Below are 72,089 nucleotides of genomic sequence, written 5' to 3'. Positions count from 1 at the left end.
TAGACTACAGTGAGAGAAATTTTTAGTTCCGGTTACCGTTCAGTCCTCAACTATTTTCATTTTTTACCTTAATCGAAAAATATAGTTCTAGGTACAAAATGAAAATTAGTTTTCTAGCTGTTACCGGAAAGTCTAGTATCCGTTACTATTCTTTCTCGTTACGATCACTGTTACTCTATTTTCCTGTAACCATTGAGAAAATTTAATGCTTGTGCAACGATAAATAGACGTTAAAGCCTTGTTTGACTAAAAATGTATAGTAAACCGAACGAACTGATTTTGCGTTGCAATTACCGAAAAAGGATCGACGATAGCGCAAAATGGTTACGCGTACCTCGTTTCTCGTAATCCCAACAATATTCGAACAGTTTTTTCAACGATACCTGTTTCACCGAACTTTTCTAGTTACTGTAACAAATGAAATGTTTCTCAGTGTAGCAATATTGCAAAAAAAAGATGCTTCTAAATCTAGTACCGAACCAGAATGACAATCACCTGGAATTCCGTCTGATTAATACCGTCCCCTTAATCTCGTGAAAAAAATTTATGGTCCTGAAAAACAAGGTCAGTTACATCGCCGTATTTATCCCGGGTGAAGAACGTTGCGTGGAAAACTATGCGGGTTGAAATACGTTTTAAATGGCGAGTAAGCCGCGTCGCGATGCCGCTGCTTAAGAAGTAGGAGCCCGGTGTTCTCTAATGAAATTCCGTAAGCGACCCCGGTTATTAAGAAGTGACTTCAAGTCCTGGAGGGATCCTTCCGCGCCTCCTGCACCAGCCAACCAAATTCGGGGTGAAACCACCCCGTTCCATCCCTCCTTGGCCCCCGGATTTTCCCTACCATCCGAATCTCGAGGCAGCCGCTGCGCGGGGCGCTTCTGAATACTTTGAGATTGACAGCCGGGCCTCGCTCGGCCAAGATGACTGAATTAATTCGCATCGCCATCAGGCACGAGCGTACCTTTATTAACGCGTGCCTTTCGCACGAGACCGCGGGATCAATAAGCGGAAAAAAGACAAGCCTCTTCTTCGCCCTTCGCTCGGTCCTCCGCAAATCTACCATCGCCATCGCAAAGAATATAACCGGAGTCCATAGATCGTTCCGATCTATGATTTTGATCCGTCATTTTTCAACTCCGGAAGGACCCTCGGCCGTCTCGGAACTCATCTGTCTCTGAAATGCATTCACTTTTATCTTACAATGTTTACCGCATTCGTTTGGGATTTGTAATTTTTTACAGGAAAAAAATTCTTGTTTCTGCGATTCCTTACAATAGACAAAAAAAAAAAAATAAAAATAGAAGAAAAAACCGGCAATTTTAATAACAGTTTTGTGTTAAATAGAAACGTATTGCGACTGGGATGAAGAAATTTTAAACTTTGACTCAAAACTGATTTTTTTTTTACCTATTAATTCACATATTGTGAAGGATGGCGAAAAAATTCATCATCTCTTGGTCAGTTCATTGAATAAAATTTCTTGAGAGGGTTTAAAAGAATCGTAATAGAAACTTAATTTCACGATTGAAAATAGAATATGATTATTGTTACTTAATACGCGTGTGTACCATTTTATTTCTTTTTTTAAATTCACGAAACGGGTGTTTTCTTCAAGCTTGAAATTTTTTTTACCTAGACAACGGTTGAAGAAAAATGTCGGAAATATTGTTGCGCATTTGAAGGTTCGCATAACAATAAAAGGAAAAAAGCTATGGGTCATAAATAAAAATATAAACGGTTCCACAAACGATGATGCATTTTTGTCAACAGCTGCTTATGACTTGAAATTTTTATGTACATGCTTAAAGAAAGTGAAATTCAAGGTGCCAGTGACGATGAAATTGGTAGACTACACAATTGTTTGTAGACAATTCTTTCATACACGTGTCATAATTAGCTCTCCATAAGGAACAAATTAATTTTTATATGCGTATAAAGCAGAGTAACACAAAATAGTCAAGCCGTAGTTTCTTTTTTTTTTTTCCGTCAATACAGATAATAGTGGATATTATAATAAACAATTGAATTTTAATAATTTTTTGGTAGATTGTAGATATCCCAATTAGTATAGGTTACGTCACATTCGGCTGGATTTTAATCTGCTGATTTTCCTCCATTTTTATTAATTCGGAAAAAGGAACAACGGACATAATCATTTTTGGTTACTATTGAAAGAAATCTATCCTACACGAGTTTGACCAATAATTTATTCTTCTATTTTGGTCTGATAGAAAAAAAAGAAATCATTCATTTCAGAATGTTACCCCATACATTCTAATTGAACAGTTTCAGATTTGTGAAATACATATTTTTCTGCTTCCGGTATAAGGTATAAACTTTGGCTTTCACCGAACAAAAAATTTTGCTAACATATAAAATTTTTAGCTCAAGTCAAAACAGGTGCCTGGCTTTTATCGTTCAAGTAAAGCGCAAATATGTTTACCGAATTCAATTGCCTAAGCCAAAAAACTAGATTCTAGAATTTGTTCAAGAATAAAAATTTAAAAACTGAAATAAAAATAGTGTGAAAAATTTTCCTAATTAAAAACATTCTGCCGTATTCGCTGCCTGATTAAAGTATCGCCGGTCGTTTTTGCTAAGTTAAAAATGGTTCTATTCCCGAGCGCGGACCAGTATGAGGGAAAGCTGATGGCTCAGAGAGCAAATTCTGGGGGCACGGCAGTTGGGCTGATGACGTCGTCATCTCCTCTAATGCGCAGACATTACTGCGTTTAATTATTCCTCCTCCGCCTATACGCAACCCCACATCTCTTACTTTCACCCTCCGCAGTAAGAAAGCTCGATGCTCGAAGCTCTTGAGCGTCGCCTGACGTTCTTGTAGCACCCTCGAAAGAAATATAAAATGTGGTAAGTGTGCGTCGGGGAAAGTTATTCGTTTAGGGTGCGGATTACGTTCCCTCTAATTATAGAAATATCACGCTCTCAAAATTTGCCAAGTTTGAGTGCGAAATTTCAAGTAATACAGTCGAACGTCCGTTTCAGAGGGAAACGTATTTTTCAAAGCTTGACGTACGCGGAGTGAAAAAAGCCGAAGGAATGTAATTCTTCAACGAAAATTACAGGTGGAAAGACGAAAAGAATCTTGCGAAAGAAGTAGTAAACGAGTGGTGAAAAGCGCCGCGCTTACTCGTGTAGCGAAAGTGACGAGGGTACGTGCGTCAAACATCTTAATATTATAATACCTGAGAGCTTAACGCCAGGTCTTACGGTTATTGAATTTTTTATCTCTTCCTTGAACCTCCCCTCAAATCTCTTGATATTTCAACTCCTTTGTAGTCCTGCCTATCAGACGAAACACATAATTTCAAAATATCTATACATTTATACAATTATTTATTAATTTCAATTAATACATTTAATTTTTAAATATAACATCAACGTTTTTCAACTACTCAAAAACTAAGCGCACTGTTTATGTGCTGGTAAATTATGATTCTCTTCATAATATTTGTTATCGTTTGCATTTACGAGTTTCATCTTGACTCGAAGGACTAAATGTTTCAGAGGTGGACTGAAATATTTATGAAACGTTTGATTTCAAGTATTCAATTTGAAATAGGTACACAAAAAATGGCTCAACTGAATCTTTTGGGCTGAAATATTCGGGAAAATCTTCAAGTGACGTATTCCTGGAATGTTTTATACTTAAAAGTAAATTTTCGTCAAAAATTTCCGAAGTTTTTTTTATGATGTGTAGAGTATTTGAGGAATGCCGACTATGCGCGTCTAGAAATTTCTGTTAACTTCAATTCGTAAATTTACAATGAAATTACAAAATGTTCGCTAGATTTTAAATCAATTTGTATCAATCAAACCCTTTGTGTAATCGAAAATCAACTGCCAATTCAATTAATTGAAATTTATTTATCTGTGTGTGTGAAAGAAATGATACTGAAAGAAAATTCTAAACAATAGATTCATCTGACAGATTGTCTACTAATTGCAACTCTCGATGAACGGGTTATGCAATTAAACTAGCCGACAATTGATGAATTGGGATCAGGGTTTAGTCAAAGCTTTCGAGTTAACTGCTTTGGAATTTAGTCTTTATTTGCTTTCAAATTTTCCATCATCCACTTATTGTAGCATAATTTTTATATCAGAGCCTTCACAGAATTCGTATAATATTAACATTGTGGAAAATGAAGTGAAAACAAAAAGAAGCCAGAATTAAGTGTAGGCTGGAAAAATCAACCTTGACGTATAAATATACATATAATAATCGTGTTAACGTTGAAAAAAAAAAAAAATACACTCCGTATTGAGTTTGACCGTTGCATAATTAAAAGATGTGTAAGAAAGTTATAACAAGAACCATTGTTCTTACACACGATTTTACATCTAGTTAAAAATGATTAACCATCTGCTGGGATTTAGCGATAATCGTTGGCACAGTTGGTGCAAAATCTTACCTAGTCCATAAACCTCTTGTTTGTATAATTATACAACAAGGCATATCAGCAAATGCTCGACTGTCAAACGATACAGACTGCGTCGTTAAGGGGGGAGCCTGCTTTAGAGGCTTCAAAAAATCGAGTTTTTCTTTTTGCATAAATGTCTTCCCAAACTATCCAAGAATGTGTCCCTAAAATTACAGACACAAATTCGAAATATTTTCGGAGTTACAGAAGAAATAGTGAGCAAGCGTCGAGCAGGTATACGAGCGGTTTTTTGAAGTTTTCAACCAGTTTTTTGAAGAGTGTGAAGGGCAACTCTATGGACCAGGAATCGCTGATTAGCATATTAATGCGGTAAGTTCAAGAAAATTACGATTTTTTATGTACGAAAACTTTGACGCACGATTTCTCCGTTTTTCATTTTTACGCTCTTTCCTAATTGGCGGGAAAGATAGGGAAAAAACTAAACGTCCTATCGAAACGAGACAAATTGCATTGTACTCGGGATGAAATTCTCTTCCAGTTGAACCTAAAATACCTTAAGAAAGTTAAGATTAACCCACTTTTTAAACAATCTAAAGTGAATTCTTTTCCCAGGAAAAATGAATTTTTTTTTTAATTTGCGAAAAATTGTTGAATTTTTCACTTTTTGTGGAATTTTCTTGGTTTAACTAGAAGCTATACTATTGAGAAGTAAAAATTTTTTTGGTTTCTTTGTTTCAGATGGAAATTGTGACCTGCACCTTTCCCGCCGCACGACAAATGCATACTCGAGACGCCTCGGTGAAATGCTTGTACCAGGCATAATATGACATGTATCCTAATGAAAAAATTCGAGAAGACTGTTGAAATACATAACAATAAACCCTGAGAGTTTCGTTTTAATCGGATATTTCTTTCCTTCCCAAAAAAATCCTCGAAAAAACCGATTTTTTGAAGCCTCTAAAGCAGGCTCCCTCCTTAATCAAGCTGAGATCCGAATTAAAAAAACCTCAAAAAAAAAAAAAAATAAATAAAAAACAAGAAGCAAAAGGAAAATGAATTCCTTTAAAAAAACGGCGATAATCGCTGAACCGTACGTTACAGGAACGCGTAATCGAGGAGCTTCGAGTCCCCCGCAATTGACGAATGATGATAAATAAGGCTAATATCCGTTCATCGGGCAATGAAGCGAAGGGACGGGGTTGTGTGGATCGCATATATAGACGGGCTGCGGTGACAATTTCCAATCAGAATGCGGAAATGGCAGGACGAGGCCATAATATTTCGCACAGGCGTCGCGGTCGACGGCCGCGGGACCCGCGCTGGTCGTTATCAGCCGTCTCAGACGGATATGAGATTCCTCGTAGCTGGGTGTGTAAGCCACCCCCGCCGCAAAATGGCGACCGGGATAAATTATTCCTCCGCAAAAGGGGGGTGAAGGCGGCCGTCATGCCTCGTCCTCGCTCCGCGCATTATTCTAATCTTAATCGTGCGTCTCGCGGCGCCTTCTTGTCCCTTGCTTTATCATTTCGTGCCCCGCGCGTATTGTCCTTGGTAAATAATTACCCCGATGTCACCGAGCCGGATCATGACGAGGACGCGAGGACCAGAATTTCAGGACTTACGTGACGTTAAAAACACCTGGCGAGTCCATCCCTTCCTCATTCCCCTTCGTTTTGTGGCTATGTATTAGCTCAAGTTTGTTTTCCAAATTTGTTTTTTTTTTTTTTTGGTTTCTTCGTTCGTTTGGTATGTCCGTATTTTCCGGATTATCGATATTCACCCCTGCGATGCGTTGAACATCGCTTTAATCACAGATTTTGTGAAGCGCGAGTTTTTTTTTTTGATGATGTACGAGTGTGTAGCGTGTGAGGTATTTTATTCGATGAATAATAATTACACGTGGGTATAAAATCGATGGTGTGAGATGACGATATTGGTAGGTAAGAACGTAGAGCAATGTGAATTTAGCAGACTTTTGGTGTCACAGATTTTTTGTTCCTGATGTGGATCAAATTTGACAAATTTCTTGAAGATACAAACGTTGAGCGGACTGGTTTTAACGGAATCAGATTGATTACACCGTTGAAAACAATCGGAGACGCGAATGAAGATTCAGAGTCAGATAAATGCTTTAATTCGCAATTTTGACACCGTGTTGAATTTTTTTCGCCTGTTAGCTAAATATTGGAATTTCGTTTGGGAGAGGACCGTTTCTACAAGTTCGTTTCTACAATTAACGATTTTACAAGTTCGTTTCTTCCGATCCGTTCCGAAAGGTTCGTTTCTACAAGTTGGGATCCTACAAGTTCATTTTTACAAGTGGCCGTCAATTAGTTTAAATTAAATTAAGTTAGTGTAAATTGAATTGAATCAAAATGTACGAAATTGACAATTAAATGTATGGGAAACGAAATTGTAAAAGCGATTTGAAATGTTATCGATTTTTAATTTCAATTTAATTATTAATCTATATTTGAAATAGCAAGAAAAACACACAGAGTTTTAAAAACTAATCGGTGACGTTTAATATGTTTTGAAAATTTTTACTCTCATAAAAACTGATTTCAAGTCATTTTAGCAAAGAATGGTAACTAATCAAGTAGTTCGTTTTTTTGATTTTTTTTTTGAACAAGAATCGTCAATTTCTGGTGCTAGATGAACAGGAACGAGGTTGAGAAAGCGTGAGCCAATCGAATGATTACGTTGCTGATATTTTTTTGTTACTCTGAGAAATCAAATTTTTCAACAAGTCAATACATCTCTGCGACAGCACCGAACTCTCGTTTTCTCATTCGTCAAATCCAACTCGTATAAAGGTGTTGACCGAATGAAATCGTCGAACGCTCAACGCTCAAATTTTCGATGCTCTACTATTTGTTCAAGTAACCAAACATCGAATATTTGAATATTTTAGTTCCAGGAACATAACAAACTTCAAGAATCCAATCCGTAAATGTCAGTAAAGGAACGTTGGTATACGATTCCAGCAAAGTATCTTGAGACTTGCGAGCATCATGTTCACAAAAAACACAAATGACAAGTTCACAATATCATCGTATGGATAAGTCAAATACATATCTGCGAAACAAAAAATCGCGCATAAACAATCGTCGCCTGTAATCCGTTCAGCGACGAACTCACCCTATGTTTATGTCCGACATTTTTGCTTCTGATCACGAATGACTTGTTTGATCAGCCGGTCATACTACCAGTGGCAAGGAGCAGTTGATCGATGCAGTTTGGCCGATTTGACGAGTGTCCGTACCCTTCTGATATCGGCTTGTAAACGTCAGACTGCGCGGTGGTGCTGCAGACGTGTTTGCAAAATTCAGTACTACATCCCAGAAGCGTACGAAAGGGACTCGTGTCGACCTTCCAAAGCGCCGGTTATCGCCGACCTACCGTCCAGTATAGCTGCGTAGGCAGCACCCCGAGTCCCGTCTCTCTAACTAGATCCGGCTTTACCCAAGTTTCCGAAGTTGTTCCAACCAGCGAACCGTGAACCTGCAACTCCGTGTTCCCCCAGGTGCTCGACGCCCCGATTCCGCAGCCACAGCAGTTGCTGTATGGAAAAAAGTTCACCCGGTCGATTGTTCTCCTGTACCGATGTCCGCCGAACTTCTCGGACATGTCGGAGTGTTGAAGTCGTGGAATTTCGCGGATGAAACCCTCAGACCATTCACGATACTCCGTGAAGTACCGTCGTGCGCGTAGTTGACCTACTTTAAAAATGATTCATTACCAAATAGAAATGCAAGTCATTCACTGTGTGGCCATTCAAAGATTATCGTGACGTGATGATACAGTGATCGGTAACCACACGGTGTAGTCTTTTATCGGTCCAAGCGTGGGGCAAGTGAAAAGAAAGATGTCCCATTCGAACAGTCCGATTTTCAGAACCTTCTTGGACGAAGCGGATGGTAGCTGCGGGTCCATTAGTCAGTCCAAGGTAAGGTGGTTTTTCCAATTTGATAATGCGCAGAGTGGAAGATATATCGGGTTTGGTTACCTTGGTACCAGTTTTGGCAATATTCGTTACGTGTAATGCGTGAGGTTACTGCTTGGGTTCCGGTAACAAATGATACAGAGGTACTTCGATCCACATGAACACCGATAATTCAACAACGAAGCGTGCCAACTATGAAAAAAATTTGATTAACCGATACAGCGTTTTGGGTGGTTACATGAACCTTGCATCTACCCTACCGATTATGGTTTTTAGTGGAAGAGGAGGAACGAACTTGTTACCGACCCTACTGACTTTTGACAGGCGTGCGTGGTTGAAACTGGGAGACAGGTTGGAAGCGAGTCTCAGACCGAGGTGTCACTCTGTATGTCGTACAATCGCTCTTGAATCCTTGTAATCTACGTTAAACTTGACTGCTGCTCCCTTCCGTGCTTGTGACATCTTGACTGGTCCATTCTCTCACTCTCACGACTCAAAACAGTCGAGCTTACGAGCTTGCTGGGTCTTTCAAAGACCCGAATAGCGTCTCTGGATAAAGAATTCATACACCTGGATGCTGCGTCTGTTGTCATTATTGTTTGTGACCTGATTTGGCGCGTGAGATTGGCTTCAAACCTAGTGGACAGCGTGGCTATGAACCTTGGAAGAGTAATCGATCGCATTTCCGGCAACCTTAAGGAATTATTAACTCAACATCTAAAGAAGAATTCTAAATAAATTTATATCACCATTCAGCCTGTCGTTTCCATCTGTTGGATATCGTGTCTTACTGTACAAGCTCAGTGGAAGAATGTCGCGTTATTCAATTAATCCTCTAATTATCAGAGGGACTTTTGGGGTGAGTTAGGGTCCATCATCTGCTTTCATGAGAGCTGAGACACATTGCGCCACGTTATAAGGCATTTAATTGAGCGGTAAAAATGGGAGTGCCCGAGGCGCGCGAAGCCCTCGAAGGGCTGTCTGCAGGACAGTCATGTTCGCCGTGGTGAACATTCCCAAAAGGAAATTAAGCAAACGAGGGTCTGAGGATCGAGGACAAAGGTGAAGTGGCGGCAGTTCGCAATGCTTCGCAAATGCTTCAGAGAGAAGAGGAGAGGATAGGATAGGTTAGGGGTGGAGTCGGGAGGAGAGGGAAGGGGAGGGTGACCCAGCAGGGCGTTATCGCCCAGTATTGTCTCGCGTCCCGTCCTCGTAGCGGTCCGCGCCGGTAACGGACAGACTATCGCCTCCGTTGGTAATCGAATCAGGTCGTTAATTACGATATCGGCAACCCTTGATTTACGGACATCGTGAGTCGACCGATGCCGTCCTTCCCATCGATACCACGCTCCAAGACACATCTGTATACATGCTATATTCATATCGATTTGCCCATGGTTCTCGGATTATACCGGACTCCCTCTTATATGTACCTCGAAATCAAGGTCATCAAGGATAGGGGTCACTTTAACGGAGTGGTTGAATAACGGAAGGTCCGTGTTGGTCTATCCACTGTCAAAGGAACCAACACCCAAATTCATACAATCCCTTCAGTCATTTGCACGAAATTTCTACAATGATGGCTTGCATATTGGTGAGCTGTTGCAGATGGCGAAGACAAAAACAGCCAATAATCATGTACAGAAGATTTCCAGATGTATCGATAAAAAACCATTAAAAATTTTCAGAGCTCACGTGAACTTAATTGATTCCTGTAAGGTGTGCCTGAATGTTGATGCGATTTATAACTATTTACGCGTTCTTGATCAATCAAAACGGTGAACTGTACGCTTCGAGATGGGCGTCAAGGTCCCAAGTGAGAAATATTCTTTACTGTATACTTTAATGGATTCTCAAGAAATCGGGTTGGGAAAAGAATGAATTAGTGTAAAAGCAGCGTCGCGCTGCCAGCTGAGAATTTTTCAGTGCCGGTTTCCGCGAGTCGCGATGAGTTTCTGGAGACGAGGGGAATAGTTGTACGTGCAAATCCATCGATCCTGGGGCTTGAGGGTCTTGAAAGTTTCTATGCTGTGCTGTATAGGTACACGCGATGTTATTGTACTCGGATTTGGCAAGTTGGAAATTCCTCGAAATCCCAAAGTACGTTCGATTCCCAGCACACTTGCCAACTTTTCAATTTTCCTCGCCCGCAGAGACAGAAACAGAGAGAAGAAAGAAGAGAGAGAGAAAGAGAGAGAGAAGCATGCTTTACCTTTCACCTCCCTCTGCAGCTCGTCGCTCGGAAAATTGTGATTGCTTAGACGCAGGCCAGCATAAATGGTCCTGCTTTGCATTTCTAGATCCCGGAGAAGCGCAGGAAGTGCTGTACAGAAGAACAGAATTATCAAATGTGGAAAGCGTTATTTTTCGCAGTTTGAAGTCGGACGGAACTTTCTAAACAGCTTGATTATTTCCGATTCAAAAATGACCACGGCTCTTTTCAACATGTTTAATAAACCCCGATGCGACAGTGTCTTCTCTAAACGAGCAAAGCTTTTTGGTTCTGCATCCCTTTAGTTTCACCGTCGATTAAACTTGCTAAGTAAAATATCGGAATGAAAATTTATTTTCGTGCCGCGTTGTCGCGAATATTCTCTTCATTACAAAATGAGACTTTGCCAAAACTTGCTGACAGAGACCGTTACTCATACCGTTTGACTTTTATGACCATTCCCCATCTGAATTCACAATTAGCCCCCGCAAGTTTGACGGTGTTCCTGGAGCATAGTTGTAGTAAGCAGCCCCGAAGAAAGCGTCTCCAGCGGCGTCAGCACATCCTGTTAATTAGCCGGGCGATCCGCAGAAACAGGCATAAAGCATGATGCTGTGTTTTGAGTTTCCTCGAATTCGCGGTAATCGCAAGGTGGGCGAGGTAATACATACCTACATTCCTTGTTGCCTTCCCATTGACCCGTCGTTTTTTAATCACTGCGAGTAGACTCAATTGCGCGAGGTGTAATATACACCCATCTACAGGTATATATATTCTACCTACCGTTCGCTTCGCGGAAGGGTAATTTATTACCGAAGGGGGCGAAGTTTACGGGCGCGAAAGGCTCTGTGCACAAAAAACGTAAATTGAAAAAATTAAAATTAAAAACAGTGAACAAACCTGCAGAAGTGAGACGGCAAGCTCCATCGCTCGTTATGTACGAGGCACAAATATGTATATACACACACACAATGTATATATATACATACCCAGCTGTACTTTCTACTCCAGTCTCTAATTTATTATATGCCTAATTGCGCGGATAACCGGGGAAGAATTTATACACTCGTTTTGCGGACGAGGGAAAGGCCGAGGGGAGTTTTTGGAGGGATGAAGGGCGGCGGGGGGGGGGGTTATGGAAATGTGGACAATAATTCAAGAAACGTGAATCGGGAAACCGAGCGGGTTTGAGGGGGGTTTCTCCTTAATCCTTGGCTAATAACGAAAATTTCAACCGCCGCCATTTGCGGTTATATATATATAAGATCTATTGCGATTCAGTTGGGTTTCTGTTTAATCCGGGAACCCGTGAACCTCTCGCCACCTTCTGCTTTGCGTGTTTCAACGCTGTTATTCGCGCCCGCTTCTTTCTGTCGCGAGTAATTGGCATTTGACGCTTGTTAGTCGGACCGTGTACGCGGGAGAGATCCTTTAGTATCCCGTTTGCATTGAACTTCAGTTGAGTAGAAGAATTCAGTTTTCATATGGTCGGAATCGACGAAGTAACCTTATTTCAACGCTTTTTATCTATCGATGAAGATTCACTGGCTAGCGATTGTATAGGGTGGATTTATTGGACCTACTGTCGGGTCAAAATATTATAAACCATAGCTTTCAGAGGTTGTCAATGATGTGTAATCGTATGGTGTTCGATCGAAAGGAGTCCTCCGAAAACTGAATAAATTTTTAAAGCAATAATTTCAAGTGATGAACCCCTGAATATCAAAAACTTTAGAGGGATTAGGTAGAGTTGTTTTTAGGAATATAATAGCTTGTTTCGTTCGTAGAATATGCATTCTTCGTAGCTTGCATCAAATGAATTTATTCTATTAATAACGGTTTGTTCAGTCAAGCGTAATTGCGTTGTTTTTTATTTATTACATTTCGATTATATACCATGGTTTTCAACCCTGGTGTCACATCGGAGTCACTGGAGACCCCAAATCAAAAATCATTGCGTAGAAACGGGGATATAGATTCAGAAAACTTTAGGAATTTCGGGGCACTATTTAACTATTATATTTCAAGGCGAATTAGTTATCTTTAGCGAAAGAAATTTTGAATTTGAAAAAAAAACAAAAAAAAAAAAAACAATTTATGAAACTAGAGAACGAAAAATGGATCATTCTACTTGAAAAATCATAACTCGCTCAATTTTCAATATTTTTGTAGCAAAAATATGGACGTACTGTGCGATGAAAAAAGGTGTTTATTTTAGTGGGTGAATTTTCGGAAAAAGAATGAATTAACTATTTTTACGATATTTCATTATTTATCTCGGATCAAATCAGATTTGACACCGCGGTGTGCAGTGTAAGGATTAATTCAACCGAGTATCTGAATATAATATGAAATCAGTACCAGAATATTTGCATAGAATAATTCATCGCCGTTCAAAATGAGCTATAGTTTATTAAAAATTGAACAAACTGCATTATACGTACACACGTGGCGTAAAAAGGTTGATAAAACATTGGGATCTATCTAAAATTGTTACAATAATTGCCAACACTGCCATTCAAAATATCCGGTTAAAAATTTACTTCATTACGGATAATATTTTTGCTCTAATGTTAAGCTCACCTCCATTCAACGTGAATGTAGCTTGAATCCGACTGTTCAACAATGTCTTATCGAGACTTTTTGTTCGATGAAACAAAAGTGGCAACATGGATCCCGAAGGTCATGTTTAACTAAAACCTTTGCGGTGAAACAGCAGCAGCCAACTCGTACAGAATCCGGATTTTGGCAAGCCACGTCTGTTTATTTCCCGGGGAGTATAATGCGCGAATATACGAACATTTGGACGGCGTTTTCAACGTTAATTCCCTCATCTCCGGCTGTTCGTTTTTGATTCGGTGGAGCCGCTGCCGGAAAGAAAATGACGATAAAAAAATTAAAAAGAATTATAAAAAAAAAAAGTAAAAACAACAAAAATATCGCACCATTCGTGTTTTCCCGTCTAATATCGTGCTTGGATATTGTACCTACCCACCTATTACGTGCATGCACGTGTACTTAATTTCTGGATACGTACGTGGTGTTGTTATCTTTTATCGCGAACTCTATGCGCGCAGAAATAATACGAGTGAAAATAATATTCGAGGGACCAGCTTATCGGCAGGTATTTGTATCAGTGGCAGGCTGCTCGCAATCCATTTTAATGCGAACGCAGTTAATAAACAATACGTAACGTGTATTGAAGAAGGTTTGGCAAAACTGTGCACCACCTCATTTCCTGCAGCGCGTAATTTTATTTTCTTCTGTAACGTGTGTACTTAGAGTAACGATACGAAAATGTGTTCAGAATTGTTAAAATCAAATATGTGGTGTATCTAAACATGGGGGTTGTACTTGATTGTAGGTGTAATTTTGAAAGTCCTATAACTTGAATAAAAATCATATATTTATATTTAAATGGCATAAAATCGTTCGTATTAAAGATTGTTTCTTTTTTCTTTTTTTAATCGGCCTGAGAACGAATTATTGATTATGTTTCAGGTTGTATATTTTACTGGAAGATATGATCCTTTAGTCCTGGTTTAGAAAAGAGCTAACCAAATTCTGGTCAGAACCTCTCCCGTTGTCTTACAATTTTTTGTTTAGAGCTGAGTTTTCAATTCATCATATAAATTGGCTAACGTTGATTCACCTTATAGACGTTTAATGGGATAATTTTTTATGGAATTTAAAAGGAAGAAAAAAAAACCGAAAAAAAGTAGTCAGGACCTTCTATCAAAATGATTCGTTAATGAAAAAGATCTTATTTATCCAACATACGAATTTTGCCATCAGATTTTGAAATGTTCAATCGCAATTATTTCGAATATTTTGGTTGTTTTTAAAGCGAACGGTGAGAGAGAAATATGTACCTTTTATATAACGCCTTTTTGCCACGAAACTTGAAAATCTTGGCAGTTAGAATTTTATTCCAGTCATCAATCCGTGACATTTTAGGTCAATTAGTTGAAGAAAAAGTCGAATATGTGGAACGTGTAAAACTAAATCATTCAAGGAGTTCCAACTTTCCGTGTTATCTACATCCGCTTATAATAAGCCAAGTTCAAAACAAATTCTACTCTGACTCTGCTCGACTTCAATCCTTAGAATTCAGGATTCGGTTCGTTCGTTTCTTCCATCCACTTGTGCATTCATATTTACACTGTGCAATTACATTTTGCACACAGTGTGATTTAGAGGCCAGCTCTTTACGACAGAAGCCAAACTGGTATGACTGAATTCGTAAAGGGATAATGAAAGTTACGAGACATTGTAAAAATAACCTGTTCTAAACTCGGTATAATGCAAAAATTGGAATGACGGAAAACTTTGAATAATCAGCGTTCGAATCTTTGAACTTCTCGAATTCATTACGCATAATTTTCATGTAGTGTTGGAAATATTCACGTTGATAAGCTATTTTCAAAAGGCAAAACCATGCTGAGTTGCAGCACTCCAAAAAATTGAGGTGATGTATACGGGACGGTAGTTAAGAAAAGAGATCGCAATCTCAAAAACAGTTTAACCGATTTATTTCAAATTTAAACACGGCATTCTTAAATAGTTTAGTCTCATTGCCTTTGATCTGATATTTTTCAATGACAAACGTTCGAAAAGGAGCTTTGGGAGTTACACTCATACATTATAAATTTATTCGAATACTCGGGATTTGTTCATTCAATATTGGTACATGACGTTTTTTAATTTGAAGATTTGGTATTCGTTTCGGTCGAAAATTACTTATTCTGATTTCAACGAATCTTTGTGTTTTCGAATCCGAAAAATAGGTTCTTAGAAAAATGTAGATCTGTCGGTGTGCTTGACAAAGTCCCGCGATGATTTCGGAAACAGCTAGATGAAGAAAATTTAAACTTACAAGATTTTTATATCAAATGATGGGCATGAAAAATTGCCATGTCCCGTTTAATCTGAACTTTTGGTTCCACCAAAAATGAATCGATTTTCAATATTTAACCGAAAAAACTACACTTGTTTCCCTCTATTACTTTTTCTATATAAACGATTCTATTTTTTCTACTAAAACTTTTTTATTTGGCTGCCATTTCCTATCAGGTTCAGATTTTTCACCCGGCCATTTGCGAGATTATCGCAAAAACGTGTCGGCGAGATCAACAGATTCTTCCCTTCTCACAATAAGAAAAAGTTTATATTCAATAGGCAGAAAAAAAAGGAAAAATGCTTTAAAAAATTAATTGAGACAGTGGCAACTATTGAAATATGCTGTCTACAAATTCGAAGTAAATCAGTCGGGCAGTTTTTGAGATATCGTGTGTACAGTAAAACATGCCAGAAACCAAAACAGCTGAGTTATATCAATATCAATGCTTTCTGTCACCTGAGTCCAATAGAAAAAGATACGCAAATGAATTTCAATTTAGACAATTTTGAATGAAACAAATCCCAACTGAATCGAACATCAGTTGACGAGTTGTAAATTTCCAAAATTCACACGTTTTTTTTTTATCAGTTCACTCTTATTCGCTACTTTAATTCAATAAATCCTCTTTATTAGAATCGTAGTGTGTGAGAACGAATCCGCCGTCACAAGAACGTGGGAAACTGATTGCAAGATTGAAATCCACAGATCCGCCTTATTTCCAGACATGAGAGAACGAAATGCCCAAATACTCGTGATACGCGTCAATATATGTAGAAGGGCAAACTTCGTGGCGTGACGGCGATTCGTGATGAGCTGCTATCCGGTCTTCTGATACCCGATAATGATAATCAAGTTAATGCCTCCGCCCTTCCTCGGCTCTTAGCCTTCACCACGTAGGGCCGTCTGATTATAAGCCTAAGCGCAGAGCTCAGCCGACGACGAATGACGAGCTCGGAAAATTTCACACCTCAGATTTCAATGTCGGGGGATTTTCTTTATCCGGTTATGTTTGCGGACCTCGCAAATTTTCACCTATTTTCTTTCGACTCTATTCCATTCACGCAGATAATTTCGATCAAAAAAAAATTTTCATTTTCTAGTTCATTACACCACTTTTCTTCTTGTTGCTGAATTCTGATCTTAAATCTCTTGACTTTTTCTGCATATTTGACAGGTCAAGGATTGAATTTTTTTCCGACAATCTTGACAGTGTTTTATATCCATATACAGACACGACGCGGATAAAAGTTGTATGCGAAAATTAGTCGCGTGTAATTTTACGAATGTACGATGATTCGTCAAATTTTTTCACAGACATATCGCGAAGGAATTGTGTGAAATGCTTTTCACATCGTATTTGCAACTTTTAAAGTAGTCGTGGAGTGCCGTTAGAGATGATTTCAATACCTTTCTCGAGATCCTACATTTTCAGTCAAATTCCGTAAATTTTTCGGCGTTTTTAGGTTTGCAGCAGTCCTGAACAATAACTCTCTTTAAGGGATGGGGAAACGAGTGCGGAGGTCGGTAGGTATATATAACAGGGTGAAACTTTACGTTCCTGAGATTCATTCCATTTTCCGGTAGAATTTTGACTGCCCAATTCCACTGTTGAGTAAGCCGAGGGATCCCATTGTTCCCATTAATACAATTCCCCGTATTTTAACCTGGTGGAAAAATATGCGAGGAGAAAAATACATTAACTCGCATTCGTATAACCTACTTTGCCCGATATTATTCCTCGGAATTCCCCGCACTAAACTGTTTTAAATATGGCCAATTTTTCTGTTCACTGTAACAATGTCCGAGGCACTAGTTTTCGCCCTACAAAACACAATAAAAAAATACAAAATTATCGGTTCGGGTTTGAGAAACGTCTCACGACCTTTTCGAATCATGTCGATAGATTTTGTCACGTTGGATCAACTAGAAACTATACATCGGCAAAATAAGAAGTTTCAGTACCATTCGTTAAAAATGCCCGACTAAGGCCGACCTTCCAAGGTCTGGAGAAACAAATATGTCATTATTTAAATAAAATGGAAACTGGACTCGAAGTCAAACCGTGCCGTGCAGTTGTTTCAAAAATTCTCACTCGTTACTGAAACGGAAAATGTCCGCACATGGATCAACGAGATACCAAGAGCCCAAAACTCGCGGTGTGTTTTCAGTTCGGCATAATATGACGCTCAGATCTCGTCCAGGTGAAAGAATAACGAAACTCTTGTGGAATATGAAGCAACGTACACTTGCACTGAGAAAAATTTCATTTGTTACAGTAACTAGAAAAATTTAGTTAAAACAGGTTTCGTTAAAAATACTGTTCGAATATTGTTGGGATTACGAAAAACGAGGTACGCCTAAACATTTTCCGCTATCGCCGATCCTGTTTTGGTAATTGCAAAGAAAATCAGTTTGTGAGGTTTACTCCACTTTTTTAGTCAAACAAGGCTTTAACGTCAATTTATTGTTGCACGAGCATTAAATTTTCGTAACAGTTACGAGAAAAGAATAGTAACAGATACTAGACTTTCCGGAAACAGGTACAAAACTTATTTTCATTTTGTACCTAGAACTATGTTTTCCGATTGTGGTAAAAAATGAAAATAGTTAAGGACTGAGCGGTAGCCGGAATAAAAAATTTCTCTCAACTTGGGGATAATGAATCTAAGACGGCTAATTTCTTCCACTAGACAGTTACGTTGGCAACACAGAGAAACCTACAGCGCCACAGTCGGCCGAGCGCGAAACAAACTCAATCTCAATAAGCGTAACATAACCCATGACCGTCGAATCTAACCTAAAAATACCGCGGAGATAATGAATTGTTGGATTGAGACGTCAATTCCAAGGTTAGATTCGACGGTCATGGGTTATGTTACGCTTATTGAGATTGAGTTTGTTTCGCGCTCGGCCGACTGTGGCGCTGTAGGTTTCTCAGTGTTGCCAACGTAACTGTCTAGTGTAAAAAAAAATTAGCCGTCTCAGATTCATTGTCCCCAAGTGTACCCTGCACGTCGGCACACTGAAACCAGGGTGGGGGACGCTCGCGTGTTTCTCCGCACTGCAGCGGCGGCAACTTAACCTGCATGCGCCGTAAACCGGTTCGCGGCAAATACCCTCTTCACATCCTTCGGCTGAATGCGATTGCGGCTCCGCAGCGTCCGGCGGCGCCGTAAACAGGGTGGAAATGGAAGGTGTTAAAGGTGGAAAGAAATTGAGCCATTTCATGCTAATTGAGCCGCTTTATTGCCGTCTGGTCCGCCACGAGACTCCCGGTTTCACCTTTTGAAATACGATCCCCCGGGTGTTATTGCCCGCCAGCCACAGCCACGTTTCCGGTCAGCCCGGGCTCGGGAATAAATTTGAATCGTCAACAGCTCGTGATTGTCGCAATTCGGTTGGGGTGAAATAATGATGTATCAGAGAATGTGCAGGAAACTGAGAGATCGAGTTGTTGTTTTTTTTACAAGAGGCAATTAGTGAGTTAATTGAGAAGACGGTCGGTTATCGGAAGTCAAAGTTTTCTAGAAGCATCTTTAGTCAGAAATAAAATAATTGTCAAGCTTCCAGCTGCCATATTGCCAAACAATTTTTCATGCAATTTGAACTCCACTGGTTTTCTCTCGTAATAGTTAGGTGTTAGTTTCATGTTAGATTCTGACAACTTGTAATATTTCAAAAGAAACTTATCTAGCGCAAAGTATCGGAATGGAAAAAATTTCTTTATCCCCTCCCGTTCCTGAAGATTTCATGGTTAAAGGTTTAAAGTATAAAATTTGTCGTCGTTTTGTATGACATTGACTCTCCACATTTTTACTTCCCTGCTATCAAGTTCTGTCTTTCATTAACGTAAACTTGCAAACTCCCATATCCAAGTCGGGTTATTTCCGTGATGCGCCCCATAAGAACCCCTATTTATCGATAAATAAGGGTACACGCCTATAATCAGGGATCCCTGTGGGGCACGAAAATAAGGTAGAATCTCTCTCACAAACTTTTACGACACTGTTTCTAATCCCACAGATTTCGCCTTTTAATTGCCATTAAAGGCGGATTAGCGCAGTGATTCCAATTCCCACGTTTGGTTAAAATTCGTTCACCCCACATCTCGAGTTGCGTTCGTATTTTTTTCGCGACCGTATTTTCCCCCCCTGGAAGGGTGGAGAAAAGCACGGCTCTTGGGCGGCCCACTTCCGGTCGGAAGTCAATTGGGGCTGCCAAGAACTCGACGACTCGTCATCGTCATCCGGATCGCTGAATGTGTAAACGCTTGGTTCAAAGGGGCGACGCCTCTCGAGTCAGGGCGTCTTGACTTCCCTTTGATTTCACGCGGTGTGGCCAATTGACACCTGGCAGAATCAAGTCGGCATTTTAAGCGGGAGCTTTTGAGCGTGCGAAAGAATGGATGGAAGGGTGGAGGTTCGGAGAATGCGTGCAGCGTTCATTTCGCCATGCGGAATTATTAAATACGCTAGGGCGGCCGTTTTCGGCGTTTAGGTTAGGTTATTCCGAGCTCTTTATCTCGCGAGTCCCCCCAAGGAAGAGGTTTTATTGCCCTGTTACTCTTCGCCGAATTTTCAAACTTCGTACGTCGACGTCGTCCTTACCGCGTTACGGCCCTAACGGGATAAAATTTGCCGCGCCAGCTCCCGTCTCGCGCAAATTCAAATTACATTTAACGAATAGGCCCTGCAACGCGAGTCATTTTTCCATCCCCTTTACCGCCCCGTAAACAAACGATGAGTTTTATGAACGGGGAAAGGGGGAGACTCACCTCGCTGCTTGTCTTCCTGCCCTCTGACAACTTGATGTGTGGACGCACTTACACCGACCTCGCTGTACGAACAACTGTATAACCGGCGACTTTGTAACGCGTTAAGGATGTTCAATCATCCTCACCCTTCTTCAGCCACGTACATATCCTCGAACTTATATCGTACTCTAGGAATTATATCGATAAGCTTCGCTTTCAGTTTCTAATCTCAGATTGATCTGAATTCTTTTTCATTTTCTTTTTCTTTTTGAAGCACTTTTATCAACGTAAAACTACATCCCAAAGTATTTTTTCTCTGTTTCTCAAACCTATTGTTCTCTACTGATGAATTATCCAGAATATCAGAGTATCATTACCAGTTGTCGACGTATATTTTTTTTTTTTTTTATCAAAGATGAATCGGTCCAAGATTGAGAAAGTTGCGGTAACATTAAATGTTCGTTTTTATGCAAAGTTTGCGAAAACCATTTGTTCGAAATTGGCTTATTCGAATTCATTCCGAATCAATCGTTACATACGTGGTGGTGATTCTGTCTCATTTCCACACAAAATACCGTAAGAAATGTATTCAGAAAATTTCTAAACATTTTTTAACCGTCTTCTTATTTCTTCTTGACTTTCTACTCAGATCGTAAGGCTAATACGATTTAAATTCGTAGCAAAATGATGAAGAAGATGGGGAATATGGATGGTTATACATACTCAGAAATCATTCAGAATAATTATGAGACGCACAGGATTTTGAGACTTTGAAGATTTGATCAAACTTGATTCATTTTGAATTCGGATTTCATGGGGAATCCAAAGTCCGTAGCGGATTTCATTGAACCGCATGGGATTATATTTATGGGACCTTACGGGGCTTCACATACTTCATCAAAGGTATGGATTAGATAGTTCCGACCTGAGCTTAAGAATTTGAAACTCCATTGCATCTCTGCGATTCTCCGACAGTGAAGAACGTTTTTAAAACCAAGTAAGAATCCAGGAATCCGATTGAAGACAAGAATGGCGAATTGAATCGGAAATATATTCTAAGTACTTCAGGCATTCACCGAGTGCATTGAATTCGATCCACGAATTACGTAGGTTGAAAAAAAAAACCGAGAGTACTTTTGCGCTCGTCAAAAAACAGCCCAATTGACATTTGATGGAAGAGCTTTTCAAAATGTATGAAATATGGTGGATTCTGTCGTGGGTATAACTTGAGACGCATCTGCGGGTTGGTATAATCGTTTAAAAATGAAAATACAAAGTGTGCAATATTGTGGTTAAATGTAAATAAGCTCCTTGAACGGGGTAGAGGAATGTTGAAGTTGGATTTAATTACCATCTCTAATGCATAATACATTCGGGTGAACCTGGGCATCAGATATTGCGCTATAGTGGCGAAAAATATTCCGTGCTATCCCGTTGCATAAACATGGCGTAATGAGTCCTGTATTCGGGGCGTATCGGATGTGGGCTTTGAAAAAAAATGTGACGAAGCAAAAATGAAAATAAGAACGAAAAGGTTCGAAGGCTGCGGCTTAAGTCGAACAAATCAGGTAAAATTGATTGAAATTGTTTTTATTGAAAGAAAAGATATTGTTTAAGATCACGAAATTTCAAGGCGGTGGCAACATTTTTACGCCCGATCTTTAAGTCAACTTTAAACGGATGTTATACGGGAAACTTCGAAGATAAGTAACGATTTTTGATCCGATTCCGAGATTTAAAATGCCCAAAATTATTTGCCATATTTTAAATGTATACTGACTTTACTCGAAACGCCGTTTTCAACACTTTTCACGTGATAACTCGAAAGCGTTTGTACGTTGTTACAGACAATGTCGTAATGTTGTGAAAAGTGTCCCAAGGAGTTCTATCGCAAAATGAATTAAAGTTTGGAAGAAGATGAAAATTAAGTACACGATAAATGACGTAAAATATGTTTAAATAATACTTTGGCCCGAAGGCACCTTCGATCAACAAAAATATTACCAACCAATATTCATCTGTTCAGCTACCCGTGTTTCAATTCTCATCTTTTTCTAATCGTAAATTGACATTTCGATAGAATCCCTTACCATTTGCAGACCGTTCTGCAAATTCGAAAGCTATAAATGAGGGTAAAACAACTGTCTTTGATGATTGAAAACCGTAAAAGCGATACGCGTTCGATATTGAAAAACCGAAGCAACACAGCATGATTTTTCAAAGTTATTAATTTGAGTGAACTGATTTCTTCGTCATCATTTCCGGCCAGGAATTGTTTCCCTCTGTGAAAAAGAGATCAATTAAACAAAACTCATCTCGATCATCATACATCATAGTTAAAATTTTTGAATCCAATGTTTGTATTACACTAACTTTTCCACGGAATACACGCCAGCTGACAAGTGATGGACGAAAAGCAACGGATTGAAAAAAAAAAACAAATCATGATAAAAGCATTTGCTTCGCCTTTCGTATCGTACCTACTATAAACGAACACCCCATAGTATTATGGGGTTATATCCGGTTGTAGGGTCAAAAAACAGGTACATCTTTGATATTTTTATACAAGCAAAGTAAGGGGTAGATTTATATGATCATACCATTATTATGGTAATGTTTTGGTTGAAAAAAGTACGCTCAAGATTTACAACCGTCATTCCGAATCTCTGGAGTTCTTACAGGTTCAAACGGTGATCGTTGTAGCGGCGAAGCGCCGTATCTGAAACGAGAAATCTAAAGCGTGTCTTAACAAAGAAGAGAATAGTTGTGGTGCGTTGATCGGGGTTTGGAAAATTTGAAAAAATGCGAAAAGTATGATGATTTGGACGTAGAATCGTAGAATTTTTTTTTATCGAAAATCGCTTCGTGTTCTACGTGTCATCATAAAATGGTAAATTTGAACGAAAATTCCGATTGACGTACCACGCGAAATCAAAAAAGAAACGTGTATGCAAAGTTTGAAGACGATCCATCGAACGGTGTTTGAATTAGAAGGCCCACCGCACCGGATAATGTAGTTTCGAGATAAATACGTTTAAAAATTTGACCTTGGTTCAAAGACTAATTTTGTATCAGATGGAATGGAAATTTCTCTTGATCTTAATCGGCAATTCCTGGGACATATGGAAAGCCTTCTGCCGCATTCGCAGCTTTCTTACCGGCTGATGTTTCTAGTCTTGAACTTGGCTCTATTGAAGCGAACACGATTGCGTTATTTCACTCCAGTGCTTATATCTGTTTCAATTTTTGGAAATTAGACATCGGTTTTAGGCCAAAATTTTCTTCAAAGATGTGGCTATACTTTATATACTTAATATACTTAAACTCGTAGCCTATCGAGTTCCAAATTTATTATAACAAAATAAAAAATCTCTTCAGATAAACAGTCTTATGGTACTTACAACCAAGAATGTTTAAATGAAAATCGTTCGTATCTGACCTAACCTAACCCCACCTCCATCTCTAAGAGTTTAGTCAGCGTTTGCATTTAAGTGTGTGACCTTATTCCGGCTCGGTTTACAAATATCGTTATTAGACTGGTCCCCAAAGAAAATTTTTTGTTTTTTGCTCAAGTGCTATTGTCTCAAAACCTTCTTTTAGGTATAAAAAAAAAAAATTCCCTCCCAAGCGCAGCTTGATATCTTAATTCTCCACTAAGCTCAATGAATTTTTATTTTCCCATTTAAATAACACGTAAAAAATTTTTGTAGGAAATTTAATTTTCTACAAAAAAGTCTTGAAGTATTTTTTTCGTAATCCTAACGGGTAAAAAGTTATTAAGCTTCAAATACTTGCTACTTAGTAAATTTGAAGGAAGATCGTTTCAAAGCAACTTTTTGAAGCTATTGACATTATTTAATATAGATAATTTATTTAATTTTTATAAATTTGAAATAATTTTTTTTTGATGAGTGCACGTATTTATTTCAAAATTTATTTCGTAGTTTCACCGGATAAAAACGAAAAAACAAATTTTTTACGTGCTATTTAAATGGGAGAATAAAAATTCATTGAGCTTAGTGGAGAATTGAGATATCGAACTGCGCTTCGGAGGGAATTTTTTTTATACCTAAAAGATGGTTTTCAGATGATAAGCAGAAAATTTGTTTTTGTGGAACACTCTAATCGTTATGTATGCAAAACTATTGATCTGATTGGAACGAAATATGGCCTAAAACCTGACCAGACTTTGTAACTATTCACAGAAAAAAAAGCATGAAAATCAGTTCAGTACACTGAGAAAAATTTTTAGTTCCAACTACCGCTTAGTCCTCAATTATTTTCATTTTTTATCATGGTCGAAAAATATAGTTCTAAGTACGAAATGAGAATTAGTTTTGTGGCTGTTACCAGAAAACCTGGTAACTGTTACTATTCTTTCTCATTACGATCGCTGTTACTATATTTTCTTGAAACAGTTGCGAAAATTTAACGCTTGTGCAACGATAAATTGACGTTAAAGCCTTGTTTAACTGAAAAAGTAGAATAAACCGAACAAACTGATTTTGCGTCGCAATTACCAAAAAAGGATCGATAATAGCGCAAAATTGTTACGCGTACCTCGTTTTTCGTAATCCCAACAATATTCGAACAGTTTTTTTTAACGATACCCATTTTACTGAATTATTCTAGTTACTTCTGGTTATTGAAATGTTTCCCAGTGTAGTTCTAGAGTTATAAGAGTAAAGGAAACATACGTCAGAATCAAGCCTTTGAGTTTTACGCGCGTTGATGAGAAGACACAGCGATTCGCACTGACATGCCCGCGTGCAAATTTGTTCTCATCATTCGCGAGACCGCAAAATCGATACCCTTCCTGAAAGTTCGTTCGACAGAGGCAAAGGAGGGTGCTGGTCGTGATGATGCCCCCAATGTTACCACCGGGGCCCATGAACCCAGTTCGCGTGGCGAGCCCCTCGTTTTAACCAGCGATTCAATTATATTTCATTACATAAATGTGCCGTCGACAAAGTCGAGCCAGCTGCGAGAGTACCGAGATACAATTAATTACTCAATCTCAGCACGAAATAACTCAATACGACCGAGGCGATACGACTCTCCGTCTTTTTCTGACATTCATGATAATTTCGTGAAAATCCGAGTTTCGAAATCACTTGGAATTCAAATGTCTAACCGTGATTCAATCAGGTTCTAGAAACATTATCACCTAATTTGAAAATTCGTGATCGTTTCACAGTCTCCTATTGTCCATGTGGCTGCTTTCCAACGAAATTCAACCTTGCTAAATAAATTTGATCACAATCCGTCAGGTGCACTGAGAAAAAATTCATTTGTTATGGTAACTAGAAAAATTCAGTAAAACAGGTATCGTGAAAAAAAACTGTTTGAATATTGTTGGTATTACGAAAAACGAGGTACGCGTAATCATTTTGCGCAATCGTCGATCCGTTTTTGGTAATTGCAAAGCAAAATCAGTTTGTGAGGTTTACTCCACTTTTTTAGTCAAACAAGGCTTTAACGTCAATTTATTGTCGCACAAGCATTAAATTTTCGCAACAGTTGCAAGAAAATATAGCAACAGTGATCGCAATGAGAACGAATAGTAACGGAAACTAGACTTTCTGGTAACAGCTAGAAAACTAATTTTCATTTTCTACCTAGAACTATATTTTTCGATTGTGGTAAAAGATGAAAATAGTTGCAGACTGAGCGGTAACCGGAACTAAAAATTTCTCTCAGTTTGATTCTGGAGATAATAACTGTCAAAGTTGACGAAAGAACACAATTTCCATTTTGTTTCTCTCCACCCCATTTTTGCGATATCTGTAACTGAATAATTACACGAATCGAGTTCAAATTTGAATTCCTATCTCGACCTCTGTCGTTTTGAAAACGAATCGGAACCCATATTCAGAAGATAAGAACTGATAATAAACAAGGTCACTACAAATTTATCTTACGGTTCGACTTTCCCCTATCATTTAAAAGGGAAAGCTTCGAGATCCAAGAGCGACCTTTTGAATTTAGATTTCTGAGATATCTTTTCGCGAAGATTCATTTTACACTGTTACCAAAAAAAAAAAAAAAATTACCATGCAAGAGGAATTCAAAAGTTTCCTTTCCTCCAAACGAAACACCCTCGTGTGCATTTATAATATTTAACAAGGTACCGAAAACCCCACGACAAGAGTGCAAATTCCAGTCAAAGTGTTTCGGATCGTTTGCCAAACTTTCAATAGCGCCTGATTAAGATGAAATAAGTTTGTTTTCCAGGCACGCGAGTTTGCGGCTGGGTCAGAACGTTTGACTCTCGCACGGTTCACCGAGGTATTTTAACGAGCCGAGGGCTGGGTGTGCCGTATAACTTCGTCCTGGTGAATAATTATACTCCACGTACACACCTGCAATCGTGCTTCGCAGGTTCCTCGCCCAGGATACGTTTATGTTTGTACCTTGTACGTACGTAGAAACAAGCTTTGAGCCAGCTCTTTCCTGCCAGATTGCAAGAGTCTGCGTGGACTGAGGTTAACTGAGTTAACTTACGAACGATGAGAAGCTTCTGATTTTAACACACCCAAACACACTAACGCATGCATAACTCTACCTGTTTTCCTATAATTTTCCCTTCTTTTCAAAGTTCTCGAGACTTTGCGAGCGGGGCTTGGAATATGACGAGAGGAGAGGGAAAAAAGTAATGATTGGAAAATTGTTCGATCTAGGTCGAACGCTATTAAAGAGGCAATTACCGGTAGACTGCTGAAGAAGTGAGTCAATTTTTGGAATTTATACTTTGGCAACCAATTAATCAATTAGATTGGTCTTTGTTTTGTTTTCTTTAGATGCTTGGAGATGGAGCTTCATTCACATGATTTTTGAATCGGCATCAATTAATGGCAAATCCTGTCACCGGCCAAAATGACTATAACAATGTTTTCTATGAATCGATTCTGATATATAAAATGCAAATAAAGCTGCATCTAAATACACCTCAAAAAAATTATCGTTGAAGTAGGGCTTTTTTCATGCCGGAAGCCCCGGTTCATAAATCGTTGAAAAATTATATTCTCATTTCAAGAATAGCGAGAGTCGACTATAAGAAAGTTCACAAAAGTCACACGTGTATTACCATTGTCCGTATAAATTGGGGCGATGAGGAAAAATCTGAAACAACTAAGCCCTTGCTTTTGAATTATTTAAAGTTGATTTGGGGGGTGGACTGGGAAAAAATTCTCAATTCCTTACATTAAAACCATCCTAGTCCGTTTGATGGTTATTGTTCCCAGAATAAATCACAAGAAATCATTCGATACGATAATTCATGCACGTATAAGAATATTGTATTTAAGTTTCAAATGAATTTTCATTCTACTTCACAAGATATGTTATAGATACTTCTAGTAATTCCAGAATGGACGTGAAATTTTCAGGAGAAAATGAAAGAAGCGTAATAGTACCAGCAAATAATTATTTATACATAAGAAATGTGAAAACCAATATTCAAAATATACGAGACCGTTACCATAAGTGGAAAATTCCTGATTCAGATGTAAGACTCATTTTAATACGTTTTCCTCTTATCGTGCGCAAAGTTCGATTTTGCGCACTCATTTGCGTTCGCAAAGTGCCACTACGTATGTAGATGAGATGATTTTTTGAAAGAAATCATATAAATTGCAAACGGAATTCTGGTTGCAATGATATAATTTCTGCAACCAAACCACAATGATTGATTTAAAAATCGATCATTTGTCCTCAAAGTGTGAATATTTTATACCTTATTCAGCTACAATAATTTTATTTCGAGTCGTATTACGCGTGATTCAGGCATAATTTTTTCCGAAAGTTGTTTCTCCGATTTGCCGCGAACGGGGAACCAACACTGAGAAAAATTTCATTTGTTATAATAATTAGAAAAATGCAACAAAATAGGTATCGTTAAAAAAACTGTTTGAATATTGTTAGAATTACGAGACACGTGGTGCACGTAACTATTTCGCGCTATTGACGATACTTTTTTTGGTAACTGCAACGCAAGATCAGTTTTGTATCTAGAACTGTATTTTTCGATTGTGGTAAAAAATGAAAATAGAAGGACTGAGCGATAACTGTACCTAAAAATTTCGACACTGCAGAGTCCGGGTGCTTTTTTGCAGAGGGGAATTTCCGAAACGACTGCATACAAGCGGAGAGAAGAAGATGGCGCGCAATCCACGGCTTCCGAACCCGTATATTCAGCGGTGAGAGCAGTAACTAACAATTCCTAGTTGCGGCCCCGCCGCTATATTTTCGTCAGCTCATTCCCGGGGGCACTCTGGAACCACCAATTTATTACCCGTCCTCTTTCCGCCTTTCCCTCTTCCCGCTTCCACGAGAAACCTGCGAGGCTGCGAATCCTCTCCTTCCGTTCCTCGGTTGTAGGTACATACCTGCGGCCACCTCATCCACCTTCACCTCCGACTCGCTGCAGCGACGTGATGCGGCGTATTTTCAAATCGCACGCTCGAATCCACCCTCCACTCAATTCCGCTCACCTCCTCTCCACGCACCGTTGGAGAATCCTGATTTCAGATCTGACGTGAAAGCCCGTTCAACTTGTACTTCAGCTGCAGTCTTGAACTGGGGAAATTTCGAGCTTGTCTGTTCCGCAAACCCTTTTTCACGAAATTATTTAACAGCGGTGATGCGCGTCAAGCGCCATTTTTTTTACTGAAAGAAAGAAAAATAAAAATGGCGTAGGTATAAAGCCTTTGTTAATCGACCCCAAAATGTCTAAGGTAATACTTCGTTTATCCGGATGCTGAACTGTAATCAATCGATAGCTTGGAATTAAGTTTTATTTCTGCCAAAAATAGAACTCTTCACTATAGTTAACTATCCAAACTTCTCTATTTCTGACGCACACGTATAGTTGGAAAAAGTATAAATATTGCAACATTTTTATCGTAGACTTATGCCGAGTCGAAAAGTCCACACTTTTAATTTTTTAAACGTTATGCGGTGCAGCGAGTTTTTGGGATTATGGGAAATACTTTCATGATACACTTCAAGCTCGGTCGGAATCAGTAGAAAATTCCAATCACTGAAGCATTTTCTGATACACATTTACATTGCAGAACTGCAGGTTTCAAAATCATGAATTTTTTATTTGAAATGATACTTAATTCCGTGACAGTATTCTTTTTTCTTTTTATTGACAATCAGGGCTTTCAAAAAGGCAATTAGCCGTTCGCCTTTCTTTCAGTCATGCACTCGAAAACTTAAGGAAATGTTTTGATGAAATTGAAAAAAGATTATATCCCATTTTCGTTTTGAAATACGATTATGTCGTATGGATAAAGTGTGAGAAAATCTTTTACATCTCTCCAAGTAGTGTAAAGTCTTTGTAAATTTTCTGACATCTGTCGATATTCTTTAGAATCTTTCTCAATCTTTAAGAATCATTCAAAATTGTGTAGAAATTATGTGGAGTATTGTTTTGAATATACGTAAATTTTTTGCAGTACTGTAAAGTTTTTAAAAAATTTTCAATTCACTTCGAAATTCTTCTGAAACGAAAGGATGTGTGAAGTTTATACATCAAACCTCATTCTATGGATAAAATCGTGAATAATCTAACGTAGACAAACATTGTTGTTTGTGATTAACCCGTCGAGTCATAATTAAAACGGCGTTACATAATTGATATGATCCTGGCTAGTCCAAAGTTAGAAAAAGATCCTCGACTTATTGTTGGTAGACGCATCGCCTGTTGGAATTTAAAAAAATGTCATCATCTACGAACAGTAACGAGACGTTGGAAAGTGGAACTGGAAAGTATAAATTTTCTTCAAAATTCTGGTCTCTGTTGAAATATAACCCTCGCTCTTTGAATTACAATGACACATATTCGTGCTGCGTGGGCTACATCATGTGCTGTATAAATGTGAATTTATTGAGCACGCATCGTCGCCCGGGGCTTGAAAATCCCCGTCGTAAATACACCCCCTCGCCTAGTCGATCCTTTGTAGACCATATTGTTACTTTTTTTTTCTCTTCTTCTTTCTACTCGCATTGTTGAGGTCAAGCGTGATATCGAGGGGCCGGCTTTGATCGTCGTAAACCAAATTATTATTCTTACGATTTCGTGTCAATTGTAATTCTGTAACGATAGTCGTTCTCCTACGTGCGGAGAATCGCGGTAATTGCTCCTTAGTCCTTGTTCAAGGTGGTGTACTCCTTGCATGTGTGTGAAACGTGTTAATACGAGGTTAACTGGGTCGAGAGGTTTCCGAGGGAATAGAGAAATGTTGTTAATTTATTTTTGCACGTTCTATATTATACAGAACCTTGCTCATGTCTGGCAAAATATCAACGATGAGTTAAATCGTTCAATCTCTTTTTCTCAAATTGTGACAACAGTTGAAACAGGAAGAAAAATAATCAATAGCTTTTCCCTGAACTATCGAACTACGAAATGAATTAAATCGTCGCCGTTAATTTGCCTTCACACCGAACACCGGAATTGTTTGAGCATATTCAACCGCTTGAAATTAGCTTAGCAAGTCTGAGCCTACACGGCTTCAATTAATAAAGAAGCCAGGCTCAGTGTTAGAACGAGTCGTATAATACCGTCAACGATATTGGATAATAAAAAGAATGATCTCAAGTAAGGCACAAGGATATATAAATCATACGGCTCGCGACCCGACGTCTTTCAGCGTTCGAATTTACTTTGAATTCTTTCACGTCGATACCTCTGATTCTTCTTCTACCGGCGCGCACGAATATCCCGTGTATCTGAGTTTTCACAAAAGGAAAATCGAGCTCTTTCCAACACTCCAGTACCTCTTATGTCAAAGTTGAAGCGAGTGCAGCAGAGGGTTGAGTATCGACTGAAATCACCTCGGAGGATGGGCGACGAGTCGTAATTAGCGACGCTTCAATCGTTCTAAGCACCGCAGAGGTGAGAGAGAGAGAGAAAGAGAGGGAGAGAGAGAGGGGGAGAGAGAGAGAGAGCGCCGGCTTATCCCGCACTCTGTACAGTCTGCAGTTCTCTGTCTCAAAATGTCCTCCCCCCCCCCCTCTGAGACTACCGAATTTTGCAGATGAGACCACACTCGGCTTTGGCGTGGAGCAACAATTATCAACCTCATAAATTATTTACCGCTTGTTAGCCACACTTCTACGCCCCGCCTCAACTTCCGCCTGCAGCACAATGCGGCACTTTCCTCGCGACTCCGAATTACTACAAGACGGGCTTCGATAACGGTGGCAGTAATTTTCCGCGGAGGGAAATTTAAAACGAGTTCGGGATAATCGTTTGTCTAACTTTTAAGTGGTCCGAGTTACATGATAATTTTTTCCGCGTATGCGGTTGTCCTTAACCCTTTAGCTGACACACCGGGACGTTAAAGACCTCAACCACTAAAATGCATATCACGAGTGTGCTGCTGGCTATTTTAATTTGCGAAAATTACCGGAGAGTCTTTCAACTTTTATTTAAAAGATTGTACGGATATTTTGAGAGAAAAAATAATAAATATGACGAGAAAAAAAAAAAAAATTGAAACCTCGGAATACAAATCAATAGAGTTGAAAATTCACTTCCAGGACATGTCTTTCTTCTACACGAATCTAAATTTTGACTAATATCGTTGTTTGAAGTATTTTTTTTATTGCAAAAAAAGTTTAAGAAAAAAAAGCAAAAACTTATGCTCTATTCTTTAAATACCTTTAATTAATGCAATTTTCATATTGTCTGGTTTTTTTTGGGATGTAAATTTGAAACTTTCATCGATTGCGGATGAAAACTGTGACCTCCAGCATGTATACAGTTTGATGGTAACCTCCTATGGGTGGCAGCTGATATTTTCCATATTTTCCGAGGAAATACTTAAAAAATGTGACGATATTTATTTGAACGTGTGGTTCAAATGTTCTCAAAGTTTCAATGAATTATACCGCATTCTTTTCTTACAAAAGAAATTCATGAAAATTAGTAGAAAAGCGTAGTCTCAAACCTATTTCCCCCCTTAATAACAACTGGATCAACATCTTTATCAAGCATTTATCAGGGCAGGTTAAAGCACTACCTGATCAGACCCGGCATAAGATTGTTCAGAATTAGTTAGTTTTATATTATACATGCAAATCGAAAGCTTCCAAAAATGTGGTCCTTGGTTGTTTCGACTAATGTTCCTAGTTCATCGATCACTCTGTCGTCTAATAGCTTAGTACTGGTTTCATAGTGTTAAAATATTAACAGGGTCAGTCTAATTATCAACTGAACAAGTTTCTACTGAATAACAACAGTGACTTTTGATCCCAGTGCAGCGTTCGATATCCGCAAATGAAGGAATGACTGTAAAATCAGAGTTGAACGGGAGAAGAAATAGCGGGAAGATGTTGTCAGCGCGAATATAATTACGTTTCCGACGATTTAACGGAGTTGGAATATTACCTTTAATTGAAATTGCTTTCTTTTGCTCAAACCAGCGCAACCGCGAACCGGCAGTATTTCGTAACAGAGTGAAGCCGCACTCGATGGGCAGCACCGTAAAAATTGCGAATGCGAATCGATTAAAAGGGTAATTATAAAAAATCGTAGCTAAACTGAAAGTGGGCACCGCGTAGCAAAATCATGTCCACGTTTCGAAAGGCCTCAAATTCGTGAAAAAATTAAAATTTTTTCTTTTCCCTTCTTCAAATTATAAGTATACGTGTTGTGACCTAGCTTTGTCTACGGTTGCAATAGAATGAATAGGCACCCGCGATTGTTCCCAAATCAGATGTCAACGTCGCAAATAATTTTTTTGGTGGTACAAGAAGAAAACAAAAAAAAAAAAAAACAAAACCACGTTACAGTATCTTTCAGCAAGTTAATCAATTATTATTGACATAGAATTCGGGGTCAGAATACAATTTTCTCTGTTATTTTTATAACTTGTTGTACCTATCAAGTTGTAAAAATTCGACGAATTCCTTTTACGATTTCTCAGAAATACGTTGATCAACTTTTTAACAGTGAGCAGATTGATTTTGATACTAATATTTTTATCATATCTTTATCGCGGGAGAAAATCAAACGGTTTCGATGTAGAATTTGTAGAAAAATTGAATAGTGTATCTATCGAGGTATCTGGTACTACACGATAAAAAGCCAGAGTATCTGTCGTCTCTGATGTTTCTATAAACCTTGGGTCTAAAATTTTTTCAAACTCTCGACGAAAAAGCATTCAAAAAATTGCAGCATATAAATTTTCGCACAATTGTCGATATTTCGTTTTTTCCCAAAAGATTCAGTGTCTGGTCTATGTTTGATATGAGGGTTTGGCTCGGATGAATCAGTCAAAGGACCAAACTGAGCCTGCGGGAAGAAAAGATATATTGGAAAGATAATCATAACAACTGAAGTAAAATAAGAAAATTAATGGAAATTGGAAGAGTAACCGTGGTGTTATAACGTAGCGTGAGTAGCTCTGTATTGGAAGAATCTGAAAGGTAAAGAAACAGTATTAGTTCGTTGTTGATTGAGCAGGTTTGTCCAAAAATGTAGGCACATGTTGGTTATTTTCAAAGGTGAGTAGACAACATATCCAGACTTCAAGGAAGTAGTACACATAATGCGTTTCACGATTGCAAACGAACGAGTCGGTTATAGAAAATAGCGCGAACTAGGCGCTGCGGACAAGATTGCACGAACTTGGTGCAATCAAGTACAGTGCATGAATTAAATGCTCTCGAAGAGGTTGCACGAACTAGATGCCTGAACGGACAATGCACGAACTCGGTGCGGTAAAGTAAAAGAGGGTACTCATCGTCAACCTGTGATTTAACCAACACATGTGGTCTTGTGACACTCAAATCTGATGTCGACTCGGCGGTGGTCGGACTAGAAATGAGCGTCGCTCCGCGGTGGCGCTTTTATAAGAAGTGGTTGCTCGTATCATGGAGCGTTCGGCAGTCGTTCGGTGACGTCAAAATTCTGGGAATAGCGACTGACAGATTATCTGCTCCCTTGCCGAATTATACTCTTAGGTGATCATTCGCTCGTTGTAGGCGGAAGTGAATTCGATAGCGTAATACAGAAATTTATTAGTTTAATCATAATAGAAGAAAACATGTAACTGTAAGCTTACTGAACGGTCTAAAATTTTCGCAGTCTTGAAAACTTTCCTCTATCTTAAATTTCAATATTCAAAACTCATTGTCAGTGCGCATCAAGATTAGGATAAAATATTTGCGTGGCCTGTAACAGGATTGCAAGCAAAAACAGAACGAAGTAAAGCAAACAAAAATAAATTCCTGGATGTTATTTCTGTGGCAGGAAATTTCATTTCATTTTGTACTTGTTTTTTTTTTTTTTATTCTCTTGTTTGCTTTTCGTTTTTCCACCAGGGGTCGGTGATACGGCCTCGATTTCGCATCGGTGAAATCACAGGCCGATGATCAAGCATACGGCACGCTTCAACATCGCGCCGAATCCCGACATTTCCATCCCCTTTTCAATCAATTGCTCGCTTGCGGTGTGTATTCACGTCTACACATCACACCTCCTCACGTCTAACGCGTATAACATGCGTGTACAATATGCACTCACACTTTCAGAAACGCGAGGCAGAGACGAATCTCCGCCCTTTTTGCGTACAGTTTGATCGACCAGCGTCCCGTTACGTATTATCGAATGTGTAGCCTGCGAAATCGTACATGGACGAGATTTTGTTTTTTCACCGAATGTTTGAGATTCCCTTTACATTTTTTACAACCTGACGAATTTCCGAAATTCCCTACTGTGTACTGTACATTTCGGGTGAACGCGATATTTTTATCCACAGCTTGATTCTCTGTTGAAAATCTACCGGCAGAGTTTCCTTTGAGACTTTATTTGTATTATATTATATACTCAGAAATTTTGAACGTTTCGGAACAGCGAAATCTTGTTTTTTTTTTTTATTATTTTTTGAAATGTCATTTGAGTTTCTGAAATCTTTAATTCACGTTTCAATTTAGTGAAGTAATTAAAATTGTGTAAAATAGCTTTAAATTATATCAAACCGCTTGGAAGTCTTTTCAGAAGCCATGAAACCTTTTTAATTCCCATGAAGTGATGAGGCTTCTTTTGGAATCCCTTAAAATTCTATTTCAGCTTTTACGCAACAGTGATGTCCTTGAAAACTAGTTTTACAACTATTAGACCACACTATCAGTTTCCAATTTAAATATGTGATATCTGATTCATTCGGACAGATTTTTTTTCACTCGTTTAATATTCTACGTTGTAGAATGAAACATTTCACGATACGAGTATGTGTAACAAAGCGTTTCATTGCATTTCTACGCAACATTATTTCACGAATAAAATGAACTATCGTAAAGTGAAATCCCAAAAATCTGTCGTTTTTTAATGTTTCGTAGTGATTTAAAATGACACACGTATATCTGAAATTTTGTTCATAACTCTTGTATTCTCAAAGAAACCTTCGTGGCTCACGAACGTAACAATTTGACAAATGCTCAATATACGTCGATCTTGTATTTATGAAATTGACAAAAAGTACGGATTTTCGGCTAATCAGCTTCCCTGACCATCGCTTGATACAAATTGCACAAAAGTCGAGTAATACGTACAAATGGTCCACGTTAGATCTCTTGGCCGTAGATACCAGCTGAACTCTGATTATCCGTCTGTCGACGAGTTTGAAAGGATCTCAATTTCGGCTGATAATACGCTTTCCCCGAAGCACTAGCATCAGCAGCAACATCACGGTACGAACAGTCAAGCCGGTATTAATTATTACAGAGGTAATTATTTCCTCTGATTGTACAGAACGCCGCACGGTATTATATTTAACCCTCGAGTGCTGGCAATGACCGAGTGTGGGTCACATAATAAATCCGCAAAAGCATCGCCAAGTACCGTTATTGCTTATTTTATCGCACCAGCTGCGGTCCCGTTTTGTCCATTAAAACAATATTATACTTTGACGCTGAGGACGAGCCGGATGAAATTGGGCCCTGTATCGCGAAACTGATAATTAGACCTCACAGAATCACGCCTTAAGACTCGTTGGCAATTCATGCAATAATTACCGTGGTGGTTATGAAACTAAAAAAACTTGTATCCAAAAACAGAAAATTACATATCGAAGGTTAAAGAGCTGTGCTTGGAATGCAATAGGTTGTATTTAACTGAAACAATAAATCTATCTTTGACGTGAGGAAATAACTTTGAACACGCGAATGGCAACTGAAGGATACCCGTGATTTTAGGCAGTTCAAATAGTGACTGAATTTATTTGAAAAGGAGATCTTTAAAACTCGTTGAAAATAATACTTTGTCTGGTTAATCGGTTAGTAATGATAACTTAATACAAGCGAGGTTATCCTGAGCTGGAAGACATAAGTATTTCTAATATTGCAAATTCATATCCAGCGATTTGTGCGTATAATCCATTGAAAAAACTAAATAAGCACAGTGATGCATGAAAATTAGATAGATCATTCGGGTTTGGTACTAAAATAAGATGGAAGAAATTGTTTGGTAAACTTTCCCAAGACTGCTATGACTTCTCAAATCATGGTTTCGTGGTTTATTATGTTCCATAAATCACCTCGACCTTGCACCTTCTATAACTCTAAATCTCACCGGTTTCTTTTGTCAGTGAGAAATTGAAACCCTCCCTCTACAGGAGGGAAGAGAATTGAAGAAAAGAAAAAAGGATAAGAAGGAAAGGAGAAAAAAAAAAAATGACAGTGGAAAAGAAAAACGTAGACAGCGAAAAAACATTCGTTGCTGTCGAACCTTTTTGAGGGAACGAAATGTTACAGGGTTAATATCAAGTGACCATGCACGCCTCAAAGGGCGCGACCAATGCGACGCATGAGAGAAAATGTTTCATTGTACCCATTGTCGATGCCTGGGGACAATAAACCTGAAGCCGTATATACTCGATGGTCATGGCACGCCCAGGGTTCCAGGAATTTGATAAAAATTGATTCTACTTTTTCGGCTAGTACATGCCTTCGGAATACGCGTCTCTTTCCGGCCTTAGCGCCCGTCTCCTTCCGCCGATCCCTCCGCCCGGCATTCTTTTTCAAACCACCCCAGCTGCTCGTATTACTTTGATTTTTTGAACTGCGCACCATCCCTCGTTGCGGTTTTACTCCTGCGTGCAGGATAATGGACCGCCAAAATATCCGGTCCAGCAGCTACGTCTCGAATCTCCGGATGGCCACTCGTGTTTGGACACCGTGAATCCGGTGATAGCCCTACTCGCGTCCTCGAATATTTCCGTAATTCCATCGGCCAGTTTGCGCACCGTAGTCTTCCGTTTTGTGTTTAGTTTTTGAAAACGGGTCGTCGGATAAATGATTTTCAAATTCGCGTTGAATGGATGCTATTGATGCGCGACGGCCCGTAAAAATAATTAACGATTAGACGACTGGACGACGATAGTTTCGTATTTATTCGATGTGCTTTCGTGTATTTGTGGCTAGAGGTATTTTCTTTTTTGCGTTTTATTGCTCTCAAAATCTGCCATCTTTGTATGGGACAAAGACTGTACGTTTGTATTTGAAACATTACAAGTTGCTGCGAGATCTCGTACGAGCGTTGATACGAAAATTTTGTAGGGTTACGGTAAATGTACAAGGGGATTTCTGGATGAAGATTCCTGTAACCGATACATACCGACGTTTTAGTCCAGATGCGAACCACGTTCCAGTACCTTCGATGATGCCGAAAAATTCACGGTTGATGTTTGCTGTTTAAATGTTAACAATCATATCGAATCAACTGTGTAAAATGTATCTTTTGATGTTCAAACCATAACCATGAGGTAAAATTTTTTCAAAAATTCCTGATAAATTCATACTATTCGAGATAAAAAAAATTTCATTCACATCTTACAGTCAGCATAACCAGTTTCTTCAAAGGCCTACCAAATCCAACTTACGGGGTGTTGTAACAAATATCTTTGATAACCGATCTTACAGACACATGTGAAGAGTACATGTTCCATTGCAAGCAAACGGCAGCGGTTGCAGCCTGTAAGAACACGTAAAAAAAACCGAGTATCATGGCTCAAGCATTCCGTCAACGCTGGAAAATGTACAGCTGAAGAGTGATCGGAATTGTTGCGCCTTAGTCCGACGGATTGAATGGCCGACGGAGGAGACGGCCATCAATCCTGAAGACCGACGGGTGGCCAACCGGCGAACTTTGGGTTGAAAATTTCATTGAAACGGTCACTTACCAGGGGAAGTGCCTTGATATTCAGACCCGTTGCTCCTGCCCTTTAACCGGCCGGATTGTAGCCAAAATCGACGACTCGCCCTGCAATGCGAAGAGGCGAGAAGCCCGGAGGGTAACGAGGAATTAATTCCATTTCGTCATCACGATTCGATGGGGATTTTTCTCGATGTTTTTGGTTTTTATTTTTCTGTTTTTTTTTTTTTTCTATTCTCATCATCACGAATTATCGCGGTGTCCCGAATAAGGTCGGAGATTCGCTCGTCACGGTTTCCCCAAAGGACTACGCCATTCGGAAGTAATCGTCAAGGGGCAAACGCGGCGTGACGACGAGGACAAAAGAGGTCCACCTGGGCTAACACAGGCCGTGTAGCTTTACCGTGTGTGTAAAACAATGCCCCCAAGCCTTTCGGCGTGTGCATGGCCCGCTACTAATTCGACATCTTTGTTCTCCGCTTTGTGTCGCCGGTTTATTGCGACAAGTCTGTAATAAATTGGCTCCGACTCCCATCCCTCTCCGGAATCATTCCGAAAGGCGGTCAGAACGTGCTTTTTATGGGCGTCGTGCATGTATGGCATTTGTAACATCGCGTTTGTAATGTTTTTTTTTTTTTTTTTCGAATCGACACGGTTTTAAGGGGGTGGTTAACGAGTGAGGAATCGATACTTTTTCACCTGTTTTGTTTCGAAATTATTAGCCGCACGTGCAGAGTGAATTCCTAACGACTGCACGTTCCGTCGTCTGTTAAAATTCAATGCGCACGCTCTACAATCCGAGAACGGCTGTTTGACAGGGTGACCAACCGTCGTGGACGATAGTTCGCCGCGATTTATGTAACATCAGAAATTTTCACAATTGTCAGCGTTGAGCACAACTGCCACCGACAGCTGTCAAAAATTTTGAGGTGACATACGTCACTGTTCTTATAAAAAGTATGAAATTTCAACATTTCAGGAAGGAATTAAAATGCTTACTTACTATGTTACATTTACACCAGATACGTCACCATATCTGTCTAATTTAAGGTGTCACTCTTGAAATTGCGATAAAAAACGGCTTAAAAGTATTATTTTTTATTTATTTTTTTTTCAGTCTACGTGTTGCAGGTAATGGGGGCTATATGACTTTGTTACTAAATACTTCTAATTTACTATTATTAGGTTAATGATTACCTAGGCAAATAAGATTGGAGCCTTTTGAGAAAGATTGAAACCTAAGATTAGACTTTTGTAAGGCTTACTTAAATCAATGACTCTCATACGAGATATGAGACATTTAATGGTTCCCATTTCCCGAAATGTGGGGTAATAGGAGCGAATGAAATTTCTTAGTTTTTTTTATTTTTTAACCAAACATTATTTAGCTCAATGACTTTTCAAAGATTTTTCGGTAACCAGATGAGTAAAGCTCACGTTCGTAATTAACGAAAATATAAATTAAATAAATTATGAGTTTTATTAACAATTTTCCTTAGTAGGCTCTCATTCCCAAAAAATATTACATTTTCATATTATGTGTATAGAGTCTAAATGAAATCTTTCCATTTCGAATTGCTTTCAAATAGTTGAAAGTCTATTAGACACGATGGGAAAACTATTTGTTATAATCCCACTGAGACGTTGTTTTTTTTATTACCTGCTTGGTATCGGCATATCAATTCGTAATATCAAATTTTACAGCATTGCACTCACATTGATTCTAATCATCAAAATACCAATAATTTTGCAGTGAATTCTCCCAAAAATAAGTCATCGTGGAGTTAATTTGAACGAATCTATACGAAGTTTTTAAACCATCTCGGAACGATCGGAATGAAAAACTGATGTATACGCTCTTGATTCTAATTTTGAATATTTGTGTATCGTAAGTTTTTCCAAAAATGATCGTACCTTACAATTACACTGGCCTAACTTTTCTATCGTTGCAAAAGCCGCGATGTTTCTTAGCTTTATCGATACGAATAATTGAAAATTTGAACACTCGGCACTAGTTGGTAACGGAAGAATAATACTGAAGACAATAGTGAATCGTAAAAAAATCGTTATCCCAGAACTTCTTAGGCTAGTCGAATTCAAACATCACACCAGAATATTAAAGCTTAAATTTCCAAATGTCGTGTCCTCAAAAACCTTTGCATACCAATATCCGCTAAAGTTCAGAAATTTTTTTGAATCCAAAAATTCAATCGGTTATATTGAACTGATGAGATCCGGATTCAACTCTTTCATAAATCTCGGCATCGAAATCGTCGCGTAATTCTGAATACCGTCCAGTCTTAAAGAAATCGATTTTACATTTCGCATAAATTAATATCTCGTCTCGGTAAAATGCGCGAAGTTCGCATTTTCTCCACCCTATAACGTAACTCGTTGTAAGAAGTATGAAAACACGACGAGTAAAAAGATGAAAAACACTATTGCCTTACTTCTTAGCTTGAGACAAATATTTACCTTCACGGGGCAATCTCAGGCAAAAAAACAACCAGACAAAACTTTATTATCTCAGCTGTGCCACGCTCATGATTACGTAAAGGTTATTTATTCAGTACTTTTCTTGAACTGTACGACGTAACAACGGCTAAATTTTGGCGAGTCGAGCAAACGTAAAAGAGATACTGAAGTGTTATCCAATACCAGAAAATCCACGGATAAGACCGAGATTCCTAAAACTATCGTCCGAATCAAAATTTTTCTTCATAGTAATAACCGAAAATGAGCTTTGCAAGCCTAATATGAATCTGCTTTTTTGTGTCCCACCGTGCGACTCTCCTTCATCTGTATTTTTACGGGCGCTGTGAAAGTACAAATATACGAAACAGCGGATCAATTATAACGCATGAATCTAGTTTTAAAAACGTTAAAAGTCGAATGCTGCATTCGAGTAGTTTTGCAAGCTTTTGTACCCGCAAGTTGACTTAGTAATTGCAGTTTCTAATCGTCGTGAAAAGTTTTCAGACAGTCCTTTCAAGACCTTTCAAGGATTGCATGCGAGGTCCTTCAAGTTCTCGTTTACTTTTTGTCACATGGTCTTCCAACAATACGCCCGTTCTCCAAAGCGTTTTCCTTCTTTTCATTTTTTTTTTTGCAACGGTTTAGTCCGCACTCTGAAAACATAGTGACGCAGTACTTTTTCTCTACCGCCGTGTTCTTTCTACCGATCGTTTTTTTACACAGTTAGACCCGAGCTGAACACGGGTGTAAAATCGAAGACGAGCAGCAACGGCGAACGATTGGATATTTAATTGGCAATAAACGGAGACTGAAGCCGAGCAATAATACCGACGTTAACGGTCAATTTGACGACGATGCTACTGTAAGGTATTTCATCGATTTCCCAGCTTTCTCTCTCTCTCTCTCTCTCTCTCTCTCTCTCTGCACAATTAGTTCTTGCTATTTTTCTTCGACCTCTCTCGCCTCCGGTCTACTTCCTGTCCGAGGTTCTCTTTTCGGTTCGTTAGGCCCAGCAGTTGACTAAGATGCATCGTCCCTGTTGCACTTTACACTTACATTCTTAAATTTCTTTCAAGTTTGTTGTTTTTTATTTAAACTTCTTTATCATCATTTTTTTACGAATTGCACTGAATTTTCGTTCGAAAGTGTGAAGAATTTGAGAAAAAATTTATATGATATTAAATGTTCAACTTCTAGAATTAGTGGAATCTTGGCTTGTGACGTTTTTTCTCATGCACTGCTATTTCGCTAAGATAACCAACTCGATTTTCATCACTCCGGAAACAAATTTTCTTTGCTATTTGAAGAACAATTGGTCTGTTTATTGACAACAAAAATGAATTTTCGAAAATTCGTTTGTATTGATTTAATCACGGTAACGAAGCGATGTGGTTTTAATTGAAATGTAAAAAAAAAATTATGCGTGAATAGTGAATACCGATTGAGACGAAACTTTTTTCTGGATACCTATTATCCAATAAATTTTATGCGGGGTTCTACGTCATTTTCAGAACATAGAGGGAAATTGCATTGTTATTAAATTGCGGTTACGAATTGGCTTGAGAAGTATCCCACGATCATTTTTCATCTCAAGTATTTCAAGTATCGTCAATGAAAATACAGCTTATTATCGACTTTCATTAGAAACTTGAAGAGGAGATTCCTTTTGTTTTTTCATGGTATAACGCACAGCTTCTTTTGCACGGTGAACACGACTCCAAAAAGTCCAATAGAGCTTAGTTAAAACTTTTTTAAATCAAGGAAATTCAAAAACATCCAATTTTTTCACAGATTTTTGCAATGGAATGACTTTTGAGATACGAATATTCAGACCTTCTTAAAGTTTGACTTGTCTAAGAAAATATATTGTAAGTTTTCAAAAAATATCGTTGATTTTCGAGCTATTTGATACGTCTTGTAATGTTGCGTTACTTAGTCGGCGAAAGTATGAAGAAAATAATTTGACAAACGATGTCAAGCTTTAAGAAATGACGGAGAGTTTACAAACTTAATCCTCACGATCAGCGCAGATCGAGATCGTATCCGTATGTTCAAAAGTGATCTCGATGTCTGTGGGTGTGTGGAATTGTTGGCGATAGGCGGAATCGCTTCGGTTATAATAATCAAGACGGTTAAACAACCTTCCGTGGGTAATTAAATACAGCACGTCATCATTGCCTGGTTAATGATTGCAGGCTTGGAATTTCCCAATCACCGAACTACCACCGATTCCTAGAAGCTGTGAAATCGGCTTACTTCGTCAATAGATCTTCCCTTAAAGGGCTCAAGGAATTGCAGAAAGCTGTCGGTTTTAGGACGATAATTTGGGACGTTTCAGCAAATTTAAACATCAATTTCTATAAATGGAAATCGTGTCTATAAGAATAAATGAGAAGATGACGTTAAGAAAATTTTAACTAACCGCACTCATAACCGAATGAAAAAATGAAATGAAAACAAATCGAGAAGTTTGAATATACTTTGAAGCGATCGTCCTTCTTTGCTTTTTTCCTGTTCATTGAGCTGATTTCCGTTTGTTATTTGAAAGTTGGAGCATTCAGATATACTCGTATTCATGCTATACCTATACTGAAACTGCCCGTATAATCGATAACGGGACTTATCGAATGTAAATTTTTTGAAAAGAGAAAAAAAAAAAAAAGAAAAATAAGGCGGAGAGCGGATGATCAACCCGAGTAGACTAGACAGCCTTTCTAAGGGGTGGAAAAAAAGACGAGGGTAAACTTCATCCCGCATTATAGGCAAAAAAATGGCGAAGTACGCCGCGGCGCAAGCGAATGAGCGTGATAGCGATAGAGATAAAAAGACGGCTAATTGAAACTGCGCGATAGCCGATACGATAATTATACCGCGGGAAGCGGTGATAGCTAGTCAGCATTAACCGGCAATTAAAAACCGAGAACTCCGGTGTTTCAGGCTCGAGAGTCGATATTCATGCGCTAATTAATAATCGAGTGGGGCTCTTTTTTTGACTTGGTTTTTCATTTTTCAAGGGTATGCAAAAGTTGGAAATCTCTCGGGAATATGGGAAGGGAATTTTTGCTGTTTTAACTTTTTGAGTGTCACCTCGAATATTTCCATTTCCTAGCCTTATCACAGTTCATTTGCAATTTCAAATGATGTTTGTTACTTCGTATATCCCAAAAAATTCCCGAGTAACTAGTTCCGGCTAGAATCATCGAATTTTTATAGTTTTTTCAATTTTACATTCGAAAGATTGGATCTTCCATCTTGGATGTGGATATTATCAAATTCTTACTTAAGATTCGTGTTTAGCGATCCCGGAAACTTCCGAGTGACAAAATTGTGGCGAAAATATTGAGTTGAAAAATTTGTGACTCAAAGTGTTAAAGGACGACGTCGAAAAATTAATTTGTATACATAATTGTGGACAATATTTAATTTTATACTTTCCGTAGAACGGAATCGATGTTAGTAATCCATGGTCTTTGAATTTACATTTCTTGTTGGTTTCATCCACCTCTGCATGTTTTTCTATTATATTAAACTACGATCTCAAAATAGATAATTAAGAATTTATAATTGCATTTACATTCAATTTCTTGGTATTGCGAATTCGAAATACTAAGATTTTCGAAACCTTTTGTTGAAAAAAATTCAATTTTACGTTAATTCTCCGTATATTACTAATCACAATTTAACCTGTAAATAATCTCGGGATTGACATATTTTCAATTTCTTTAACTGAATGAATGATTTCGTTTCAGAATTTTTAAATATTGTGATATATGTTCAATTATGTTTATTTCTAATGAATTTTTAAATTGCGACATTTACCCGCATGTAGGTTATAAAGAATCTTACAATAATTATGAATTTTTTTAATTTTCCATGTTCACAGTACATCACGGTAATAGTACAATTTAAATTATCCATACCTCAAAGTAACGGTAACGAATTTTTTTACATCATTCATGCTATAATTTGTAAATTTAACAATCTCACGATTCCTGATTACTTGAAACTTAGCAGCTTGGAGAATTTTCCACTTGTTAACTAAAATTCTATCAAAGTACCTATCTGAGATGGCTTGTCGTGTCGATAAAAAAAATTTCAACGGGCTTAGTCGTCGGTGTTTAAAATATATAAAAAAAAAAAAAATTACGCTGTCGCGTCAACAATTGCAGAGGCATAAATTCTGTTGTTTCAGCAACCCGAACTTCAATTAAAAGATCACGAATCATAGTCGATAAAAATTCACCAATAGATTGAAACACGATGAAACGTTTTCGAAATCCGAACACGATCTTCGATTCAAAAATCGGTTAAATTTTTCCTATCAGTTTGACATAATTTCGAAACATCCCTAACAACAAATATCGAAATTAGATTCAGGGGGAAAAGAAGTGATCAGAAATACGTTTCTGAGTCCAGATCCGTTTGAGTAACACCGATATTTCGGGGGGAAGCACCTCGTCGCAATATTGAGTAATTATTCGTCACATGCACGTTTAGAATGCGAGGTGTCGTCGTCGCAGCAAATTTTCGCTTATGTTACGGCTGTTGTGTTGTAAATCGATTCAATATAACCATAATCATCGCTCCTAGACGTACCGCAGCGATATATTTCAGAGCGTACGACCAATCTCTCCTCCAACACCTATAATTCACACGCGTATGATATTATATGTACGGGGAATTATAGCCACCCCCGTACTAATCAGGTATTTATCGCCCGACGATAAATGTCCCGTGACCGGATTCGTCCGGCGTAATATCAGCCTGTCCTGCACCTTATTGCCTCGCAATTCGCACAACTCGTGACGCGATTGCACCGATAATCGCCTCGCGATCCCCGAATCAAGTGGATAAAAACCGACCGATATTTTAGGGAGTTTTTTTTCTCACACCGTAGACGTAGATACGGTTAGGATTATTGTTTAGGGATATTTTGGAAGTTTTGCAACGACGAAAATTCAGTGGTCGCATAATTGTCATTGCTAAATTTTTAATCTCCAAAGTTTTCCGTTTTTTTTTTTCACTCCTTCACATTTTACGGAGGCCAGATGATTTACTGTCATTTTTTCTTATGCACGTATTGTCCTACACCTAGACATGTAGATTCCTACCTAACGAGACTTACTTTATACAGATCTCCAAAAATGATACGTTTCTGTTATTATAAAGGAATTGTAAATAAATATGAAATACAATTACGTATACAGATAGAAGAAAAAAAAAAAAAAAAACTTCCACTTTAATATGTGTCACAGTGAAGTTGAAGAATTTCATATTAAAAGGACTTGAAGGAAAGTATTGGGAAATTTTTTAATTTCCCCTTGGGCTCCCATAAAACACATGGAAATCGGAAAACTCGCGCAGATTTTCATGCGGAATTTTCATAGAATCGATTCTCCGAATTTGACGATAATTTTTTTCGTAAGAATTTGAAAATATTCTCACAACCGCCATCGTGTAAAAGATTCTCAATATTAAGTGCATAAAGATTTTCGGTAAATCATCGTCATTGAATCAATTATCTGCAACTCACAATTTTTAGAAATTTTTCTCACACAGTTTAAAAACTCGGTGAGAACTTGATACATCGAGATCTTCCGACAGTTTTTGTGAAAGATATTGAAAAGAATTATGTTTTCGATACTCGTAGACTTGATTATAATTACCGAAATTGTTTTGAAACTTTTGTGGAAACGTGACAAGAAAATTTGTCTGGCTTGTTTATAACGAATACTTGTCGGGTTTTGATGCCCGTAACACGTGCCTGAAATCGAAAATCGACTGTTCGACGTATCTGTGATAAAAAAGATATTTGCATTCAATTTCTGCACTAGTGCGGAAATTTACAGTTTTGCATACGAATTTGGGTACGCGAAATCGAATTCTGAGCAGTCGGTAAGGAAAAAATGTTTGCGCAACACGTACGCATAGGTGATTCCCGCACTAGTTGCGTAATCTACCGTTCCATCGGGATTTACCGAGAAACCAGGTTTATGATATTGCACCGGCAGAAGCGAATGGATTTTCAGAAGCCAGCAATCGAACCTGTATCCATTGTCAACGGTGCCGAAAATGCAGTGCAAGCAATTTTAAACCACTAGGAATTACACCGGTTTTCCCGGGTTTCAAGACGCAATACACAGACAGGCACACCACCTTAAGCTTAGAAAATCCAGTTCTTAAGCCAATTTCACACCCCATTGGCGCGGCTACAATCTCCGCTGCTCTTACCGATCAAATTACCCGGCGGAATCCGCGAATTTTTCTGAACCCCTCTCACGAACGCATCTCGGTTTAAGTATCTTTGCGTCCTGTGGCCCCTTTGCAGCTCCAGCGTTGAAGTATATAACTATGTATTTGTATACAGAATGCGAAAATCACTCTGACGACGGAATACAATTGGGATATGCGGTGGATCGGGGGGATCGGGAGAGATGGGAAAATGGTAACGTCACGAGCGGAAGCGAGAGGGGAAGAAAAAAGGGAAAAAGTAAAGCAGAAAAGCGGAGAAGCTATTTTGATCAACCTTGTACAGTTATGAAAGACCCTTCTCCCTCGGAAAGTTGTGCGGGGGGGGGAGGGGGAATATCAGACTACACGATGAAATCTGTGCCAGTAATATACTTCGCTCGCCGAGATTTCTTTCTTTCTCGTATACCTATACGTATACACATGCTATATGTTACCTCATATATTACATACACAGCGGAGAGATCGTTTTATCGTTAGTAACGATCGCTGGGTGAAATTGCGATGTGGTCATTTGGAAAAAAAATTGCAATTCTGTATACCAAGTCCTTAAATGTTTTCTTATTTTACCATAACGGAATAATATAGTTCTAGTTAAGAAGTGAACATGAACTTTTGCAGCTATGAGTAAAAAATCTAGCATACGTAACTCATATTTTTTTCATTATTCTCACTCGTACCGTATTTTCTTGTAACTATTCCGGTAGTTTGACGTCGGTGTAGGTATGATAAATTGACGTTGAGGTTTTGTTTAAAAGTGAAAAAAGGTAGCAAACTAAACGAACAGATTTAACGTTGCGGTAACCTGATCATCTAGCATTGACAACATTGAATATCAGACTAATATTAGTATAGTTACTTGCACCATGTTTTCTTGTAATTCCAACAGCATTTGAACCATTACCGTAACGATTATACACATTTCATTCTGGAATTTTTCTCAGTAATTTGTAGAGTGACGCAAATTGGATACAATAATTGAAAAGGTATAAGACTGAGTTCTAGAATCGCTCAGGCAACGAAGAAATGGGCAGTGGCATTTCGTCTTCGGAACTGCGAACAAGGTCCGCATGAAGTCGCTAGTAGAACGTAACATGTATAATGTATAACGTATATTGTATATTCTACATGCAGAAACCACCGGGATAAGAAGGCCTTGGCTCAATGCCACAATCGATGACCGCGATGCAGTGTGTCTGGAAAGTTTAACCCCGCCCGAGCGAAGGGCTCACCGCCTTGACTCACCTCCAGCCGTCTTACACTTCCGGTTTATAAATAAACTTATCATCCTCCGCACTATCCTTAGCATCCCCTATTCACTTCCGCTTCGCCAACACTTTTATAATCCGGATTTATGTACCGTAACGTATTTTTCTTTGCCACTTAAGATGAGTCGAGATAGGCGAGGACTTGCCGAGAATAAAGCTAGTCCTAGGTTGGACGTTAGATTTGAGAAGCATGAATTTTTGGCAACGTCGTAAAGAGGAAGAAATCAGACCTCGAGATAATTTTGATGTTTCTTAGACTTATATGACATCTTCACCTTACAATCAGACAGGGAAATCCTGAATAAGAAAGATCTCAATTGAGTTCAAAAATTGCGCACAAGTCCCGATTGCTGTTCCCTCGGGGAACCCGCGACGTGCCGGTGAATATTCGAAAAACGGTCGGAAGAATTTTGAATAAACGGGTGTACGATAAATATTAATACACGTACATATAAACGAATGATAAATAAAGTACGTCTCGATATATGTACGCGCATGTAATATTTATGCATACCGTCGACTGGTAGCACAGGATCTATTGCTGGAAGCAAAAATGGCCCCCCTAATTTATGGGAACTTTATATCGATACCCCGAAATTCAACAGCTTTTATTCAAATTAAATGTATGCGGTAGGCAATCTGTATCGAAAAACTTATTTTGTCAAAGTTGGATTGACCCAAGAAAATGCTATCGTGATTTCAAAATTTTTAATCGCCTACGTTGTATGCAATTGCAAGATCCAGGATAAATTGTCCTAGACTGCGAAGCGTTCTAATCGAATTTTAATCAGTTCACTTTTCTTCTTGCACTTGATGGAGAGGCTGGCAAAATGGGCCCTAGTGGGCAAAGTGGTTCCCTTGTACAATCGAACGGGGTTTCGAAACATATCGATAACGCTTGAAACTTTTTTTTAGGCTAAAGACAAAAAATCGCGTCGTCGAAATTGGTCCAACGTTATTTTTTCCTTTAAAGTGGGCCCATTTCGCCCGCCTTGCCCTTACTTGATGGTTCAAGTTGAAAACAGAAGACAAATTGTCGGTTACATTTTTTTTCATTTGATCAGCCGCTGTAATATCTGTGAATTGCATAATAAAATCGAGTGCAAGAATTTTTGGAAGCGAGGATCTGACTAGATGTTCGCTGCAGTGGTAACAGCATTCGCGAAAAATGCAATACGGCAGGCGAGTTCATTCAAGGCATTGTTTTTCCGGATAAATTAGATTTTGGATTAGGTTCAAACAGTGGATTAATTTAAACAAAATAAATTTCTCAATGCAAATCGTCTATGTATATATTGAGACAGTCTCGTGACAATGAAGATCGGAACGCGCATGCGCTAACTTTATCATCCGCGTAGACAGGCTGGCCAACTTTATCTGGTTGCGCCTTGACGCTAGTTGCCAATACGCGCAAGCGTTTTGAGGTTACGTTGACTCGAATGCAAATGGGTCACATTTCGACCCTCTGAAATTCTCAACGCAGCGTAGGCTAGAGGCACGCGGAAATTTTCGTAAATAGCGTCCGGTCACAAGTGAGTTGGTCACACTGAAAAGCAGACGAAAACCTCAGCGTGAATTGGTCGAATCTACCTGTGGGATAAACATGATTTGGCCCATGCGCATTTGAGTGTTGAGTTTTCTCAGATTGTCACGGTTACATTTTCACTGCGAATATCGTCTAAGAGCTTGAAGGGAAAACAGGAGAGACGACAGTTTAATAAATGTGACATGTAGTACGAGACGTGAAATATACGCGTAAACGGAGATATATATCTGCCGATGTATGCACTCGGCGGTAAAAGGTCGCGTGACGAAAATCTCGCAGGAAATTCGTTTGACCGTATGACAATTCACGGGAGGGGAGGAAGAGAAGAGGAGAAGAGTGGTGGAGTTTCATATTTGTAGCTTGTTTTTACGGCGCGACAGACGCAAGAGCGATGTGATATATAATGAAGGCATCATGTTATCCGACGACATTTGAGGGGACGGCGAAAGAGATGGATGGTCCCGTAAAATAAAGAAAAAATGTTCGGGGTGAGGCCATGAAGCCGTTACGCGACCTCCTCCCTCGTCCCTTTTCCCTTTTCCCTTTTCCTTTTTCCCTCTTCACTCGTTTCTCGTTCAGGTTTCCTCTTGCTTACTTGCTACCCGTCGAGCCGCTCGCGGACTTGATAGACTTTACAGGTGCTACTCTCTATACGTGTGTATATACCAACCTATACATATATGTACCTGTAGACGTACCACGGACGGCGTTTCGATTCAAGGAGACTCTCCATTTTTCCCGGAATGTACGTAATTTCAAAAAGGCATTGCCTTTGTTCGACCCTTCGCGTTATACAGGGAAAATCTCTTGAAACTTGAAAATCAACCGCGCATGCGCCAAGTAATTCAATTTCATTGGTCGGCGAAATATTCCCGCAACGATATCTTTGTCTGTGACGCAGGCGAGCCAACTTACACAAAATGTGTACGTTTGAATTTTCAAACAGCATAAGCATTAAATTTCGATCGTTCTTTGAAGAATCAACTTTCCGACCCAATAAAAAATGCTTCCCAAACCTTTCCGAGTCACTGCCTCAATTATTTCAGATCCTAACCTCGAAAATTCGTATGCATTACATCGCCACCGGAAACAGTGTTACAGCTGAAACTCGGGATGGCCAGCCTGCGCGAACAGCCGATAAAACTCGCGCATGCGCAGTTGATTTTTAAGTTTCAAGACATTGTCCCGATATAAATCAGCCTGGCCTGAATTAATATTATATCCACTTGGTCGATTTCAAGGTGATGAAATCACAATATCGTTGCACGAGGATCTGGAACAGTGACTGTAAATTTCCCAATTAATGATCTCTTTTTGATGTTCACTTTTTATCAATTAAGTCGAAACTCGAAGTAGGATAATTTTCCGTAGGAAAGCACGCTGCAGAGTAAAAGCATGTAATTATGATTATTCGAATGACATTTTTATGTTACTGTTTAGGTAGCAATAAACAGAGGAGTCATTTCACCTTTTGAGCTTACGGTAATATTTCGAGGGAAAAATGGGGCACCCCAAGAAAATGTGAAATGAAGATCTTTCATCATATTTCTGACCTATCTCACTTTACGTTGGTTTTACTCATTCGAAAAACTTTTGTACCGAGGCAAACAATCTATACTTAAAATTACGGTAAACATAAATTGTTCTGATTTTGTGGCTTTGACCGATGATTTGTTACCGTTTCGCATGATTACTGTATTCATATAAACACTCGCGTTGTATCTATTTGCAATTAACTGGAGCTGATCACGAGTCGGTCAAACCAAATAAAAGTTTTAGACGTAAAATTTTGCATAGTCAGTTCTTGTCCCGTTATAATATTACGAATTTTACGGTAAGAAATTGAATATCTCAAGAAAAATGAGTGAAAAATCGCGAGAGCAGAATTTCATAACTCATAAGTGATCGTCTGGTGTTATCTTTACCCTGCGGAGTGAAAAGAGCCAAGTTTTTTTAGAAAACATAGAAGACCGTGATTGAATCTGGGCTAAAGCCCTTTCACGTTCGTTCTCTAAGAGCGAACTCGCACCGTTCCCGTTAAAATAATACGAAAGAACAAAATCCTGACCGCAGAAGAGGTGAATCAAGCCGAGTACAATACAAGCATCATGAGACCTGGGAGTATGTGCAATGTTCGTAAACATATTCTCGCCTTTGCGCTTTAGGCGGATTAGAGAGTCTTTTGTAAGGTGACTCGGGCGTGACTAAAGGAGGCACGGGAATTAAGAACCGAGACTTTTTCGCCGCGACCTTTTCATCGTCTCAATTTTTCCTTCCAAGCATTTTGTTTCCTTTCATTTTCCTCAGAGCTGTTGTTGTTCTTGTTGCTCTAGCGGTTTGAATTCTTCTCCGACCAACGTACACTGCATAAAATGGGTCGCTAAGCTGGAACACCGGTGCGCAACTCGTAATCCGGTATTACGTCGACCCAGACTCGGGCTTGCGGGCTTTTCGTACGTTTGAAAAAAAGTCCGAAATCTGCATAGTTGGATTTCATAGTTATCGCTGCGAGAAATATTCATCGTTATGTATTCGGAGGTCGAAAAATGGGAATATCTGCTCATTAAAACCTTAAATTTGGTGTTACGTACAGCTAGCTGCAAATTTCCACACAGTTGATTTAGATTGGTAAGTTTTTGTTCAAATGACTATTTGGTAATGGATTCCACTAACGTTTTGTTCTTTATAAGTTAGAGCGAATAACCGTGATCACTGCGTTATTTTTACCCAATTTTTCTTACATGCTTAACCAATTGCTTCTGAAATTTTAAAACAACTTAATTAATGTATAGAATACAAAATTATACTTTAACAAAAATATCTATCGAAACTTTTTGAAACCCAATGTTTTTAAATTCAACATTTTCAACTATCAAGGCTGTTAAAACGATTTCGTATCATTTGTGACCACTTATGATTCGAAATTGTAACTATCATCAATTTTTGTCTGATTGTAAATGCGAATTGTAATTAATATCGAACTCTTGCTAATTATAAATTGCAATTGAAATTATCGTTTGATTCCTTTTCCGTGGCAATTAGTAATTCTTTTTCACCTAATTGCAATTTCCAAACAGTATGTATGTACAGTATATTCAAGTATATCATACCCATGCAAAAGGGTGGATGAAGTCAGTTCCACCATTTTTTACTTTAATTCACCAAAATATATTGTTCAGGGATTGTAATTAGTTTAAAAAAATGTCAATTACATTTGAGAATAGTATTTAGATGAAAAATAAATACCAAGTACAATTATAATTTGTGATTCACTAGGAATTTTGATTTCACTTACTACAATTGTGATTTATAATCGAATGAAGTGTCGACGCTAATTTTATACAACTATATTTTTTATTTATAAGAAATTTAATCAAAATAAATCATTATTGTAATTAGCAATTAGAACGTAATTAGTGATGTTCAATTTTGCACGAATATGGCCACAAACGGGTCAATCGATGACCGCATATTACCGAGTATTCCAACTAATAAGCTGGCACAGAAAAAAAAAATTACACTCAAACTAATCTCTAGTTTATCCCATGACCTAAAAAATTTTCATTTCATTCAAACGAACATAATGAACTGTTTCAATTGAACGGTGGATTGTGCAACTCATATTCAGTTCAGCGAATCTAACATAGATTCATTTTATCCACCTGTTTTATCAGATGCAGCAGTCTTCCGAATTCACACAACAATTATATTTTAACCAATTGGAGCGTGGATTTTTTATTTCAGAATCGAGTAAAACGTGGATGCTGTCTTTGCAGGGAACAGATTGATAAAACCGAGACATCGAGGTTGGACGTGACCGATCGGTGCGGTGAGTTCCGGTCCCGTTTACAGACTAGACTTCGCGAAAAAAAAGCTTGGCAGATGACAAAATTCGCCAGCGTTTTTCTCGCAATTCTACCTTTTTTTAACGACCTCGTCCTGCTGCGGGTGTAATTGAAGTACCAACAGTTGAAAACGTGCTATTATTATTGCTACGGAATGTTGTTTCAGTTAATTTATGGTCAGAACAATCCAAGTTTAATGCGTGAATTAAGAAGTTAGCAAATTAGCAAGGTATATAAGCTTTCAAGCTAATTATTGATATCCGAATGATTTACTGCAATCTGTGCCCCTTGGTTGAAATTTTTTGCTACGTAGAACATAAGAAATACAGAAACTGATCAAAAACATTTAAGTCAAGTCGAAAAAGGTACCATATTGAAGTATAAATCGTCTGCCAGTTTCGACACAATAGTATTTATATAATGCAAGCAAGTTTTACGCTTTTTTCCGTACACAAAGTACTCGGTTCTATCATAGTGGAGTGAGTATGGGCTATTCCGCGTCAACCGGATCAGTCATCTCTCAGATATTTTTTTAATTTGGCATGTGGATTGTGTGGGACGAGTTAGATTTTTGTGCCAAAGCGCGAATCTCATAATGCAAAATTCGATTTTTTATTAACAATAACAAATTAGACTCCCATTTTTTTCAAAAATTCATAACTTCGGCAAAAAATTAGATACAATATATTTTTTTTTTTCAAATTACGCGGAAAGCTCCATAGAATTTAAAAAAAAATACGAAATGGTAAAAACAAGTTGTTATCAATTGTTTATTTAACAATTAATTTTTCAAAGATTTTCAAAACAGTGACTGACACGATCAAAAAAATTTTTTTAAAATTCTGACATGTTCCTTGAACTGTACTACAACCTGTGAATTAATTCCAGAGGGGTGTTTTTCTTCGTTTTCGAGTAAAAAATCATTAAAGGTGTCGATGCGCATGAAATTGCGGCCCGCCGAGTCTCTACGTAATGGCGGGCGGCCGGTTGCCGTCCACCGCTACACCGCGGTGGCGTCGCAGCGTTATTTTAGAGTCATTTTCACGATGTAGGACATGATTGAAGAATCTGAAAAAAATACTGTACCTTCACAAGGCCTGCTCAAAGCGATAAGTGAAGTTTCAAGAATGTGTTTTTATTTTAAAATAAGTAGCAAGTTATGTAATTATTATCATTTATGTGCACTCTCATGGTGTGTAACCGTTATTTTGAATCTCTGTAATAAAAAAACGGTGAAAAACACATTCCTGAAACTTCACTTATCGCTTTGAGCAGGCCTTGTGAAGGTACAGTATTTTTTTCAGATTCTTCAATCATGTCCTACATCGTGAAAATGACTCTAAAATAACGCTGCGACGCCACCGCGGTGTAGCGGTGGACGGCAACCGGCCGCCCGCCATGACGTAGAGACTCGGCGGGCCGCAATTTCATGCGCATCGACACCTTTAATGATTTTTTACTCGAAAACGAAGAAAAACACCCCTCTGGAATTAATTCACAGGTTGTAGTACAGTTCAAGGAACATGTCAGAATTTTAAAAAAATTTTTTGATCGTGTCAGTCACTGTTTTGAAAATCTTTGAAAAATTAATTGTTAAATAAACAATTGATAACAACTTGTTTTTACCATTTCGTATTTTTTTTTAAATTCTATGGAGCTTTCCGCGTAATTTGAAAAAAAAAAATATATTGTATCTAATTTTTTGCCGAAGTTATGAATTTTTGAAAAAAATGGGAGTCTAATTTGTTATTGTTAATAAAAAATCGAATTTTGCATTATGAGATTCGCGCTTTGGCACAAAAATCTAACTCGTCCCACACAATCCACATGCCAAATTAAAAAAATATCTGAGAGATGACTGATCCGGTTGACGCGGAATAGCCCGTATGCGAATACGCATGCGCGGAGTATGGAAATTGAGGTTATGTGCGAGACGAAGCACGAAATTGAGGTTAGAGTCACGTAATGTCAGATTTGTTTGCAACTGCGCATGCGCGCAGCACAGAAGATACCAATTTTGATTCGTAGGAGTGAAGTAGCAAACAAATGTAATATTACGCGACTCTAACCTCAACTTCGTGCTTCGTGACAAAACGCGTAACATGTTCTTTGTCTTTTCGCCTAGCGTATTTGCAATATTTGTAATATTTGTAATATTAGCAACTTAGGCTGCACTCGAAAAGACCGAGATTGTTACACAATATGCTATTCTTTCCGTGTTTTAAACGAGAAAACATGGCTCGAAACCTATTTCCTGTGCGAATATTTCCCAGCTGTGTCCATGCATATAATATTAGGTTGTTTCGAGAAAAAAGTTATTTTGGATTTTCCGTTGTGTTTTCCTATAATAAGTTCGTTTAGATCAAGAAAAAGATCCTGATAAAGGATGAGCGTTCTACGTCACGTGTAAGATCGTGCTCATTTTATTTTTCACTTTCTTTTCAAATTTTTTCAAAATTTATGGAGAAACACGTTGTAGCACTTCAATTAACATTTCTTTCTTGAAATTTATGTTCAACACAAAGCTCACGATCCATAACACAACGATACATCAACCTTAAATCTTATTCACCTCAGTTAAAAGTTCATATTAAATCGTAACTATATCACGAGGTTGAATTAGTAATGAAAAAGTCGTCGGATACGCTTCTCAAACATCAACTAGAAATTTAATATCACAAGCGTTGATCTTATTTGTGACGTAAATTGATGTTACGATTGATGTAAGCAATAAAAAACAAAATTCTATTCACTATACTACATGAATTAAAAAAAAAAAAAAAGTGAAAAATCATCTGAGCGCGATTTTCCATGTAACCTAAAATACTCGTCTTTTGACAATCTTTTTTATTTTTTTTTGAACTTGAACAAACTTTTCATCTTAAATTATTTTTTTCCGAAATACCCTAATACAATATATATATATCCGTGTGCACCAGAAGCCGGGCGATAACTGGGATAACGAAGTTGGGTCGTTTAACATCAGTTAGAGAACTGGTCAGCGTCGGGTGGGTCGGGGTGAATCAAGGGCACCCACAGGACACGTTGTAAGCTGTGAGAAGTTTCCAGTTTCCCTCAATTTCGTGACTGAATTGATGAAATCGTAAATTCGTAACTCGCCTTGCTGAATTATCGGATTTTAGCATGTCCGTGTAACTAACGAGGTACGTATAACGTGTTACCGTATTACAGATTCAACTTCTGTGATTTCTCATCGCGGAAATTTTTAGCGAAGTGTTTCAAGTACTCGTCAATTTATTTCCCTCCTGCGTATCGAGAAAATAATATTAGAATAATCGGGTATCAGGTTATTCATGCATTTATTTATTTTTCGTAATTGCAATTTCACGGAATTTCAATCCCGCGTGACATTATGTACATAATTGTAGAAAAGCTTCCCGACAGACTTTGAATGGAGAAAAAAATTCAGATTTATTCCATCGATTTTAAAAATCCAATCACATTATTCGCCTAACGCCTTGCGTATACATATATTACTTTGAAATTACAATTACTCGTTGTTACGAAATGTTTCTAATAACATATTTTATCCGCGTATAGTGTATGAATATTACACAGAGTTAAAGCGACCCCTCGGTTCTATTTATATTGTAATGCGGACGTTTTAATTTTCGGGATAGTAAATTCCGGCGAAAATACCTGGCTTGAAACTGTATGAGAAATGAACGGAGGAAAATGAATTCTTTAAAAATGTTTCATCAAAATCCCGTAATAAGTGATCAAAAATTTGCAACGTGAAAAAATATGCAGAAATCGTCCATCAAACATTTTTCGTGATGTGAGAAAATTTATAACACGAGGCATTGTATTTGCGAGGTAAGAGAAGTTCTTGATACACGCGTAAGTCTCGGATTTATGAAACGGCCATAAACGTCCGCTGCTAATGGACTTTAAATGAACTTTATTAAGGGCGCTGAAAGTTATTAGGGCTCATTCAGATATTGCGCGTCAACCTTTTGACGGGGCGACGATAAAAGGGAGTCTGGTAATCACATCGCACGATTCTCACTACAATTTACAGCTGTAACACTTTATTACAATAATAAATTTGCAATGATATTTTACTAGAAGTGAAAACAATCCAATGAATACCTCAGTCTCACAGAATTAAATGCGTGAACTGTAATCTCTACATATTAATGTTTCTCGAAAATATACGATTCCTTACATTTTCCTGAAATAATTTGTCGGAAAATAAATGCCAGCCTTCGATCTAGAGTTTGGGAGAAGAATTTGATGGATATTTTGTGCACAAAAAAATTTTCTCTCACGTAAAAGCTTATAGATTAAATAAGAGATAAGGGAGCAGAAGAGAGCAAACAATTTTTTCTGACGTTGTTATACGGCTGCCGGTAAGTTTTTTCCTTTGTTTTCTTTTATCCTGATTCCCAGACGATTGTATCAAAATAATAGTCAAAACTGAAATTGCAAAGAAAGGCCGACAAAGAAAGAAGAACAATTTTATTTTATAACTTTTTTTTAAAATAATTGTATACCGTGGGGATGTTAATATTTTGTAAAATACTTTAACAAATGACAGAATTAGCTGATTCGAGGGTGGGTAGAAAACCCGGAAAGCTGTTTTTACCAGTTTTTTGATATTCACAAAATTTTAATCCCAACGATTAAATTTTCCAGTTTCGTGAACTGCAGTCAGAGATCAGAGTCGATGATTTCGTCTCCATAAATTTCCCTTCCTCGTTGCGGGCCGATTGGTAAATCGCCCTTCTTGAAGGGCACGAATCTGCAAGATTGAACTCCGTGGTATGGAACATGGAAAACGGTTCAGGGAAGCGGAATAAAGCGAATTCATCGAATCGCTGAAGTACAGATACGTTGAGGTCGGATTTATTTTTGAAAAACCTCAAATTCTGCAATTGGAATATCGTGGAAAGTTGATAACTGTTGAATTGACTGAATATGAATTAAAATATGGGCTTGGGTTGAAAAAATTAACGCGTTGATTTATAGTTGAACATGATTTGTTTGGGCATATAGATTTTGTTTCAGTGGAGAATGGAGGCAGATATCGTGAAAATGTTGAAACCATAAGCTATCGGTGTTTAATGAATTTAATGATCATTCATTTTATTACAGAATAATCGTACGTTCAGTATTCATCGAATTGTTGTATTCGTAAAATACGGAGACATGTATAAAAATACCAAATACTAGCCTTATGAACAATAGCTTGAATGCTGATTTTTTTAATGAATTGACAGCATGCAATTTTTAATTTTACAACATTGCATCGATATGGATCATGATCAATGACTGGCAAAATTGAATTGATTACTGAAGAAACAAAAAATCTACTTCAAATAGTCTTTTTAACACAATCAGCCATCTCAGAGTGAAATCGAAAGAGTATCATATATTTTTAACCATTTTTTAACGGTCGGAAACGAAGTGGGTTGTTGAAGCTTTTGTTTCAAAAGAGATCTTCGCTGCTTACGGACATAACAATTTGACAAACACTCAATGCTTGACTTTTTCATGATAAAATTGATAAAACGTATCGGTATTTGGCAAAACAATCTCCCGAATGAGAGAGGAAGAACAGGCTTGTTGTTTTAACGCGTTTTACGCAAATAACAATAATCGTAAAAAATTTCACTCGTCTTCCAATGTGTGCGACTAAAGGTGGAAAAGAATTACAACAACGATTAGTCGGATTTTTACGGTCATAAATATATTTCTGAAAATATTGCGCGAGATTAGCAATTTCCCTCTGACATAAGTGCACCGAAAGCTTACTCTGAAACAATATAATAAACGTGGTAAAATAATCCGAAGTGATTGAAAGCTCAAAATTGACAAAAATTGCATCGATTGACGAAAAGTATTCGAAAACAAACTCAGAGAATGTCTCGTTTCCTTCTCGTTTCGAAAATCACGGTATTTGAAAACCTCATTAACTCCACTTTTTTGCTTATCAGAACATTTTCTAAACCACAAAGCCTGTTGAATGTTCCCTGTTGGCATACTGTTCACCGATGAAGAGCTACGAGAGCGAATATCTAGCTTTGGAACTCGCTTAACGTTGGGGTTGGGAAGGGAATGCACGGATGACGAATTGCCGAGATTTGACTGAGGTTCCCATTCGACGAGTAATACGACTCATTAATCAACGCTACTACCCGTCCACAACCCTTTGGCTCACCTCTTCAGCTGGTGCGTTATAATTATGTAGCTGAAACTTGCGTCGAGCCGTTCCAACTTTGATAATATCTAAATTTTAGACGCAAGCTCAGGCTTACCAATTCCCAAAATTTTTCAAAACCGATCATCGTCACACCCACACCGGTAATAATTTCTTCCTCGAAATTCCGTTCGCTTCATCGAATTAAATCGATCCTCACAGATTCTCACTATTAACAATTCTTGCCGCGATCGTTAGGAACTATTTTTCAACTGCAGTTTTGGAATTTCAAATTGGTCCCCATAACTGCACCGTTGAGACTTCGATTTTCGGAAGGGGGCGAAACTTTCCAGACTCCAATACCTTGCACTGCGAACGAATATATATACGTGTAATAACTGGAATAGATCGATTGGGCAGAGAATTGATAGCAGCGACGGGTAGAGGGGGATGAAATTTTACAAGAATTTCATTTAACCGTAAAGACAAAAGCTAGTCCAATATGTTATCAATTACGTTGCAGAGTTGGCCGGTGGAGTCTAGGATACGGAAGTTGGAACGTTCATCAAGAGAACTCCAGAACTCCTCGGTGGCGGCGAGCCGTAGCCTCGGAGTAAAATCATGGTGTCGCCCTTTAATGGGAATATTTATGGACTTATTAAAATACCTCCAACGGCATACACCCGCTATGGAAGTAATAAAGAGCCGCGGAACGAATGAATATACCAGGACCACTAAATTACGCTCCTGCATCTAGCCCCCCCCCCCCTCCCACCCCCTCCCCCGGACTCCCACACCGGAACTTTGTAGAGAATCACCTAGCCGCCAACTTCCGCCCTTTGTGCCTCGTAAACTTTCGTAATTACAGTATTACCTCGATGCCGTGAGACGTTTCAATTTTACTTTATGACCTGCGCCGTCGCAACCTGTACCCGTAAAATTCGGCGGAGTCGTCTCTCGATATAGTGCCGCTCGATATATGCCCGCTCGTCGTACGGCCATTTTTTCTGCCTTGTACTCGGTAGCCAGGTGATTGAGTTGGTATTAAGGATGCGTGGATGTACGGTCGAAACAAAAAAAGTGGTTGAAACAAAACGAATACATTTTTTATCCTGACTGAATGATGAAATGAATATGATTGAAAAAAATTACCGCAACGTATGGGAGAAATTTTTATAACGCTTCATTTGAAAGTTAAAGAACTTGTCGTATGAAAAAAATTTAGAGAACTAACATTATTCTGTCAGTTTTCATCGTTAAATCCACGCTGCTTGTTCGATTCTGATTAACAATGGCGCATTTTATTCGTGAACGAATTACCAACGGATCGTTGAAATTAAATATACGGTAACAATAGCATGTTTATTGCATAAAAACAAGTTTATCATCTGTAAATTAAAACGATTGTATAACATATCGAATTAATTGTACCGGTCAATGAACTCAAGAAAACAATTTGTTCCACGTTATTTACAGCGTATTCATTTGTGAATAAAACGAGCTGTATTGTTAGTTAAAGTTTTTCAACTTTTGCTTAGTCGTATTTCTATTTCGATATATTTTTCAGACGACCGTACATACCGTGCATCCTTAACGCGATATTGTTTACCTCTCCAAGAAAAAACATGTCGATGAATCAATCAACTCGAGTATCTCTTTACAAGTTTGAACAGCGTGAGGTTCATAGTCAGGAATATTGAAGAGAGTATAAAAGTTTTTAATTCACTCTGAGCATCAGTTTAAGGAACGAGACACGGGGGAGTGAAAAGAGGCTTAGTTATTTCAATTCCGAGGTGAGAGGGTCAGAGGGCGATGTGTCTCGGTGGCCGATATACGGCCGCATGCCCTGAAGAGTGGAGAAGGCTTTCCGCCCAAGAATAATTGCTGATAAGGTGATTTTAATTATTTTCCGCAGGTGAAGCGCGCTGTGTTGAAGACGGACGCGTCCGTTTCAGATAAGGATAAAACAAATGGGATCCTAACGACCATTCTACCCTGGAGATTTCCTCGCAATCGGTTTATCCCTTCTACATAAGCTGCTAATCCCTTCCATCTAATACCGTTCGTTGCGAAGTACGAAGGAAATCCTTCGTCAGTTTTCGATAAAAATTTGTTTCAATTCAGTGACTGATTTTAGACACACGATAGTGTGTTATTTTCTGTACACGTTCACAGACGAAATTCCATGAGTGCAGTTTTGTTACTCTGATTTTTTTTTTTTTTTTAATACCGTTTTATCGGAAAATTTAACTATATTCATGTACACAAATAGAAATAACTGAAGCAATGAACATCGATATAAACATGAGATTGATAGTTGGAATCGTTTGTCATAGTTTGCTATAATTGCTATTTTGTGCCACAAGGGATACAAGAATTCCGATCTTGCCGGTGTGAAAGCATAAATAATATTCATGTAAAAGATCTTAAAAGTTATTAGCATCAAATCAATGTCGGGGTAGAATGAAACACATGATTTCTTCACGACTCTCATTCGATAAATTGATTTCAATAATGTTACGATTTTTCGCGCCTACATAGCTTAAAACCTGGACGACGCATGAAAAATGTTCATTCACAAAAATTTTAGGTTCTCTTGTGAACTTTTCGAGAGTAATTTTTACGGATTTTTCACACCCCGCTTCAGTGTAGTTTTGATACAAAATGCGCGCTAATTATTCGTAACTGAAAAGTTCCCTGATCGAATTCACTACAATTTATACACAGCGTGCCTTTTTCAATGCGGAAGGTTGTCTGAAAATTTCATAGTGGGCGGTGCAGTGGTTCAGAAGATATATCAAGAAATATTAACACAGTGGCGAGAATTCGGTTCAAACTTCGCCGCGCGTCAAGCAATTTGCTTGCCCTGCGCGTGGCGCTGCTGCGCAGTCGAGCGCGATCGTCGATTGTTGCGCGTGTTGTTTATAACAGTTGACGACTTTTTCTTGAGGAGCGTACTTCAGTCTGTTATTTATTAAGATTCCTGACACGATACGTTAGTTCCTTACTGCCGGACAATATTTCTGAAGCGTATTCATCCAAGGTAAGAATTCACAGATGTATCGCTTATCGTAATACCGACTGCATAACTTTCACCGTTCGTACCGCCGCATTATGGTACGTATGGATGAGAAATTTCACAGTTTCATGTAAACTATTACTTGTAACTTTTGAACTACTTTTCCACCCATTACGAAACTTATAGACAGTCTTTGGTAGTATTGAAAAAGACATGCTGTATCAAAATTTTGGCTAATTCGATTAGTGAACTATTTTGATACAGAATATTTCCGAACATTTTTCATCAAAACTATACTTTAACGGGACACGAGACATCGCATGAAATTATTTTTAGAAATTTCATACAAAGATGCGAAACTTTTTCCATATATCATCTGAATTTCAAGCTACGTTAACTTGAAAAAATGAGAAATTGTCAGAAGGTGATTTTTTGACTAGCTTGGTCAGGAAAATCTGACAAAATTCAGATTTGATGCTTTCAATACGAACTTCAAGTGTGTGATAGGGTGTAAACGTCAAAACTGGTCGGGGAAAAAATCTTTTTCGTTCGATTTGACGTAGAATCCCCCATATGTTTACGGGCCTGCATTTGTTTAATGAGTGGTTATATCATGTTTTAGCGATGATGAAAATCCACGATATAAGTGGTAAAATAAGTATAATTCAAATTCTGTATTTCTGATATGAAACGATCCAAATAATGTAACGACGTTTGCAACATATTATTAAATATTAATACATATTTCGTGAAATATAATATAACCTTCCGGCTATACCGCAAGGTATACATTATAAGTATAAAGTACTGAATAAGTTGCTGTAAGTCGGATCGCGTAACTCTCAACACCGCCTTAATTCTCTCCCTTGGCACGTAAAAAAAAAAAAAATAAATAAAAAACCAAAAACGCGAAACATATTTCTCGGTGAACAAGGATGTGATAATTTGCGAAGCCTTACTTCGTCGCAGGCTCGATCCCCAGCGGCTCTTTGGTTAACGGTCCATCGGACGCCCCGGTGATCCCGGTAATTTAGACGACCCTTGAGACCCCCGGTGCAGCAGGCTTTAAGTAAGTATGGATAGGCGTGTATAAGGGATACGTTATGCAATGTCTCCAACGTAACGTGAGGCTAATGTATTGTGGGGTGTTAAGACAAGCGGCCCGGGCATTCGCCATTAGTCTCTCAATGCAACCTTCCCCCAGGATCGGATGGATATACGAATTTACTTGCCAGACCGTCGCGTACTTGAAACGCGAGAAATATTACTTCAATTCATGCATCGCACAGCCTTTGTGCTGAGCCCATAACGTGGGAGTCTTGAAATTAGGTGCTTGGAGGTGTTGTTTGATGGGATCGTATCGCACATCGATATAATCAACACGTGAAAATCTTGTGCAAAACAGTCGGCGTTACCATCGCAATTTGTTTCTTGTAAATCTTTAAAGTTATCCGAGATCCTGAAATATTGTGAAATCGTTTATAATTTTCGAAATCACGCACAAAGCATTATCGTGATTGTGAATTTTCAAATTCTTGAAACCTCACGCGAGTTCGCAGTCCATTCCAAGAAGTCTGTAATGTCGGTTAAAGCACTCGAATACATACTTCCAGACTTATATATTTTGTTGCTGGAATTCTCGTTTTGAAATAATTTCGTTCGTAATTTCATACCGTTTTTTTTTCTTTTTTTTTTTCATCTCCTTTTTGCTCCGCTCAACTTCCAAGGTCTCTTTGTCGTCGCGTGGAATGAGAAACGGGGAACTCTTAATTAGGAACAAATAGTATTAAAAAGAACTCGGAAGCGCCCAGACGTACCTCGCAACTTACCCTTTGTAGCGTAACGCTCTAGTTTCAATTCACGCCAGTTCGCGGTAGATTCACCAGACAGGTATAATATACGTGAATTCAATTTGCATCCTTAAGAGCGTTAAGGGCCTTCCTCGCTTCGAGGATAACTCGTAAGTGCAACACACACTGATGCTCGTACAGGAAGTGAGCGCCAATGATCATTCCGTTGAAATTCTGCGGGGATTCTGCTGCAATCTCGTAGACGATCTTTGCAAGGTATCTTGCATATCGAACTCGATATTTATTACGAGAAACCTTGAATTCAATTAAAATTACCGTACTGAATTTTTTTCCTCTTTATCGTTCACTTGCGTAAGCAAACTGAGATTGCTTTTCAAGACAGCATGAATGGTGCTGTACGTGGAATGAAGAAAATTGAACCATTGCATTAATATCTGACGAGGAATTTTTAATGCAGTAGACAACTTGAAAAATTAGAATAATGAAAGAAGAAAAATGTTTGAAATTATTTTTGTAATCACTTATGTTGAATGTTCAATTGGTTTAGTTTAATGGTCGACACTGGCACTGAATGAATCGACTGAACAAGAGCACAGTAATAGCCATAAGAGTTCTAGTTACAGATTTCTGTAGCGACATTTTACCGACACTTAGATAAAAGACACGAACCCTTTTTTAGAACATTCAAGGATGGGAGATATCCCCACTTTGATTAACTTTATCGGTTATCGGATCATTTAATTGACCGACGATATCGACCCTTCAATGATTCAGTTGTTCTACTTTACCAACAATTTTCTCTACCTTCACCGTTAGTAAGGTAAAAGGGCGATGAAAAAACGAGAAAAATGCCAATACCGGCACGCTTTTAATCAAAGATGAATCAGTCAAACCTTCTGACGACGGATAAAAAGTTAAGAAAAGAGAAAAAAAACTGTTTAATAAATGTCCAGCACTGTTATTTTTGCCAATCATAGTGAACACGACTAAAACAACAACGTCTAATACTATGTAATAGAAATGGATTCAAAGAAATTCGAATAACGCGATCGTTTTGTAATCAGAACGTTAAAAATGACTTAACTCTGACTCGATTTCAGTGTTTCGCTCGTTTTTTATGAAAAATCATTCAAAAAATGTCACATTACAGTGTAGCGTAAACTGTGTAGGAACGTCTGTTGTAGTGTGCTTTAAAAAATGTATCGTCATCCAGTACGCCAACAACTATCTATTGAAACTATTTCAGACAATCCTCGAAAATCTTTCCAACCAAAATAAAAAAAAAAAGCATAAGCCAAAATACGTGCCAGAGCTTAATAATTTTTAGCATAATTTTCGAAATGCTTTTATCTACTTTCTCAACTTTCGATTCAGTCAGTCCAGCCCATTCATCCCTGAACTCGGAAAACTGCTCGACGTTTTTACAATTTGATTCACCTATGAATGCAACACGGCCTTGGTTCGAAATGGACTCGAAAGCGATCGAGGAGGAGATGGATCAAGTCCAGGAGCAGGTGGTGGTGGAACCCACAAATCCCGTGACGTCACTTCCCACCCGTCACGCTCCGACAACCGTATTTTAAGGCCGGCGGGATACACTCGGCAAGCCGGTCCAAGTCTGCCATGACGCCGAACGACCTGGAGCTTCGAAACTTCAAACTTCCTGCATAAAATTAAGACTCGAGAGCCGTGAAGCTTCCCAGCTTCACGCTCCGCCCTTCTTCGACCCCCCTTTTGCCAAACCTACACCCTGTGTCACGTATCGCCGAAAGTTTCACCTAGCTATAGCCAAACTTCCGCAAGGTTCAGGCGTCCTCTCACTTTTTACGCCGTGGTCGGTTCAACTCACCATTCCGAAGATTTACTGGAATGAAAATCCGCCGGACTTGTTATTTTCGATCGATATTATTCTAGTTCATTCAATAGCAATTTTCTTTCTTTTTGAAGTGAAAACTTCTTCAGCGGCGCTTGGCACTTTTGTAGATGGGTACAAAATGTTAGACTCGCGTCAGATCCGTAGCGCGTCAGATCCGTAGCCTGATCGAAAAAGCGTAAGACGGATGGAGGGGGTAATATCCCCCTCTCTTTCTACCGTACGGTGAAAATGTATGCCTGCTCCGTCTGTCCCGTTTAAGTGACGCTGGGCGCCTGCGCGTGTGTGTTTGTACTACAGCCTGCTACGCGCATCCACAGATGATGACTGCTGATGGGTCAATCGTCTGTATGCTTGTGAAATTCGTGTACATAAAGTGCTTATAAGATGGAAATGGAAGAAAGTGCATTTATTAACGAAAAAAGGGACGAAGAAATGTCGAAAGAAAATTAGTGAGTAGTTTATAAAAATATACACATGTACCCACACATTATAGATGTAATATTTGTGATATATTGATAATTTATAGCATTAACCTATATATACGCGCGACAAATTATAGCGACATATTTGAGGGAAATCGTTTCTTTTTTAATAATACATTAAAGCAATGCGCGCGTGACTCATTGGTTCTTGACATTAGGAGTATCAATTGTGATACTGACCACATTGGCTTATCCAGTGCTTTGCTAATCGAGTGTGAAAACGTGTATTACGTATAAAATCATAAAAATTACGATACCAAACAAATAATTTCAAATGAAAATAAATGAAATAAAATAATAATAAATAATCTTCGTTTTTCAGAGAAACAAAAGAATAAAAGGAATAAAAATCGTAAATATCAATGTGCATGGCGTCAGCGTAGAAAAAATTTGAAAAAAAAGATTAGAAGGAAGAAAAAGAAGAAGAAAAAAGAAAAATACATCGTGAAAATCAAAGGGCATATTATTTATGTAATATAAATTGTCACGTTTGCCTATGATAGCGCAATGAATGAATATTGTATTTTACCACATAAATGATAGTACTTTTATACTGATAAATAAAACAATTCGTGCGAAATTATTCCCTAACCATTCCAACATATTCAAAAATGCACAACGTTGATGTTTAAGTTTTCACTTCTGCCGGCACTCCCGGAGTGCAGCCCGTCCTTTTTTTTTAACTCGGATTTCAAACCTTTATACTTCTAATTGATCAGTCTCGCCCTCCTGCCCACTTCTTCACCCCTTGCCGGTAAAGTAGGTTTGAAACCTCTTCGAACACGGAACTGCGATTTTTGTTTGTCGAATTAGTCTCAAAACGAGCTATGACCTTGTTTCATAAAAAGTCGACAGGCTTACGATCAAGGAATCGAAGGAAGATTTCTACCTCTCGTCACTGAATTCACGAATATAGGACCACCTCACACTCGTTCCTCTAAATCCCAAAAGTTTATTCCACGGAACCTGGTCTGCCCAAATCATTCAGGCACTTTCCTCTAACCCAACGTTTGTATACTCCAGAATCTCGTTCTCGCAGTCGACGTTGAACGTCTGATAATTCTTCTGCATCGAGGCGTGAATGAAGTCCCGTGGTAAATATCCCATGACAGTGACGAAACACAGAGGGAAGAGGGTTGATGGAGGAGAAGACGTACGAAACTCACGCATGTGGATAGGAGAGAGAGAGAGAGAGAGAAAGAGTGAGGGAAATGTCTGTGGGTGAAAAAATTTTCACCTTCTTCCGTTCGCGAATCATTTCATAGGCGTATCTTTCATGTGCGTGAACACTGTTTTCCGAGTTCCCTCGGTTTTTCCCTCGGGAAAGGGCTTCGAGGATGGAACCGATGTGTATCTGCCATTAGTGCTCGCCAGAGTGGAAATCGGGCTTTCAACGGTTTTGCCGGGCTGCACGAATTCCAACATTCAGTTTGCAATGTTGTAAAAAATTGTATTGCGCGTTTTTTCTCGCGACAAGATATGTTTTCGTATTTTAAAATAACCTCCAAGCGCTGAACACTTGCCTACAGCAACACAACGATTTATGTCCGATATCGGGTGATAAATAAGTGAGGCGATGCCATTTCGCATAATTATTTGAGGTAAAAAATTTTCTAAGAGCAATATTCCATACGTAAACTGAAAAGCGTTATTTGCAGATTGTGTTGATTATTGAATGTTTCAATGACCCGGTCATGGTCATAAAAATTTTGAATTAGATATATTTTACAACTTTTTTCATTGGTTAGTCGATTACTCATAATTAGTGTATATTTTGAGAATTTTAACTACGAGAGAACCGATTGAATGTGCAAGCTGCATAATTTCAGAACAGAAGAACGTAACATTGTCATAAAGTTGTAGTTATATTACGAGGAGGTAGAATTTATTCACCTCTATCAAGAGCTTAAGCTTCTACACTGAGAGAAATATTTAGTTACAAACATTTTTATTTTTTACCACAATCGAAAAATATAGTTCTAGGTACAAAATGAAAATTAGTTTTATAGCTGTTACCGGAAAGTCTGGTTTCCGTTACTATTCTTTCTCATTACGATCACTGTTACTATACTTTCTTGTAATTGTTGCAAAAATTTAATGGGTGTGCAAGGATAAATTGACGTTAAAACCTTGTTTAACTAAAAAGGTAGAGTAAACCGAACAAACTGATTTTGCATTGCAATTACCAAAAAAGGATCGACGATAGTGCAAAATGGTTACGCGTACCTTGTTTTTCACAATTCCAACAATATTCAAACAGTTTTTTCAACGATACCTGTTTCACTGAATTTTTCTAGTTACTATAAGAAATGAAATTTTTCTCAGTGTATAGCCGAGTCTGATCAAAACTTAAATTTCGCCCCGGGTATTATTTCAGATAGAAACACGTGTGTTATACTGTGTACAAGAATATTGACACACTGGATGCGGTCAGTCGTAAGTCACAATTCGCGGTGAGTAGGTTCTGTGAAGCCTTCTCTGTTTACTATCTCGACTTACGGATCGCTTTAAAGTGAATCGGAAAGCATTTACGTAGTGTGTGAGTGTGATGCCAGTACAGGAGAGCGATCAAGGATAAATTGAAAGAAACAAAGGTATAGTCGTCGTATGATTATAATTATCATTACCATTTATTAAACCTTTCCCGACTCCCACTTGAGAATTTTGCTCCCCTCGATTGCCGGAAGACCTCGACACCGAACAACACGACCCTGTGTCAATACAAACAGCGAGCTAGGTCGATCAGATGGCCAAGATAAGGTGGCAATAATAAAATCACCTTCCTGGCATCGAATAAATGATTATTTTCAGTAAATAACACGAATCGATTCAGTGAGACAAACGGCACCCGTTTGGCTGGATTTTCGATTTAGCTCGTAGCTGTTGGAAATCTTGACGATCCGTGTTACAACATTAATGTTATTGTTGAAAAACCAACAATGAACCGTGGTCGGATAATAATTTACAAGAATAGCTCAAAGATTCTTTAATTGGTTATAAACAGTTGCAATCTGCAAACCTGCTTTAAGAAAGTCTGAGAATTTGCCAATCTTTCGGAACATATATGACAATGACCTTACACGAAAAATGGATAGAATTTTACTGAACAATACTCAGCATATCTATTTTAATTTTGTTTCTTAGAATCAGAGAAGTTCGAGTTTGTAACGATTTTAGGGGTTGTTCTAAAATCTGCGAGATAAAATCAAATGAATACGAAAAGACAGCAAATAAAACATATAGAAACTAACAGACAATACATAGTCTCTGGTTTGCGGTAAGCGCGAGACGAAGAGTGATAATATTCAGAATAGCAAAAGATAATTTCGTGATTAAGAAAAGTAAAATACTCAAGAGGATTAAGGCGCAGCGTACTACAAACCAGAGAGACTGCGGACAACTACGATCAGCGGTATTAGCGAAGAAAACAATGGAAAAGGTGTTATTCAATACGGCGCAATATTCCAAAGTCAAAAGAACGACGAGTTATGCCGCGCAGCGATGTAAGATCGCTCACGCGGTACACTTACTGAGATTAATTACTCGGGAGAGAATCGGTAAAGAAACAGTTATTAGTTAACCGGCGAAAGTGTAAAGAAATAGTAATGCTCAGTAGCTGATGTGAGAATTGATAAATTAGCAGACACCGGTGGTTCCAAAGGCTAAGAAATAATTACATCTCAAAATAAGCTAAGCGGCATCAAGCGGGTCAATTGTCTTTTCTTTCAATTCGGTGTAAGTGAAACGATGTTACAGTGCTTCTATACAGCGATATTAGATACTTAGGGTATTCTAGAAGAGAGGGATAATTAAATAAAGCATGTATTGCAAGTAATTTCGTGGCTTCGCAAAACAGAAAAGGAACCTCACTTACGTAAAAAGAAGATAGAAACTGGTACAGGATACTAGAAGATGCGACAATGATAACGGAAAACTTCACTAGCGAGAACACGTCTGTCTGTTGCGAAAACTGAACGTATAGTGTCGAGACGAGCGGTGATCCTGGCGATTTTCGTAGTGCTGCTGTCACGTGATTCTTCCTCAAATTTGCGTTATTCTAATTGGGCTAGCAGGTCGCGTAGGTGTGGTCTACAGGTAGGGCGGCGATAATCCTTCGTCGCTTGTATTCTTCTCTTTTGCTGACAGGTATCGAGGTATAGACACACGTCGGGTGGTGGTCGGAGGGGCTTCCATCAGCTGTGCCGTATCGTTGTCGAGAGAGGAAGTCGTACCCCTCATGTGTTGCGCTATTCGAAGTGTGCGAGTCGATTGCGTTACCGATGTTTCGGAGTTGCGACCGATCATGCTTCGCTCCTTGCTTTACTGGTACTCTCCGTTGTGACTATCTCGTTGTAACTAGTCGTTCTTTTTGGAGTATTGGCCTCAGACGTGCTTTCCTTTTTTTTTTAGCGATACTCTGTAAACAGGGAAGTGCGATATTTAAACCATGTGACTGGCTATGAAATACCACGTCACAATATATGTATAAAATATAAGACGGTGAATATGTATAAAAATGGATAAAGGGTTGTGAATGAATTATTTTTCCTTCCTCACTGTATTCTGTTTCAAATTTTCACCTCGTCAGGATCTACGCTTCGACTCACGTAACTTAGACACGTCTTATTATAATTAATGAAATACGGACATCTACCGAGCCTTCGCTCTTTTTGACCAAAGCTCGTCTCTCTCTCTCTCTCTCTCTCTGTGTTTCTTTGTCTCTTATTCTATTTCAAATATAAATTGTCACAAGTACAAAAACAGAAAATGAATTCACCCCGTGTGATTTTCACTCAATATTTTCTGTGCATTCCACCAAGTTTTACGCAATATTTATGCGTCTATGCATGCGGTGAAAGGTACGCGAATTTCCCATTTCATGCGTACATACCTGCGCGATCAGATTATCGTACGTCGCGGTCGTGCAATCACCCCGGGATTAACTGCGATACCATTGGCTAATGGGAACCGACCG

The 72,089-nt window shown here is 38.4% G+C and overlaps 1 long non-coding RNA gene across 1 annotated transcript; it reads right to left on the bottom strand.

Annotated features, from left to right (window-relative positions):
* Positions 1–13,028: 13,028 nt before the first annotated feature.
* On the bottom strand, positions 13,029–71,066 carry LOC138190554 (uncharacterized). Its single transcript, XR_011176587.1, has 3 exons — positions 70,989–71,066; positions 22,815–22,933; positions 13,029–13,428 (listed from the first exon to the last, which is right to left on the bottom strand). It is a non-coding gene; the product is annotated as an uncharacterized lncRNA (long non-coding RNA).
* Between the last annotated feature and the right edge of the window lie 1,023 nt (positions 71,067–72,089).

Source organism: Neodiprion pinetum, chromosome 3 (assembly GCF_021155775.2).
Source record: "Neodiprion pinetum isolate iyNeoPine1 chromosome 3, iyNeoPine1.2, whole genome shotgun sequence".
NCBI lineage: Eukaryota > Metazoa > Arthropoda > Insecta > Hymenoptera > Diprionidae > Neodiprion > Neodiprion pinetum.
Note: the sequence above shows the minus strand (reverse complement) of the source record. Positions and strands in the feature narration are given on the sequence as shown.